The sequence below is a fragment of the Pseudonaja textilis genome, chromosome 2 (genome assembly GCF_049901715.1).
Source record: "Pseudonaja textilis isolate UNSWEBS1 chromosome 2, rPseTex1.2, whole genome shotgun sequence".
Classification (NCBI taxonomy): Eukaryota; Metazoa; Chordata; class Lepidosauria; order Squamata; family Elapidae; genus Pseudonaja; species Pseudonaja textilis.
In genome coordinates, this window is record NC_141991.1 from 16,077,518 (window position 1) to 16,142,511 (window position 64,994).

General features: G+C 41.0%; 2 protein-coding genes across 4 annotated transcripts; one reads left to right on the plus strand and one right to left on the minus strand.

Annotated features, from left to right (window-relative positions):
• The first annotated feature begins 2,802 nt into the window (after positions 1–2,802).
• On the plus strand, positions 2,803–13,196 carry LOC148126758 (vomeronasal type-2 receptor 26-like). Of its 3 annotated transcripts, none has more exons than XM_087923334.1 (6): positions 2,803–3,167; positions 4,019–4,310; positions 5,459–6,271; positions 7,996–8,226; positions 10,915–11,041; positions 12,200–13,196. In XM_087923334.1, the coding sequence occupies exons 1-6, from the start codon at positions 3,013–3,015 to the stop codon at positions 13,108–13,110; spliced, it is 2,529 nt and encodes an 842-aa protein (XP_087779460.1). In that variant the 5' UTR covers positions 2,803–3,012; the 3' UTR covers positions 13,111–13,196. The 3 variants fall into 3 exon arrangements, with proteins under 3 accessions (XP_087779460.1, XP_087779461.1, XP_087779462.1); XM_087923335.1 differs by lacking the exon at positions 2,803–3,167 and adding an exon at positions 3,233–3,290 and having other exon boundaries at positions 3,404–4,310; XM_087923336.1 differs by lacking the exon at positions 2,803–3,167 and adding an exon at positions 3,234–3,290.
• Positions 13,197–26,549: 13,353 nt separating this feature from the next.
• LOC113454838 (uncharacterized) lies at positions 26,550–37,301 on the minus strand. Its single transcript, XM_087923337.1, has 2 exons — positions 37,094–37,301; positions 26,550–28,159 (listed from the first exon to the last, which is right to left on the minus strand). The coding sequence occupies exons 1-2, from the start codon at positions 37,169–37,171 to the stop codon at positions 27,245–27,247; spliced, it is 993 nt and encodes a 330-aa protein (XP_087779463.1). The 5' UTR covers positions 37,172–37,301; the 3' UTR covers positions 26,550–27,244.
• Positions 37,302–64,994: the final 27,693 nt, after the last annotated feature.

The following is a 64,994-nucleotide window of genomic DNA, read 5'->3' on the forward strand; positions in this document are numbered from 1 at the left end:
GAGGAAATGATTATTCAAAAAATAGCAAATTGTGCAAAGATGGACAGATTAACTTTAGCATCAAACAGAAAAGATACATCAATGTATTACAACAGCTGGAACTCCTGGTACAAATGGATAGAACAAAGATCGATTAAACAACAAAAGGGCAAAAGAAAATATGTTATAATTGTAGTAGTGACTATATGTGTGTGTGTGTGTATGGATATGGATGTGTGTGTGTGTGTGTGTGTGTGTGTGTGTGTGTGTGTATATATATATATATGTATGTATGTATTATATATATATATGTATGTATGTATGTATATATATATATATATATATGTATGTATATATATATATATGTATGTATGTATGTATATATATTATTCAGCTTAGTTCAGGTATTTTCCCATGTTGTTATAGTTGTGCTTTTAAAGTTGTAGCAACGTTTCGGCAGAATCTCATCTGCCATCATCAGGCTTCTGTATTGTGTTCGTCTGTGAGTCAGACTTTCAGAGCCATTTCAGTTTTAAATTTGGGGCTAGCCTACCGCTGTGCCAGAATAGTTTTTTCTTCATCCTGATTGGTTGGGAGTCTTGGTCTGTGTTTATTGGCCTTGGAGTTTGCTGTGTTCTGCTTGATTGGTGTTTCTAATATCTTCTGTCTGTTTTGTGGCTTTTTTTGTCTTGATAGGCTGGCAACATTGTGTTTCCTGTATTGGAGGCTTTTAGTGCAGCTTGGCTCCGAGTAAATGGATGGCTATCATTTATTAGGAAGCTAGGTTTTATCTGGGTGCCTGGTTGGGATGTGTTTGAACTGGAGGTATCAGGGGGGATCTGTTTGTGCTCAGGTGTTTGCCTGGCTTGTGGTATGGAAATTTTTTGTTTGTGAGTGCAGGCTTCAAAATAATTGACAGTCTGGTGGAATCATCTCTTCTATTCATGCTTTCCAGTAATTATGTCTTGAAGGTGACTGAGCGCCATGCTAACATTAGCATCTGGAGGTAAATATACAGCAGTGATGGTAACTACTGTTAGCTCCCGTGGTATATAAAACAGTCTACACTGAACAGTCATGGCCTCTAAATCTGGTGAGCAATGGCTGTTTGTTATTTTGCTGTTTGTGCGAACAATCTTTACATACATAATTAGGCCCCTCCCCTGCTCTTACCGGAGGCTATATTGCGATCTTGATGGTGCAAGGTCCGATCCACTAGTTCTACTGTAGCATCAGGGATTTGCGGGTGCAGCCAGGATTCTGTGATGATTAGCAGACAGCATTCACGAATTGTGTGATTGTGGGAGATCTGCAGCTGTAGTTCATCCACTTTGTTCATGAGGGATCTGGCATTTGTGAGGAACATAGGTGGTAATGGGGGTTTCTGCGGTCTCTTCCTCAATTGAGTTAGCAGGCCCGCTCTGATCCCTGCTTCTGTTTTCTCTCCCTGCGCCATTTTCTACTCTTGCTTAATCTGACAACAATCCACGGAGTTCCTGCAGATCTTGCTAGCTCCAATGGGATATTGTGGGATTCTGTATAAGCATAGGTGACTTCAGTTTTGAGTTGCTGTCCTATACTTATCAGGTCTTCTTGACAGTACGTTAGTCCGTTGCAGGATGGAGTAAAATGCAGGAACAAAAGGAAGTAAAAACACAAAAAGAAGAACAGTCATCGGGACCATTGAGCCACTGTGACCATGCGCGCCGCCATCTTGTGGCCAAAAAAAGTTACAGGAATTGTCTAGTCTAATTAAAAGAAGATTAGGGGAGACATGATACCAGTGTCCAATATTTGAGGGGCTCCTACACAGACGGGGGGTCAAACTATTTTCCAAAGCACCAAAAGGCAAGATGAGAAACAATGGTTGGAAACTAACCAAGGAGAGAAGAAACCTAAAAGTAAGGAGAAATTTCATAATGATGAGAGCAATCAACCAATGGAACAGCTTGCCTTAAGAAGCTGTGGGTGCTCCATCACTGGAGGTTTTCAAAAAGAGATTGGACAGCCATTTATCTGAAATGGTGTTGGGTCTCCTGTTGGAGCAGGGGAGTGGAGGAGATCTCCAAGGTCTCCTCCCAAGTTATTATTTTATGTACTCAATTTCCTTGAATAAGTTATATGGGATTTTACACAGGAAGAAAGTGACGAACACTTTCCCTGATGGTCTCCACTTGGAAATCACAAGAAGGTTGACTCAGTAGAGGAACTCAACAGAGTTTGGGGGTGGGGAAAATACAGTCCCACTCTCTCAATTGGCTTAGAGGTATATTGTGATTGAATATTGAAAGTTGCTTGGAGAGCCAGCAGAGGCAAGATAAATACTCCACCAGAGGTTTAGGATCCACCAGAGTTAATTCACTAGCACAATCAGTGCTTTCTTTGAGCTATGATTCATCATGAAATCCAAATATATTCATTGCACAGTAAGTTTCTTGAATAACAGGATTAAAAAATATCCTGAATTGTTGTGTTGATAATTACATCGGACCTACATTCGTAAATCATGCAACTTTTTCTCTCTTTCTGCAGACTACAAAATGAAGTCATACAGAAAATCAACTGTGATTCCCAAATCCCCTGTATAATTATCAAAATCACAATGATTACTTCATCTTCCACTAAAGCCTAGTGGACTTCTCTCACCCACTGTTATTTTGAAACCAAGATAGTAATATTTAGTAGCTCTCATCAACATCTTTCACAAATATTTCATAATTCTTCTAAAAATCTGAAGATCTGGTACACAAGGACCTCAAGGATTATGAAGAACACATAGTGAGACTCCTGTAGGCACACTGAACACATCAGAATTTTAATACTGTCCTTTTAATATACCAGACCACACTTCATCTTGCTTGATCAAGTCAGTGTATCTGTGTCCTTTGGAAAGAGAACTGTGCTTCCCCTCAGATTTCCCTCAAAATAAAGACAGTGGTGCCTGTCTCGGAGAACTACAGAAGATCTTCATTATGGTATCTGAAATACTGCTTTCTTCTTCTTCTGGTGTCCCATTTTCCATGTGGGACACTGATGACCAAATGTTCATTAAATGTGCAAAAAGAAGACAAACACAAATTTAATTACTACAAACCAGGAGATTTCCTGATTAGTGGAATCATATCCACGTCTAGCGCTGTATATAAACCATATGTTTTCTTTAAGCCTCCAAACCACAGATTTTTAAGGTAATTCCTGATATGAACTTAACACTAGTGATTAATTTTATCCTTTCCACTGTCTTCCTTTTATTAGGGATGGTTTCCACTTTCTGGTACCTGATCTCCCTGTTCATTTGCATTAGGAAAAAGGTTTGTGACTCTGCCTTTTTCTCTTTCTCTCTCACATGCATTCACACACACACATAAACACAAATCTTTCCTTTCTTGGCAAGTGGTCATGTTCCTCTCCTGTTGTCTTTCAGAAGGCTTATGGATGTGAAAAGGAGCTGAGACTGGCATTTTGCTTTCTGCAGGAGGAATGCTAACTCCCAACTTACTTTTTGTTGTAAGGGAAGTAACTAAACAATTAAAATTAATAACATGGAACAGCAGAACTATTGCAAGATAAAATGCTTACTATTTCACATCACTGATAGGAACATTCAAACTTAATATGCTTTAATAATAGGGGACCCATACCAATCTCTGTATGTTAACCCTTCAATGCACCTTTTATCATATAAATACAGCAACTGTATGGCTTAGCTGTCATAGGGGCCCCAGTATAGTGCTTTGCCCGGGGCCCATATTGTTGCTAGGATGGCCTTGTTCATGAGATCAACCAGCATCCCAAGCTGTTACCAAACATCACCCTGGGCTACAGCATTGGAGATACATGAGAGGGTGATGCATTCCATAACTAATTTCAGATTGTTGGATTGTTCAGTTTCCAGACTTGACTCACAAAGACAACAATCCAACTGATTAGTTATAAATGTCATAAAGGAATCACTTCAGGAAATGGGATGTTATTTTATGAATTGAAGATGAAATCCCCACATCAAGATGAAAACTAACTGAAGTCTCTTATCTTGCAGTATAAAAAGCATGAGTTTCTGGCACATCCTGCATTTCTTCTTTGCCATTCATGAGATCAATGAAAATCGAAAGCTGTTACCAAACCTCACCCTGGGCTACAGCATCTATGAGAACTTTTTCAATGCAAGGATGACATATGAAGCCATGCTGGACTTGCTTTCTACAGGGCAGGAGAATGTCCCAAACTACAGTTGTGGAAGACAAAATAATCTTTTGCCTCTGCTTGAGGGGACTGATTCTGGTCTCTTTACTCAAATTTCCACCATGCTGAGCATCTACAAAACCCCACAGGTATGAATGAAAAACTAATTTAACTCTTCAAATAGCCCCAAAGAGTCGGATAATAAATAAAATTAGAGAGGCAATGGAGCTTAAAGAAGTCCTGAAATGGTATCAGGCATTCAAATAATTCTGATATCTTTTTTGAAGCTGAACAAACCTTCATTCATAGTTCAAGTGAAATGCTCTTAACCATCCTGCACATGAAATTTTCAACCACTTTTCCAATCCTTCTTCTGCCTCGTCTCACTGTCTTCCAATCACATGATTTGGGAGAGAAAGGCATATTTTCAATTTTATTTGAAACAAATTGAAAGAAAATGTCAAGGACTAATGTTTAGTATTTTTTGTTACCCTATTTGTACGTAAAGACCAACCCCCCCACCCCCCAAAACCCGGCATCCCATCCAACTTTCTTTTCTCTGCTGAGTTCACATATCATTCCATCATCCCCAGGGCATTACTGAGACATGTATAGCTGAGCTGGTTTTATAATAATAATGTCAATTCATAAAACATTTCTATGCCTGTTTTAGGGTTGCCACGATCAGAAATGGGAGGTGGGGAAGGAAATGTGAAAGAGCATTGCAGTAGTTTGGAACTGAAAGTGCATTCCATGCTTATCTTGCAAAGATTGTAACTAAGGGACCGGAATTTCTGCCATGCAAATCTCTAATTGGAGAATGTGATTGATGACTCTTGGCTATGAACGTGTTTCATTGGAGAATATGAATTATGATGGGGTGGGTGGGTGACGACCAGGGTCAAGAGTGGCAGTGAATTGCGTATCTCAGAATCAGCTTCAAACAGGTCATGTCGATATGTTTGCTCCTAATAAATTCTTTATACTTTTTGAAGCTTGGCTTGAGGCTCATGATTTAATTAGAGCAACTGCTGAAATCCTGACAAGTGTTTTGTCCTTTGTTTTTGGAATGCTAAAGATGTAAAAAAATTGTTATATTTCTTCTCCATAATTTTGGCAGAAAGTTGCTAATAGGCTATGACTGGAAATGCAGGCAAGTATTATCAGTCACTGAGATTCAAAATGCAAGAACAGAGAGAAGGAAGTTGTCTTCCATGGAGGAACAGCTCTGATGTGTAAGCAATTATTTTTGTCCTTAAAAACAAAGCAACCAATCATCTTTTCTATTTCATCTTAGATCAACTATGGGGTCATCAGCTACTTTCCAGAGCAGAAACACCATTTCCCTTTTTTCTACCGGGTGACTCCAAAGCAAGAACCTCCCCACTTGGCAATTGTCAAGCTGCTTCTGCATTTCCAATGGAGGTGGATCGGGCTCACTGCTCCGGACAATGAAAGTGGAGAAAAGTTCAGAAGAACTTTTGTGCCAGCAGCCATAAGGAAAGGCATCTGTGTTGCCTTCTCAGAAAGATTACCCGAGTTTCAGGATGAAATGGCAAAAAAGCACATCCTTCAATATTTTAGTGACTCTAAAGCAAAAAGTATTGTTTGTCAATTGAATTCGCAGACCACACTAATACTAGCAGTGTTAATACAAACCATTGACAAAAGTAAAATTCTGTTTGGGGAAAAAGTGTGGATTGCGACAGCTTTGTCAGATATCAGTGTGAGATTATTTTACCAGCTGGTTAATCTCCAGCATAACCATCTTTTATTATCCTTCTCAACTCAGGCAAAGAAAAGGACACAATATTATGATTTTTATTCACATTACTCTGCAACAAGGAAGTTTGGGGAGGCAGCATTTCAGTGCTCCTATTCAATGCCCTTGTTGTCTAAGAAAGTTTGGAATACATGCCTGGAAAAAGAGAGCTGGGAAACCCCTCCCCAGGATCTGGTTGAAAGAATCCTGTCTGAGGATGGCTCCAGTATTTCCACAGCAATCCAGGTTGTGGCCTGGATCCTCCATGCTGCCTTTTCCTCCCAAAGGAGTCAGAGGAGGATGCGTGTTGGGGACCATCAGGCACCCCAGATAATACAGCCATGGCAGGTAAGACTTCTATTACAAAATGCCACTGGTGTTTTTCTTCCCATTCTTAAATGTTATGACAGAGGTAAGCAGGGATAAATGTGGATGGGGGGAATCCCAGTAACAACGGTCAGTTTCTAATACTTTTTCTGACCAGATGTGGAGGCTTAAAGAGAAAGAGACAGATTCTGTCATTGAATCTTCTAGACTAAAGTGGGTATGTTGGTTCAGGATGCTTGTAAGAATAGACCTTGTCTCAAGAGAGAGAGGAAAGTTTCATATATTTGTGAAATAAATAAGTACCAGATGCCTCAGTAGCCATCAAATCCTCTCTAAAACTCCAGTATTGGTCTGATGCAGTAATGGCACTGAAAAAAGGGACTTATGACCAGTTTTCACAGTTACAACCATTGTAGCAGCTCTGTGATATTGGGATCAAACTTCAGATGCTTGGCCACTGGTTCATACATAGGACTGTTGCAGCTTCCTGGGGTCAGGTGATCACTTTTTGCAACCTTCTCAAAAGCAAAGTCAGTGGAGTAGCCAGGTTCACTTAATAAACAGCTTACTAACTTATCAATTGTAATGATTCATTTAACAACGGTGGCAAGAAAGCTCATAAAATGGGACAAAACTCATTGAACAAATTCTCACTTAACAACATCAATTTTGGGCTCAATTGTGGCTGTAAGTTGAGGACTACCTGTATTTGTAAAATAAGTACCAGATGTGACAGTAACCATCATAAAGGTTTTAAGGTCTTAAACTTCAACGTTGGTCTGATGGTGTTCCCGTCCTGCCATGCAAGGAATGGTCAAGTCTTTTTTTCTCTTTAAAAAGCAAGTAGATCAGTTGACTTGCTTCTCACTACCGCTTCCTGGTCACATAACTTGGCAATTTTCTTCTGCATTTTCAGTCTCCCAAGATCCTTTTTTATCTTTCTTTCTCCTTTGACAAGTAAACCTTAGAATCTGGAGCCCTGTCATTTCTCCCAAGTTTTTCACTACCCACCACCAACTGTTGGTTACAAAAAGTACTACAGAAGATAAAATGTTGCAGAACACCAAAGGGCCATAAAATATTATTTATTGATTGATTACATTTATATGCCACCCATCTTAGCAATAAAGCCAATCTAGGTGGCTTACAAACAGTAAAAAAATAAATAGAAAATCAATTATAAATTTAAAAACTATTTAAAAAGACAAGAAACAAGGAGATGGACAGCACTGGGTTGAGATCTTCTTAGCCCAACAACAACCTCCAGTGAGGAGTGCCTCACTTCAAGGATACAGGCCAATTAGCAAAACCGAGTTTTGATTCCCTTCTAAAAAGGATGGGAGTTCAACACAAGAGGTGGGGAAACAACCCTAGAAAGATGGTGAGATCGTTGGAGTTAAAACATGTTTCTGACCTGAGATTAAAAATTTCATAAAACAAGTGGCGTGATGGGCTAGAGTTGGATCTCACGCCTCACAATCAGGAGGCTGTGAGTTTGATCCTAGGTAAAGGCAGATATTTCTCTCTTTGGGCACGACATTTCTGCTGAATAGAACTCCACATCAGTGACAGGAAGGGCATCTGGCCAGTAAACACTCAGCTCCATTCAGTTGCCCAGACTCCACCCCACAAGGGATTATGGGGTCATTAAAAGGTGATGATTAAAAATTTTCATATCCCACTTCTGACTTAGGGCTCAAAAGAGAATGTTTATGTGGAAAGTGTGATTCTCCATGTCTTTTCAGCTCCATCCTTTTCTAAGAAACTTCCAGATTTACAATCTTTCTGTGGATAATGTTTATTTGGATGAGGCTGGAAATCCTATTGCCGACTTCGATATTATGGACTGGGCAGTATTTCCCAACAAGTCTTCTGCTGGGGTGAAAATAGGGAATATTGAAAGAAAAGGAGTCTCTTCAGATATCAAGTTCTCTATCGATGAGAGTGTCATCGTATGGCCAACTTCCTTTAACCAGGTAACCAGATGTGGATATTATTGTGGATATTATTATTCATCCATTCCTCGGTATCTGCCTGCTTTCGTATCAGTTGTCAACTCAAAAATATTTATATGGTCTTTTAGAGTTGTCAACAGAAAGGGAGTGGGGGGAGTAATGCATACCTTAAATGTTTTCATAGATAATTGTTAGGCGGCCGAAGCTTCTGGCAGGCAAGATTATCACTGAAGAGCATGATTGATGACTCTTGGCTATGGATGTGTCTCATTGGAGAATATGAATTATGATACACCCAAAGGGGTGGGGGAAGACCAGGGTCAAGGGTGAGATGAATGATGTGTCTCAGAGTCGGCTACTCTCAGGTAACACCAACATGTTCACTTCTAATAAATCTTGTCTTTTTAAAAAAAACTCTGAGAGATGTGGCTAGAGACTCATGATTTGAATGGGAGTGGATTGTCAGAGCTCTGACATCAGTCTCCTCACCCTGATGGAGGCTCTGTGCTAATGAAAAAAAAACTGATTGAAGGAGGTGCTACTATTTCGCCTAGATGTCTCCTAGATTGCTAACTGTGGAAATGCCAGCATTGTTCTAGGTTAGGATGGGAAGCATTTTGGCTAATCCAACGATGCTTGTTTCCTGTAAGGAAGCTCAGGAACCACACAAAACCCTTAGACCCTGAGGATTACCTCAGTACAATCCTTGATGCTCTATCAGCATGGTTGCTTACAGATATTTTATTCCCCAGCTTGAAAACATTATCAGTGCAATGATGATAGGATAATGTGACTGATGGTAGCAAAAATGATATTGTCTAGTCCAGTAGTGAAATGACTGCAAGGAAGCAACCATATCAAAGCACACCAAGGACTGTACAGTTCAACCCTGAACTGCAGATATTTATTCTACTGGATCTGATTCAGTGCTTGTTCAAACTACAAGTTCAGAATAGAGCTGAAAGGGACCTTAGAGATCATTCAGTCCAACCCCCTGCTCAAAGGGGAGACCCTACACCAGTGATGGTGAACCTTTTTGTTGTGGTGTGCCGAAAGCACGCATGCACCAGCACCCACAATGCAATGCACCTTGCCCCCCTGCTCATGTGCACGCAACCCCCCCTTACCTGCACTGTGCAGTGCATGCCTCACAGCTGATTTTCAGCTTGTTTGATGCCTTTTTTGTCTTCATGGTGGCTCGAGGGAAGCCTCTGCAGCCTCAGGAGGCCGAAAAATGAGCCTTCTTGAAATACCAGAAGTGCTTGTTTTCAGCCTTCGGAGGGCCTCTGGAGCCTGGACGAGGCCATTTTCTCCCTCCCGGGGGCTCGAGGGAAGCCTCTGCAGCCTTTCCGGAAATACCGGTAGTGCTGAAACTAGTCCTTTTTTTGGCCACCAAAGGCTGCAGAGGCTTCCCTCAAGCCTCTGGGAAGGCAAAAAAGGCCTCAAAGAGGCCAAAAATCAGCTGGGAGGTGTGTGCATGCGCAGTGCAGGAAAGTTTGACTGGGGCTCTCATGCCTGCACAAATGGCTCTCTGTACCACCTGTGGTACGCGTGGCATAGGTTTGCCATCATGACCCTATACCATTTCAGACAGGTGACTGTCCAGTTTCTTCTTTAAAACCTCTAGGAATGAAGCACCCATTTCTGAAGGCAGGCTGTTCCTCTGGTTAATTGTCCTCACTGTTAGGAAGTTTCTCCTTAATTCTAGGTTGCTTCTCTGCTTGATTAGTTTCCATCCATTGTTTCTTGTCCTGCCCCTCTGGTGCTTTGGAGAATAAGTTGACCATCTCTTCTTTGTGGCAGCCCCTCAAATACTGGAACATTGTTACCATGACAGCCTTAGTCCTTCTTTTCTGTAGATTAGGCATACCCAAATCCTGCAACTATTCTTTACATGTCTTAGTCCCCAGGCCTTTAATTCTCTTCTCTACATTTTGTCCAAAGTTTCAATATCTTTTGTGCAATGGGGTGACCCAAACTGAATACAGTATTGTAGGTGTGGTCTTACTAAAGTTTTATAAAGTGGTGCTAATAGTTCACATTATTTTGATTCTATGCCTCTGTTTATACAACCCAGGATTGTGTTAGCTCTTTTGGCTGCTGCCATTCATTGCTGGCTCACATTTAAGTGATCATCCACTAACACTCCAAGGTCCTCTCACAGTTGCTGTTTTTGAGCCCAGTTTCTCCTAATCTGTACTTTTACCTTTGGGTTTTCCTATCTAAATATACTTTGCTTTTCTCCACATCAAATTTCATTTTATTGGATAGGTCTCATTGTTCAAGTCTGCCAAGATTCTTTTCGATGCTGAACTTGTCTTCTGGGATGTTGGCTATTACTGCCAGTTTAGTGTCATCTGTAAATCTGATGAGTTCTCCTTCTATTCCCTGATCTAAGTCATTTATACAGATATTGAGAGTACTGGGAGTAAGATGGAACTTTGTGGTACCCCACTGCTTACTTTCTTCCATGTAGATGTACTATTACTTGTACCACTTGCTGAGTATGATTTGTCAGCCAGTTAGAAATCCATCCAGGACTTTGAGATCATAACCTGCTTGAAATCACCCAAACAAAAATATTTTCATTATATTTGAGACAAGATTTTAAAAGTAACTTCTGAGTTCATAAACCCATCTTTGCACTGACTTCCACTTTTAAAATGAATTCCCTAATCCATAGATTTCCATAATTTTCTTTCTGTTTAGAAAGCCCCTTTTTCTAGGTGTACCAAAAGTTGCCTCCCAGGATACACCAAGCTCACAAGGGAAGGAAAACCAGTGTGCTGCTATGACTGCTCTCCATGCATGGAAGGAACAATCTCCACACAGGAAGGTAGGTGGCTCAAGGACAAAAATGGAGCAGCAGCCTTTTATTCTAGAGACACTTAGAGTAACCAAGATTTAATCTCCTATGCCAGTATGCTGCATCCATACTCAGGAAACAGAAAAAAAGACACAGCAATGTTTAGTGTTCAATAAAAGTAGGATTTTACTATGGTGCATGTTTTCAGAAACCGCTGAAACAGTAAAAAGTAATATTGAAAAAGATGGGACAATATTGAAAGGTGACAGAATTTGAAACTGGTATACAAAGCCAAGTTTAACTATAAAGAGCCATGCATAAATAATTTTTGAAATGGGACATGGAGATGGAACAAATAAACAACTGGATGATAAAATGGATACAAAAATCAAATAAACAATTGCAATACAAAAACGAGAACAACTTTGGGTAAAAAGTCCCAGAAATTCATTCCAAGTTTTAATGTAAGGGGAAACGGGTTACAGACAGTATACAATTATATCAACAATTGATAGAATAGACAAATAATACAACAATAAATGTTGGAAATCCTATAACAAAGAAGGAATATTTTATCATGTATAGTAGTTATGCAAACAAACTCAAAAAAAAATCAGAGAATGAAATGCATCAGAATATTCAGAAAAAATACCCGAAACAAACATTCAATTGAAACCCCAAATCTTCTTTTGAGGTAAAACTCTATAAATCTGGTACAGAATTGGAATGACACATTTTGTCAGTGGAAAGTGGAATTAGAGAATTTGCGGCAATGCCAATATTTACAGACACCTAAAGTATCCATGATAGAAGTAGCTAGAATGGCTACCATACCACACATGAGACAGAGAATTTAGAAATGTTGAATATGGTTTCCTGAAAGACAGTTCTGTACTTGGCAAATACAGAAAAGGGATGGTGGCAATGTTTTTCTATAATCATTTTCTACTTTTTTCATGCTTGGTAACTATATCTTTTTGTGTTATTCAATTGTCAATGTCCAGTGTAAATCATTTTTCCTTTAAATTTCATGATTCTAATGATAGAAATATTTTTCTCTTTAAAAAAAGGCCAAAAAGAAGCAAAGAACGCCTTCACTGGTGCATATACACTCTGCCTCTGGTCAATTGGTCATGAGGTATAAAATGTCAGTGAATCACTAGATAAACAGCAATTCATGTTTTCCAGATGCAGCCCATTGTGAAAAGTGTCTAGATGAACAGTATTCCAACCAGAAGCGAGATCAGTGTATCCTCAAAGTTAAGACTTTCCTGTCCTACAAAGAAATATTAGGTCTCATCCTGGCAATCACAGCCTTAGTTTTCTCTCTAAACACCGCCTTAGTTCTAGGAATCTTCATTAAATACCGAGAAACTCCCATAGTCAAAGCCAACAACCGGGATCTCACCTACATTCTTCTGATCTCTCTCCTGCTTTCCTTTTTGACCTCCCTTCTATTCATTGGTCAGCCACAGAAAATGACCTGCCTTCTTCAACAAATCACCTTCAGTGTTGTTTTCTCAGTTGCCGTGTCTTCCTTGCTGGCCAAGACAATCATGGTGGTGGTGGCATTTTTGGCCACAAAGCCAGGCAGCAGGATGAGGAAATGGTTGGGGAAAAGTCTGGCCAACTCCATTGTCTTGTCCTGCTCTGGGATTCAGGTGGGCATCTGCCTTACATGGTTGGGAATCTCTCCCCCATTTCCACACTCTGACCTGCATTCCCAACCAGGACAGATCATTCTGCAGTGTAATGAAGGCTCAGGTATCATGTTCTACACTGCCCTTGGCTACATGGGCTTTCTGGCTACCATCTGCTTCATAGTGGCTTTTCTTGCCAGAAAACTCCCAGGCACTTTCAATGAAGCCAAGTGGATCACCTTCAGCATGCTGGTTTTCTGCAGTGTTTGGATCTCCTTTGTTCCCACCTACCTGAGCACCAAAGGGAAATACATGGTGGCTGTGCAGATCTTCTCCATCTTGGCCTCCAGCCTTGGTTTACTGGGCTGTATTTTTGTCCCCAAATGTTACATCCTTATTCTGAGACCTGACATGAACACTAAAGAGCATCTAATAATGAAAAACAATGAGGCCTCTTGATTTTGAAAGTTATTTGTTACGCAAAGTATTGTTAAGCTAAAATAGGATAGTTTGGAAGTGAAATATTTGTAATATGTTCTAAAAACTCTCTTTCACATGAAGTCTCAATTATGATTGATATAATAAGATATATTAGAGATTTGAAAGAGGTCTTTTTCTTTGGATACACACACAGAGAGACACACACTCTTTGAATCATTACTTTACCATAATCCATATTTAGGAAGAATCATAAAATATCACTAACCATATATTTTTTGAAACCAATTAATAGAGAGCATTATAGAACACCTTTGCTTTATCGAATCTCTGGAAGAGATAATAATCTTTTGCTAATGTTGATGAAGTTGTGATGTGTTTTGTTTCTTTTCTTTTCATGTCATGTTATTATGGGTTGAGCTTTTTTCCTTTACCTGACCAATTAATTATTTGCTACCTCCACTTTTTTCTGCAGATCTGAGCCAACCCAATCGTTTATTTGAAAAATAAAGTGTGCTTGCATAGAGAAGGCTATTCAAATTTGTTTCACAATGTTGAATCATGTTTCTCTTCTTCGAATCCAAATTCCCTTAATACCCATTCAGCATACAGAACAAATAAATAAGAATAGAATATATTGTTTCGTTTCTATTCTTTACCATCCTGGTGTCACTTGGTTTTGCCTTGTTCTGCTCAAAATTCAAAGTGGTGCATTCAATTTAGCAACTGTTCCCTACCACCTCTTTCCACAAGAACAGGAAAAACCACTACTGTCTTTCATTTTGGCCAACAGGGCTTTGAGAAGATGCAACCAGAGAAGCCACTAAAACTTGGGAAGTGGGAATTTCTCCCCCCATTTTCACATTCTGACCTGCATTCCCAACCAGGACAAATCATCCTGCAGTGTAATGAAGGCTCAGTCACCATGTTCTATAGTGCCCTTGGCTACATGTGGTTCCTGGCTACCATCTGCTTCCTAGTGGCTTTTCTAGCCAGAAAACTCCCAGGGACTTTGAATGAAGCCAAGTGGATCACCTTCAGCATGCTGGTTTTCTGCAGTGTTTGGATCTCCTTTGTCCCCACCTACCTGAGCACCAAAGGGAAATACCTGGTGGCTGTGCAGATCTTCTCTATCTTGGCCTCTAGCCTGGGTTTACTGGGCTGTATTTTTGTCCCCAAATGTTACACCATCATTCTCAGACCTGATATAAACACTAGGGAGCATCTAATGATAAAAAAATCAATGAGGGCTCTTGAGTTTGGAAGTTTTTTCCTTACCTAAATTATTGTTAAGGTAATATAGGATAATTTGGAAGTAAAATCTGTTTAGAATTTTCTCTCGTGAGTTTTAAATAGGACTGATATAGTATGATATATTTGTGATGTATAAAGTGTGATTTTCTTTTGAATAATTATTTGACCATAATCCATATTTAGAAAGAATGATAAAATATCACTAACTATATATTTTCAGAAACTAATTAAGAGAGAGTATTAAAGAAAACCTTTGATTTATCTAATATTTAGAAGAGTTGACAAACATTTGCTAATGTTGATCAAATTTTGTTGTGTTTTGTTTTGTTTTTTTATGTTATATTGTTATGGGCTGATTCCTCCACCCCCACCTATGAAATTAATTATTTGCTGCCCTATCTTTTTTTCTGCAGATCATCCAGTCCAATCTGATTGTTTAGTTGAAAAATAAAGTATGCTGGCATTGAGGAGGTTATTGATGTTTGTTCCACCAATGTAGAACATCATTCCTCTTCTAATCCAAATTCTCTTAATATTCATTCAGAACACAGGATGAATAAATAAGAACAGAATAATACTGTCTTGTCTCATTTCTTTACCATCCTAGAGCCCCTTGGTTTTGTCATTGTTTAATCCTAAATTATGCATTTAGGTGTCTTTTGCTTGAAGTTAAGGAATTTCACAGAACCTGTGGGATACAAAAATAAGAATATATCTGGAAGGAGGCCAACTTCTAGTCTTTTTTTTTTTTTTGAAAATTCAGAAAACTAGATTCTGTAACATATGGAAAATGAAGAAAATAAAATATCCAAATCCAAGATGTGTGTCTAAAGGTAAGAAATGCCTCATATTTGCTCCATATCTCAATTAATTCAAACATTCTTAGCCATCTTAGCTTCCATTGGCTTTAGGGCAGTTCCTCTTTTGATTTTCATATTTTAAATTGGACCCCTTCACTTGGGACTCACATACCTTTACAGTAGCAAATCAACTTGGGTCTCATGAAGCACAGGAAACTATGCTGCATCTTCAGATCCTTGGCATATAATCTAAATTAAATTTGTGAAAATATTTGTCATGTATTTCAAAGTTTTTATTCTGCATTCCTCCAGGAATAGATTAATTATTTTAAATAAGATCACGCAATGGCTCTCTGCTGGGGCAGAACAGAAGAGGTTAAAACTGCCCTTAGAAGAATCCGATGGTATTATTATATATTTCTATTCAATTCAGAATACAGCTGGAAGGGACCTTTTGAGATTTTATAGTCAAGCAGGAGATCCTAAACCATTTCAGACAAATGGTTGTCCAATTTCTTCTTAAAAACTTCCAGTGTTGGAGCATTTACAACTTCTGAAGGCAAGTTGTTCTGCTAATGAATTGCTCTGTCAGGAAATTTCTCCTTAGTTCTCAGTTGCTTCTCTCCTTGATTAGTTTCCACCCATTGCTTCTTGTCCTGCCCTCAGGTGCTTTGGAGAATAGCTTGACTCCCTCTTGTTTGTGGCAGCCCCTGAGATATTGGAAGACTGCTATCATGTCTCCCCTGGTCCTTCTCTTCACTAGACTAGCCATGCCTAGTTCCTGCAACTGTTGTTCATGTGTTTTAGCCTCCAGTCCTCTAAATCAGTGGTTGCCAACCGGTGGGCCATGTCACACTGATGGGCCATGAGAAAATTTTGGTGGGCCACAGAGAAAACTCACCCCAGAGCACTCACCCCTCAAAGCAATTAATCCAGGCTATACAGAAACACAAGGCTGCTCAGCCCACATGGCCTGGGGGGACCCTCCCCGCCCACTCACTCTTTACCTAGAAAACTTATCTGCTAAGTTGCTATTTTTCCTTTCTCCAACCATCATCTGTTCTGCTGTGCTGGGAGATTTAGATTAGCTAGGAAGCAGGAAATGGTTGGATTTCTTGCTTTCTAGCTAAGTTCAGCCAAACCTCCCTTAAGACTGAAGGTTTGCTTGCAAGCAAATTCAGTGCAGACTCACAGCAAGCAAATTTGAGAGACTGAGCTAGCTGATGGCAGATAGATAGATCATTGAATGATTCTGTGAGCAACTCAATCTGCCTGCCTGCTTTGCCTGATTTTGGGTAAAAGTTGCCCTTTTTTAAAATAAAAAAAGTCAATATTTATATGCATGGTGTGTTGTAAGTTAATTTTATGAGTTTGCTTGCAAGCAAATTTTGTGACAGACTGAGCTAGCCAATGGCAGATAGATTTCTGAATGAATCTGTGATTCTGTGAGCAACTCAATCTGCCTGCCTGCTTTGCCTGATTTTGGGTAAAAGTTGCTCTTTTTTATTAAAAAAAATCAATATTTATATAAATATTTATAATATTTACATACAAGCCATGCCCAGACAGTCACATGACTACCAAGCCACACCCACAAAATAGGCCACACCCACAGAACCAGTTCATGGTCCCCGGAATCTAAAATTATGAGTTTGGTGGTCCCTGAGGTCCAAAAGGTTGGCGACCCCTGCCCTAAATCATCTTTGTTGCTCTTCTCTGCACCCTTTCTAGAGTTTCAACATCTTTTTTACATTGTGGAAACCAAAACTGAATGCAATATTCCAAGTGCGGCCCAAGTGTGATTTGATTCTACTGTATGCCTCTGTTTACTATATATTTAAAATTCAAAATAATATATATTTAAAATTTCTGGGTGTTTCCCATGGCTTTCATAAAAATTAAAGAATGTCTAAAAATACAGTTTGTGGACAGCAAATTATGAACACACTTTAAATATTTTTGTCTCCTTGCATTCCTAACTATGTTTATAACTATGACCTATGATTTCCCCAAATCAAGAAAAGTGTACTGCTTCCTTAATGTACTCTGAATGTACACCCTTGAAATATTTGAATGTTTCAAATCAAGGCTTAGAAATGTGAAAATATTTGAGTTTGATTTCTAGTTGCTAAAAAAAACATTTCCAAACTCTTCAAAGTTTTATCTAGAACCCTTTACATTCTGCCTGTAAACTGAAAGCAGACAGGAACTGTTTACCTTAATTTTGTTTGTCATGTTGAGAGATTTTGGAATGAATGAAAGAATTTAAAGAATTCACTGTGGGATGTAAAGATTTTACCAACAAAGTCTGTGACTTCATCAGAGATTCAGTGGCAGAGAGAAGCCCAGAAAGTGCCCTGGTGGTAGTTCCTAATTCACCCAAAACCACCTCCCCTATTTTATCCACCAGTTTGCCACATTGATATTTATCTACTGGCTTGTCTAGACTAGAGGTCGCCAACCTTTTGGATCTCAGGGACCACCAAACTCATACTTTTACATCCTGAGGACCACTAATATGATTTTTTTTAAAAAAGCTAATATATTTAATATAAATTTTTTATGTTAACTATAAATTATATATATGTATATGTGTATGTGTATATATATATATGGATCTTTGGTTATTTGGGTTTTCTCCGGCGTAAAATTGGATATATCTTGGTGACGTTTCAACGAAATCTCATTCGTCATCTTCAGACTTGTGTCTTCAGCTTTGTGCTTCTCGGAGTAATGTGAGCTTGCAGCTGCTTCTTCTTTTTAACTGCTAGTGGGGGTGTGACTTGATTGGGTGGGGGTTTGGCTGTGTTCTGATTGGTTGTGGGGTTGGCTGTGTTCTGATTGGCTGGAGATGTGTTCTGTTCAGGTGGGGGCTTGGTTGTGCTCAGGTTAGTTGCCGGGGGATTTGAGCTGGTGAGCTGTGATCCTGCCACATCATCATGGTGGGTGTCCGTTTGCGTCATGTATGGGTTGTGGGGGGGGTTGAAGTGGGTAGTGATGCAGCTGCGGTACGGCTTCTGATCCGTGGTCTTGTCTCACCATCTGGGTGGATGTGAGTCTGCTTTCTATGTGGAAATGTGGTGGTAGCATCTTGTGTGGCCCTCATGAGTGTGGGTCTGGTGTCATTCTTCATGTTAGGTACTTGTTTGTTAATGAGGGTGGGTTTCCAAGGCTGGTAGCCAAGCCCCCACCCAATCAAGTCACACTCCCACTAGCAGTTAAAAGGAAGAAGCAGCTGCAAGCTCACATTACTCCAAGAAGCACAAACCCGAAGACACAACCCTGAAGATGACGAATGAGACTTCGTCGAAATGTTGTCAAGATACTTCCAATTTTATGTGGGAGAAAACCCAAATAACCAAAGATCCACACACAAATACCCACGAAAACCTCAGAAAACATAGATAGATCGATAGATCGATAGATCGATAGATAGATAGATAGATGTTTTTTCAAGTTTTCGCAGGTACTTACATGTATGGCATTCAGCTTTGTTCAGGTATTTTCCCAAGTCATTGTAGTTGTGCTTTTAAAGTTGTAGCAACATTTCAGCAGAATCTCATCTGCCATCATCAGGCTTCTGTATAGTGTATCTTGGTGACGTTTTGAAGAGGTCCCACTCACCATCTTCAGGCTGTTGCTTTCGGCTTCTTTCTTGTGAAAGCAAGTTGTGATCGGAGATGCTGTCTCCCTATATATACTGGTGGAGAGGGTTGCTGTGTTGTCATTTTTTGATTGGTTGATGGAGTTGATGTTTGCAGATTGGCTGGCTTTTTCATAAGAACATGTGTGGTTGAGGTATTGGCTGTGTGTCTCTCAACCATCTGTGTTGCAACAACCTGGATAATAGGCTGTGTGATGACCTTCTGAGTGCTATTGTTTTGACATCCTGGGTCTTGTGTTGTAATCTCTTGGATCGTAATGATCTGGGTCATGGGCTGTGTGATGACCTTCTGAGTTCTATTGTTGTGACATTGTGGGTCTTGTGCTATAATCTCCTGGGTCGTTGGCTGTGTTGTAACATCCTGAGGTTTTGTGGTGTAGCCTCCTGAGTTCTGTGATGTGATACCCTGGGTGTTCTGCGATGCGTGCATTTATTCTCCTGTTGGCGTGTTCAATGTATGTGGCTGGGCAATTGTTGCATGGTATTTCATAAACTTATTGGTATTCTAGCTGGATCTTGTCCTTGGGGTTTCTTAGGAAGTTCGCTATTTTCTGGTCAGTGCCGAAAGCTTTCCTGATATTGTGTTTGGGGAGAATTTTGCTGATTTTATCTGTGGTGCCTTTGATGTAGGGGAGGAGGGCGATACCATTGTCCTGTTCTGTGTCTCGGTTTCTGGGGGGTGTCTCCTTTAGGATTAGGTTGGTAATTGTGTTTCTTTGGAATCCGTTGGAAATTAATACGTTAGTGAGGGTGTGTAATTCTGTTCTCAGGTGGTCTTTGTCAGCTAGGCGTTTGGTTCTGGAGATGAGGATCTTGGCTACGGAGTGGTGGTGATAGGATTGTGTGTTTAAGTAGCAGTTGGTGTGTGTTTTCTTCCAGTGGATGGTGTGTCCTAGGGAGCCATTGGTTTTTTGTAAATTAGGATGTACAGGAAGGGAAGTTGGTTGTTGGCTTCTGTTCCCATGATGAATTGTATTTTGGGGTGTAGGCTGTTGAGATGTGTGAGGAAGTTGTCCAGTTTTTCTTTCCTGTATGACCAAATTATAAAAGTGTCATCTACATATCTAAGCCAGAGTTTGGGTTTGTGTTCAGATTTGTATAGAGTATTGGTTCCGAAGTGTTCCCTGTGTAAGTTAGCGATGACAGGTGAGGGGGTGATCCTATAGGTGCTCCTTCTATCTGTTTGTATCTTTGTCCATTGTGGATGAAGTATGTGTTGGTTAGGTAGTGGTTGGTCAGATCTAGGATGTGCTTCGGGGTTTTTATTTGTTTTGGATGGCTGTCAAGGCTTCTTTAATAGGTACTTGGGTGAAGACGGATATGACATTGAAGCTCAGAGTAGATTGCTAGGTTGTAGGTTTTGTTTCTTTATTGTTTCTATGAAGTGGAAAGAGTTTTGTACGTGTGAGGTGATGGATTCAGTGTAGGGCTGGAGTAGTTTGGCAAGAAATTTGGCAAGATTCTGTAGAGGTGAGCCTATGGAGCAGACTATGGGTCTGAGTGGTGTTCCTTCTTTGTGTATCTTGGGGAGGCCATAAAGTTTAGGGCATCTGGATGATTTTTCTCTGGGGATGATTCTTTGCTGGATCTCTTCACTGATGGGGGAGGCTTTTATTTTGGATTAGGTGGTTTTTTTCCAGGTAGGTGGTGGGGTCAGTCTTTAGATGTTTGTAAGCAGGGTCTTGGAGTAGGTTGGATAGTTTGGATTGGTAGTCCGATGTGTTCGTCATGACCGTGGCATTGCCTTTGTCTGCTGGGAGAATGATTTATGTTGTTGTCTTTCCTCCAGTTGGTGAGTGCTTTTTGTTATTCTCTGTGTAAGTTGCTTCGGGATGGACTGCTGGAGCAGAAGACTTCACTGCCAAACCCAGCCACAGCCAGTGACTATTTAGGGGTGGGGGAGGGGGAGAGAGAAAGCACCTCTCGCATTACCAGGGGAGGAAATGAGATGAAACAAAGCTCACTCTTCCACTGAGACCTACAAAACATCAATCTACTGTGTTCCAGGAGTTCTTTGAAATCAAATGCTCCCACTTGCAGTTTTCACACCTCCTGGCTCTCCAAAGTACCCTGGAGTCAGCTCCCCGAGATGCACATGCCAACCAGCTCCCACACACAATGGCAACAACAGTCTCCTCCCCCAGCACCACTGTCAGCTCTTCCTCATTAGTTCTCTAGCTTTGAATTGCTCCCGGCTCTCACTCTTTCCTTCCCCCTCCCCCAATGTGCAGGAAGGCAAGGAAAGGGAGATGGAGCTCTCAGCTCTTCCAGCCCTCACTGCCCGTCCCAATATCGAAGTCTCAGAGATGCAGGCAAAGCTACCATAGCGGTAATGCCCTGAGTTGCTTGCTTCTCCTCTACTGCCTCCTCCTCGTCCAGCACCACCTCCTTCTCTGGGCAGGGTGATTCTTAACTAACCAAGCATGCTAAGGCAACTCAGGGTGCTACTGCTGCAGTGGCTTTGTCTGTATCTCCGAGGATTAGATGTTGGGAGAGGCAGCAAGGTCTGGAAGAATTGAGAGCTGCACAGAGCTCCGTCTCCCTTTACTTGCCTGCCTGCGCATAGGCAGGGATGGGGAAAGAAAGAGAGCTGGGAGCAATTCAAAGATAGAGAACAAATGGGGAAAAGATGACAGTGGGGACTGAGGGTGGGGACTGTTGTTGCTGCCTCTGCCATGTGTGCGAGATGGTTGGTGCATGCATCTCAGGGACCTGACTCCAGGGTCCCTTGGAGAGCCAGGAGGCACTAGTACTGCGTGGTCCAGATTAATTGCTTTTGGGGGCCATTTCTTCTGTGACCCACCAAAATTTTTCCATGGCCCACCTGTTAGCGACCACTGGTCTAGATTACTGACACATAAAACTGTGGCCAAGTTCTTTCCTTCACCAGAGAGAAACTCAGAATAACATCATCGCAAATGATCTTCAGGATCATGCTCTCCTGGAGACATTGGAGCTCCTCAGTGAATTTGGTCTTGGCAAGAGAAAAACAGGCACGGATTTCTTTGCTCTGAATTCCAAGAAGCTTTAGATCAGGGGTGTCCAACCTTTCACCTTCCCTGGGCCACATTAGAAGATGAAAATTTGGTTTGGGCCGCACATAAAATAAAATAACAGTAACGATACCCAATCATCCCCCCAAACCATAGAAAACATAGTTAACATATTAAATTTATTTGGAAATAAAGTTAGTGAGATGTTTTTATTATTTATTATTAATTATTTATTTAAAATTATTTATTTTTTATCACCGTTTTTTAATCACAGTTTATTTTCCGGCCAAATTTTGCGGGGGGAGCTCGCCTGCCTCACGCCTACCTCTCCTCCTGCAAATAGCCGGCTGGATGAGGCAGGACTGGAAGGCAAAAGCAGCAGCGGCGGTGGCGGGGGCAGAAGCAGCGGCGAGGGAAGGCTTCTGCCCCGCCGCCATCGCTGCTGCTGCTGCAGCGGCGGGAGAAGCTTCTGCCCCGCCGCCGCTTCTGCCGCCGCTGCTGCTTCTGCGCCGCCGTTTCTGCCCCCGCCACCATCCCCGCCACTTCTGCCGCCGCCGGCCTTCCCCCGCCCCTCTGCTGCTTCTGCCGCTGCCGTTTCTGCCCCTGCCACCATCCCCCGCCGCCGCCCCTGCAGCCGCCGGCGCTCTCCTGCCTCCGCTGCTGCTTCTGCCGCTGCCATTTCTGCCACCGCCACCATCCCCGCTGCCGCCACCGCCGCTTCTGCCGCCGCCGCCGCTTCTTTCCCTGCCCCTGCTGCTGCTTCTGCCGCCGCCATTTCTGCCCCGCCACCATCCCCCCCGCCGCTGCCGCTTCTTCCCCCACCGCGGGGGCAGAGGCGGCAGGGACAGAAGCAGCAGGAGGTGGCGTTCTGACGGCGCTCGCCTTTTCTCTTGCTGCTTGGCCTGGCGCTCGCCTCGCCCCGCGTCGTGCCTGCCTCTCTTCCTCCTTCTCGCTGGCTGTGGCACGATGGTTGGGGTGGGCATTGGGCCGCATTACGAGGTGACCTGGGCCGCATGCGGCCCATGGGCCGCGGGTTGGACAAGCCTGCTTTAGATCATTCTGCACATGTTGGAGATTTTCTGCAGAGAGGGTCTTTTCCATTAGGCCCTCTCCAAACTGTAGGTAAATCTCCTGTACTGGCAAATGTTTTGAGAATTGGGTTTGCCCACAAGCATTCAAAACAGCAACTTGGTGGTTCTCTGTCCAATAAGTCAGCAACAAAATTTTCCCATCAAACTGATCTTGAGCCTCCTCACAATTCTGTAAAGAGTTTGGTGTTTGAAACATTTTTTCAGCAATCTAAAAGAAGCAAGATTTCTGCTCCTTGGTTAATGAATTCTTTGAGCTGGGTTTACTTTTGGGGGTGGTGGTGGAATAAGATATATCTGTTTTTTTAACCACAAACTGCCAAAGATAGAGGTAAGATTTCAATGTACTAGTACTTTTAGAGGTTGAATTCCTGGAAGTCAAAATCGGGGGAGGAGCGGGGGGCGGGAATTGAATGGATAAAAGCTATTGCAGATTATCTAGCCCAGTGGTTTAGGACTGTAGAAAGTTTTGCTGTGGTTCATTCATCTGTGTCTGCAGAAGGAAAAAAAAATGACACAACCAGTTCATAATTCAAAGTGTGTGTCTTAAGAGTTCTTGGGTCAGAATCAGACACCAGGATGAAAGTGAGAAAGGCAGGGGGTTCCATCATGACATTTTGCTGCACATGTAGTCATTATTGTCTAATAGAAGAATAGAATATTTTATTGGCCAAGTGTGATTGGAAACACAAGGAACTTGTCTTGGTACAAATGCTCTCAGTGTACATAAAAGAAAAGATACATTCATCAAGAGTCAAGAATCATAAGGTACAACACTTAATTATACTCATAGGTTACAAATAAGCAATCAAATCATACTAGGAAACAATCAATACAAGTTGCAAGGATACAAGCGACAAAATTACAGCCATAGTCACAAGTGGGATGGGCGATAAGGAGTGATGAGAAAATTAATAGTAATAGTAGTGCAGATTTTGTAAATAGTTGAACAGTGTTGAAGGAATTATTTGTTTAGCAGAGTGATGACTTTTGGGGAAGAACTGTCCTTGTGTCTAGTTGTTCTGGTGTGCAGTGCTCTATAGCGTCATTTTGAGGGAAGGAGTTGAAACAGTTTATGTTCAGGATGTGAGGGGTCTTTAAATATTTTCATAGCCCTATTTTTGATTTGTGCAGTACACAGGTCCTTGATTAAAGGCAGGTTGGTAGTAATTGTTTTTTCTATAGTCCTAATTATCCTCTGAAGTCTGTGTCGTCCTATTGGGTTGCAGAACCAAACCAGACAATTATAGAGGTGCACAATTGTGGTTTATAGCAAATGAGATGAGAATCTATGTTTATTTTGAGTGAACCACATTTGGTTTTAAAGGCTTAGACTACAACCACCTATAGAAACAAAGAAGAACCATGCTCTCTTGAAGACTTTAGTTCGTATTGGGAAACTTCCACCAGACTGGAAGGATAGGTCAAACAAGGACCTAGCTTGGAGTCCTTGCACAGCTGCAACAGGCACAAGCATGACCTTCCCCAAGATTCATGAAACATTATCTGATTATTCCCAGAACGCAAGCAGTGTGGGGAGATTCTCATAACATAGATGGAAAACAACAAAGTTGCTAATAATGGATTGTTCTAGTTACTTGTGCCTGGCAGTTTGGGGTTTGATTCCCTCTCCTGTAAACCCTGGATCTGTAAATCCTGTTTTGAATACAGATGAACTTATGTAATGACTATATAGAATTGAAAAGCCATTGAAATGGTCTTCCCTTTAGAAGCTGCTTCATGAAATAACAAAGCCCTTGGTTTTTAGAAATCCTTGTTTTTATACATTAAGTTTATGGAGGCTGGGTTATGTTAAAATTGAGCTGGTAGAGGAATACCCTATTCTAAAATAAATAAAAATAGTTATATCTGTATTACAGAGAGCTGTTTCATTAAAATCAAAAGGATTGTTTTTCTTTTCCCACTGACACTTACACCATATTGTCAATAAATATCAAGTGTGTTCCTTGAGAGAATATTACACTATTTGGAAATTGCTTCTGGATTTTGTACTTGTAAAGAAAAAAAAATGAAACTTTGATTTTGTTTTTGCTAATTAGATAGGTTTATTGTTATAGAAATGGCTAATACATACAGTTTTGTAAAACTAGAAAGTTGAGGTGGTAATGTTGTTATCTTCTACTGCGCTAAAGAGTGTTGGAAGTTGATACCTTTTTCTTTCTTTTTCCCTCTTTAAACCATAATATTTTTTCTTTTCCCTACCTTCTAGTTTTCTATTATCTCAATGAAACCATTAAAATAGTATTGGAAATACGTATTACATGTCCTTGGTGTTGCTTCCTTCTCAAAATAATCTCAATGACAATTATAAAATGATACTATAATTTCTAATAGGGAACAAGCAAGACCAATGGTGGAAGTTTCCATTATTTTAATTAACATTTCAATTAAATAATGAGCATACATAACATCCATTAAAATATGTCTTATGCAAAAAAAAATAAAACATGTAATATACGTAACTCACAATCTACAAAATATGTGACTACAGCTTTTTTTAATAAAACATTATCAAAAATTGTAATGTTACCGACAATAGTGAAAATAATTATGGTAAAATCTTAAAAATGCAAAAGCAACATTTTGCAAATGATGTTATGTTAAGGTACAAGAATCTTAAATTGGTAAAAGCATGAAGACTCTTCCTTTTATAAGAAGAATCTGGTATGCAAATTATCATTTCACAATGTAATAGGGCATTGCTTAAATAATTATGTGTGTGATAATATACATTTAAAATCAAAGAAATGCACAAAAAGTATTACAGGGTCCCAGACTTACACCTGGAAGATAGAAAGTTGTTCAGAACAGGACAGGTATGGTGTCAAAGTCTGGATGCTCCCAAAACAACTTTGATGGAATCTAGTCCTTTTCTTGTTGAAAATCCATATTATACTTTCCCACTATTTTGAGGCAGGAAATAAACAAAAGCTGCAATGTTATCCCTCAAATAATTCTAACAAGTTTGAAAACAATAAAAAGAAGTCAATTCCCAGCTATGCTCATATATGTAAGATGGCATATACACTTGTGCCACACTTCCCTTCCCCTCATATTAAGTATGGGAAATAGACATCAAAAGATTCCTTGCCCAAAACTGGACAATAGGAGCTAACAAAATCATTTCTTACTAGTTTTACAATGGATGTACTATTTAGCATCATTTGCATGGGCATTACAGAAACCTTTACAAATCTGATACAAGCTTTCAAGTAGCTGTGTGAGATGCCAAGAATTGTGGCCTTTCTCCTAGTTCAGAGATTGCCACTCATTTCTTAGAAACAATGGATGGAAATTAGGTAAGGAGAAAAGCAACCTAGAACTCAGGAAAATTTATTAACAGTGAGAACAATTAATAGATAGAACAGCTTGCCTTCAGAAGTTGTGGATGCTCCATCATTGGAGGCTTTGAAGAGGAGACTGGACAGCCACTTCTCAAATTGTATAGGATCCCCTTCTTGAGCAGGGGTTGGCCTAGATGATCTTCAAGGTCCCTTCCAACCCTGTTTTTCTGTAGATCTGTAGTCGTCAACTCATCATTGAAAAGTTATCAACATAGCTACTTCTGTTAGAAGAAACAGCTGCTGTGGTGCCTGCAGAGTTCAATTCCTCCTACTCAATTCTTCAATTTGCTTATAAAAAAACAAAAACCAAGTATTTAAGAGCAAATGGGAATATCCTTTTTGTGATAGCAGGTACAAATAATATTGCAGAAAGTTAAAGGATTTTCAGAAAACGGCTAACACAAAAGAACCATCCTCTTGTTAATTTGAACTAGAAACACATAGAAATACTGGTCACAGCTGTTTGTATTTACTGCACAGTGATAGAAATTGGTAAACAGATTGTAAGAAAGATCCAATATGAGAAAAAAATATAGAACTGCTTCTAAAAAATGTGACCAACTGTCAGTCTGTGCTCCATTCAAAATCCAAGAAAGAAGTACTTAGACTCCATAGATTAGAGAAAAGAATTCTTTTACTGAAAAATAAATTGGTAGCATCAAGTAGGATTCTGAATCTGAGAATTTAGGTGCGCAGATCACATATACAAAGTGATGAAGTTGTTCCCACCCCCCATAGTTCAAAAGATTCTTCCAATTAAAAGTTGTGAATATGATCATGTGGACATCTTCAGGTGGTGATGAGGCCTCTATCCTTTGACCTTGGCATATTTTGATAAAGGTTTGCAGCTGCGCAGAGAAAAGAAAGCTAAGCAAGAAATAGAAACCTAAAAGCAGGAATTTATACTCCCCCCCACTCCTCATTTACACAACACAACAATGTAACACCTCCAGCTCTCTTCCCAGACCATTCCCCCCTCCTCTCCCGTTACTTATGACAGCCAAAAGATGCAAGGCAGTAGAAAAGATACAAAGCAGAAGATCTTGAAGGCTGACCTTAACCAATCAGAAGGAAACATGAGGGACCTGTACAACTTGGTATACCAATGTGCCATTTTCATATTGTACTTTGGTATTTTCTTGATGTCATCATAAAGAACCGTGGCCAAGTTCTTTCCTTTACCAAAGGTCAGAATAACGTCACAGCAAATTATTTTCAGTTTCATATTCTTCTGCACCCAGTTTGGCTCTTCCATAAGTTGGGCTCTAGCCAGCGAGAAGCAATCACACACTTTCTTGTTTTGAATTCCAAGGAATTTTAATTTATTCTGCACACTTTGGAGATTCTCTAAGCTTAGAGGTTCTACCTCATCACCCCTCCAGTTGAGGTAAATATGTTTTGTTTCTATTATTCCCTCCCATAATTCATTTCCATCTCCATCCAGAATGAGTGCGTTGCACTTTCTTCCCATATATTTTAACTTCAGTTTGCTTTTGTCACACCAACGTTCTTCCTCATTGCCTTCTTGTAAGATGCTCTGATCTTCAAGGAAATGTTTCAGAATGTTGAAAAAAACTTGTTTGTCTTTTTTAGATGGAATGGTTAGATTGCAGGAATAGTAGGAATCATCAGTTCCTGAAGAAGCATTGTCATCTTCTTCTAATTGATTTAGATTGGAAAGAGAATCTGGGTCTTTTGAAATTAGTGGAATGTTAACTTCATGTTCATTTGAAATGAACTTCAGATTGTCATCAATCCAAGGATTCTTTATACATTCAAAAGATGAGTAACCCATGATCCTTGTTGTGGGCGATTCCTTTAGCACCATGTTATATGTGGATCTGCAGCTCTTCTCTCCTCCTGTCACAGTCTTTATAAGCAGTTTTACACAGCCAGTTTCCAAGACCTGAAAATATAGGTACAAATTATTGCTATATGAAATAAAATAGTTTCAGGATTCACATAGGAATATTAGAATGCACTGAAATGGACAAACTCACTCTAGAGCTAGAAGGCAAAGAAGAGTCAGAGTACTATGCACAGTGGTGGGATTCAGTCAGTTGGCAACTACTTCGGGAGAACCGGTTGTTAACTATGTTGTTAACTCTGTTACGACTTCAGCAACAGAGTAATCAATGTGTGGAATATTCTACCTGACTCTCTGGTTTCTTCCCCAAACCCCAAAAACTTTAACCTTAGACTGTCTACTATTGACCTCACCCCTTTCCTAAGAGGTCTGTAGGGGGCGTGCATAAGCACACCAATGTGCCTACCGTCCCTGTCCTATTGTTCCTTTTATTTTTTTTATATGTATCCATGTATTCATAACTATGTTTTTACTTATACCTATTACCCTGTAAGCAATTGACAAACCAAATAAAATAAAATAAAATAAAAAACTATCTGAGCAGTTTGGTGAACTAGTTGTTGGACGAAATCATTAGGGCAGAGAACCGGTTCTTAAATTATTTGAATCCCACCACTGACTATGCGGTCTGGGACAATTGGTTTGAATGGTTGAATAGTAGGAATAAGAATAGTAGAGATAAGAAAAATGAATGTAAATGAATATAAATATATGGAGATCTGTATATGTAACAACAATGCCACAGTGTTGTTAAAGATGAGATTGAGATATGTAAACGAGAAAAAGCATAATAATAATATGCTTATTGGCATTTGGAGTTTTTTCTTTCTTTTTCTTTTTCTTTCTTTTTTGTACACAAGATTCCTCTCTCTTTTTCTTTCCTTTTTCTTGTTATTAGTGTTGGAGGTGTGTTAATCTATTTTTTAAATTTTTCTCTTAAGCATTTTATCTTTGAGGATAATATATATATATATATTTGTTTTCTGAGGTTCTCGCGGGTATTTGTATGTGGATCTTTGGTTGTTCAGGTTTTCTTCCGCGTAAGATTCGAAGTATCTAGGCAACGTTTCGATGAAGTCTCATTCATCATCTTCAGGCTTCTGTCTTCGGCTCTTGCTTCTCAGAGTGATGTGAGATTGCAGCTGCTTTTTCCTTTTAACTGCTAGTGGAGGTGGGACTTGATTGGGTGGGGGCTTGGCTGTGTTCTGATTGGGTGGCGTGTGTCTCATTGGTAGGGGTTTGGCTGTGTTCTGATTGGTTGGGGGTTGGCGTGTTCTGATTGGTTGGAGGCGTGTTCTGTTCAGGTGGGGGCTTGGTTGTGCTCAGCTTAGTCTTAGTTGCTGGGGGATTTGAGTTGGTGAGCTGTGAGTTGGTGGTGGCATCTTGTGTGGCTCTCATGGGTGTGGGTCTGGTGTCATTCTTCATGTTAGGTACTCGTCTGTTCATGAGGGTGGGTTTCCAAATGGCTGGAAGGTGGGAGGTGTCATCTCGTTTGTTCATGCTGTGTGGGCGTTTTTCTATCTCTATGGCTTCTCTGATTATTCTGCTGTTGAAGTGTTCGGTTTTGGCGATAGTTCTGGTATTTTTAAAGTCAATTTCATGTCCTGTGGCTTTGAGGTGTTGGACCAGGGAAGAGGTTGTTTCTTCTTTTTTGATTGAGTTCTTATGTTCTTCAATGCGTGCACTTATTCTTCTGTTAGTTTGTCCAATGTATGTGGTAGGGCAGGCAGTGCAGGGGATTTCGTATACTCCTTGGTTTTCTAATTCGATTTTGTCTTTGGGGTTTCTTAGGATGGTGGATATTTTTCTGTTTGTGCAGAATGCTGTTTTAATGTTGTGTTTTTGGAGGATCTTGCTGATTTTGTCTGTAGTGCCTTTTATATATGGGAGGAGGGCTTTGCCGTTTTCTTGTTCTCTGTCTTGGATTTTGGTTGGGGTTTCTTTTTGGATTAGGTGGGTAATCTTCTTTCTTTGGAATCCATTGGCTGTAAGTACGTTGGTGAGAGTGTGTAGTTCGGTTTTTTGGTGTTGTTCATCAGCTAAGCATTTTGTTCTGGAGATGAGTGTCTTGGCTACGGAATTGATCTGTGCTGGGTGGTGGTGTGAGAGTGCATGTAGATAGCGGTTTGTATGTGTTTTCTTCTGGTAGATGGTGTGTCTTAGGGAGCCATTGGATCTTTTGTACATCTAGGAAGACATCTAGGAAGGGAAGTTGATTGTTGGCTTCTGTTTCCATGGTGAATTGTATTTTGGGGTGTAGGCTGTTGAGGTGTGTGAGGAAGTTGTTCAGTTTTTCTTTCCCATGTGGCCAGATTATGAAGGTGCCATCTACGTATCTGAGCCAGAGTTTGGGTTTGTGGTCGTATTTTTCTAGAGCTTGTGTTTCAAAGTGTTCCATGTAGAGGTTGTTCATAAGAACATCATATAATTTGTTAGCAACATGATTCTAATTTGTTTCCTGAGGAATTCAAAGGCTTATGTCAACTTTGAAATAGATCAGACCAATTGCAGCCATCTTTGTTGTGGCTCGGAGGTTTGAGCCTGCTTTGCTAGAGAACAAAGACTTGGATAATGAGGAAGAGGAGGATTTGGCTCTGAGGTTTGAGCCTGCTTTGTTAGGGGATTTGGAATTGCCTTCCTCCCCAGGACTTTCCTCTTCAGCAAGACCTTCCTCCCTGATTGTGCCTCAGGTGTCGGCAGATAATTAGGAGAGCATATCGGAGTCTCTGGCTGAAGATCAAGCCGAGGAATGCTGGCTTGATGCGAGGCAACGGCACAGAAAAAAGTGCGAGTTGCAACGCAGAAAGAAAGGATGAATCAGAGACTGAGATGAGGAACTGACACGCCCCACAGGGAATAAAAGTGGGTGTGTTCGCTCTGAGAACTTGTTCGGGACAACGTGTTATTTAGTGAGAGAAGCTTCAGAATTATCCTGTGTGTGGCATCAGCTTGTGATTTATGTTCCTGCTTCCTTATCGGACTTGGCAGACAGCTTGAGTGAGACTGCCAAGAATGTTTTCGGCTTAGGGAATTTAACCCTGTAATTACCGGACTTGCCTGCTTATTTGTGTTTTAGTTGGAAATTTGGACTTTGTACAGGTGAGACATAACACATCTTTATGTTTCCGAAGTTGCCACACAGCTCAGGTAGGCAGGAGGGGGGGAAAGGGAGAGGCTTGGAATGTGCTCTTGTCAAAACAAGGTGCTATCTCCTGGGAACCAAGGTCATCCCAATGGCTGATGCCCAGAGACTGAACCCAGTTGTCAAGGAAATGACAGAGCACCCAACTAGACAACATTAACAGATAGCAGATAATCAGATTTGGAAGGGACCTTGTAGATCATCTAGTCCAAACCCCCCGCCCAAGCGGGAGACCCTACACTATTTCTGACAAATGGCAGTCCAATCTCTTCTTGAAAGCTTCCAGTAATGAAGATCCCACAGCTTCTGAAGACAAAGCTGTTCCATTGGTTGATTGTTCTTGCTGTCAGAAAGTTTCTCCCTATTTCCAGGTTAACTCTCTTCACATGACCTATGACATAGGAGGGATGGGGGATGCTTAACGTTTAACAATGCAAAAGAGTGGGAGTTAGCCAGAGCTGTTTTTATGCTCATCTATGTCAAATGGATGTAATGAATAAATCGGTGCTTTGAAGAAGATGGGAGTTTCAGAGTCCTGATTTGCTTGGGTTCATTAGTCGGAACCTTGACAGCCTAATTTACATAGGTGTTTTTCTATTTGTGTGAAAGCTAAAAGCAACGTGAAGGATGGCAAAGTTACTCAGGCGTTTAATAAGCTTCTGTCCCATGGTATCATTTATGAATTGGAAGAGGAACATGACTGATGTTTGCTAAGGTTCTCTTCTAACCACTTAGGAAAGGGGTGTAAAGCCCTGTGAAGCGGTATATAACTCTAAGTGCTACTGCGAACACAAACAAAGTGATTTTAAGATGTTGCAAATGAAGTTCAACTTTTCACCACAAGATGGTGAAGGAACTCTCCATGGATCCTTCAGCTTTGCACTATAAGAAAGATTTTGTTATTTTTACATAACCCTGTTCAAAGTACCCAAGACCAGCAATATCCATGGGGTGGGGGGGTTGGAAACTTGGAATTAATCAAATCAAGATAGTGGCCACAACCATCAGATCATCCCCACCTTGTTGAGTTTTTATTATATCTGCCCATTAGTTACTTTTGCCCAGGTCTTGTGTGTTCAATCACACTTGGCCAATAAAGAATTGAATTCTATTCTGCTCTGCTCTGCTCGGCTCTATTCTATTCTATTCTATTCTATTCTATTCTATTCTATTCTATTCTATTCTATTCTATTCTATTCTATTCTATTCTATTCTATTCCATTCCATTCCATTCCATTCCATTCCATTCCATTCCTATTACTATTTCTTTCTATTTTATTCCATTCCATTCCATGCCTATTCCTTTCTATTCCATTCCATTCCATTCCTATTCCTTTCTATTCCATTCTATTCCTATTCCTTTCTATTCCATTCCATTCCATTCCATTCCATTTCCTATTCCTATTCCTATTCCTTTCTATTCCATTCCGTTCCTTTCCTATTCCTATTCCTTTCTGTTCCATTCCATTCCATTCCTATTCCATTCTATTCCTATTCCTATTCCTTTCTATTCCATTCCATTCCTATTCCTTTCTATTCCATTCCATTTCCTATTCCTATTCCTTTCTATTCCATTCCATTCCATTCCTATTCCTTTCTATTCCATTCCATTCCATTCTATTCCTATTCCTTTCGATTCCATTCCATTCCATTTCCTATTCCTATTCATTTCTATTCCATTCATTCCTATTCCTATTCCTTTCTATTCCGTTCATTCCTATTCCTATTCCTTTCTATTCTATTCTATTCCTATTCCTTTCTATTCCACTCCATTCTATTCCATTCCATTCCATTCCATTCCTATTCCTATTCCTTTCTATTCCATTCCATTCTATTCCTATTCCATTCTATTCCATTCCATTCCATTCCTATTCCTATTCCTTTCTATTCCATTCTATTCCTATTCCTTTCTATTCCATTCCATTCCATTCCATTTCCTATTCCTATTCCTTTCTATTCCATTCCATTCCATTCCATTCCTATTCCATTCTATTCCTATTCCTATTCCTTTCTATTCCATTCCATTCCTATTCCATTCCATTCCTATTCCTTTCTATTCCATTCCATTCCATTCTATTCCTATTCCTTTCTATTCCATTCCATTCCTATTCCTTTCTATTCCGTTCCATTCCATTCTATTCCTATTCCTTTATATTCCATTCCATTCCATTTCCTATTCCTATTCTATTCTATTCCATTCCATTCTATTCCTATTCCTTTCTATTCCATTCCATTCCATTCTATTCCTATTCCTTTCTATTCCATTCCATTCCATTTCCTATTCCTATTCCTATTCCCTATTCCTTTCTATTCCATTCCATTCCATTCCTATTCCTATTCCTATTCCTTTCTGTTCCATTCCATTCCATTCCTATTCCATTCTATTCCTATTCCTTTCTATTCCATTCCTATTCCTTTCTATTCTATTCCATTCCATTCTATTCCTATTCCTTTCTATTCCTATTCCATTCTATTCCATTCTATTCCATTCCTATTCCCATTCCTTTCTATTCCATTCCATTCCATTCCATTCCATTCCTTTTCCTTTTCTTTTCCATTCCATTCCTATTCCTATTCTATTCCATTCCATTCTATTCCACTCCATTCTATTCCATTCCATTCCATTCCATTCCCTTCCATTTCATTCCATTCTATTACTATTCCTTTCTATTCCATTCCATTCCATTCTATTCCTATTCCTTTCTATTCCATTCTATTCCATTGTATTCCATTCCATTCCATTCTATTCCATTCCATTCTATTCCTATTCCTATTCCCTTCCCTTCCCTTCCCTTCCATTCTATTCTATTCTAGTTAGCAACCCCGATCCCAATGATTTTTGGACAGGAAAGACATTTTCAAAGGAGAATGCTGATAAAAGGAACACTCAGAGATGCTTTTTCAAGAGTCAACTAAACTTTCTGTTTTTTTCTTTGAAGACATTTGACTTCTCATCCAAGAAGCTTCTTCAGCTCTGAAGGAACAGGGTTTTTTTTACAAACCTATCTCTGAGCTCTGGCCCTTACCTTTTTATTTTGGTCCTTATCTAGAATAGAATAGAATGAATTTAGAATCAAATAGAACCGAATCGAGTAGAGTAGAATCAAATAGAATCGAACAGAATCAAATAGAATAGAAAGAATTTAGAATCAAATAGAATAGAATAGAATTTAGAATAGAACAGGTCAAATAGAATAGAATTTAGAATAGAAATAATAGACTAGACTAGACTAGACTAGACTAGACTAGACTAGACTAGACTAGACTAGACTAGACTAGCAAGTTGTTCCACTGATTAATTGTTCTGACTGTCAGGAAATTTCTCCTTAATTCTATGTTGCTTCTCTCATTGATTAGTTTCCACCAGAGGTGGTATTCAGCAGGTTCTGACCAGTTCTAGAAAACCGGTAGCGGAAATTTTGAGTAGTTTGGAGAACCGGCAAATCCCACCTCTGATGGGAGATTTTATAGTATCCTTCTCCTGCCATGCCCACCAAGCCACACCCACAGAACCGGTAGTAAAAATATTTGAATCCCACCACTGGTTTCCACCCATTGCTTCTTGTCCTGCCCTCAGGTGCTTTGGAGAATAGCTTGACTCCCTCTTCTTTATGGCAGCCCCTGAGATATTGGAACACTGCTATCATGTCTCCCCTAGTCCTTCTTTTTTATTAAAAAACTAGCCCGACACACCTTTTACATATCTGTGATGGTTATGAAGCAGAATGGAAAGTTACCAGAAAAGTATTCTTATAATTAGCACAAGTTTCTTAGCTTATATCACAAATATTATAGAAGTTGCTTAATATGATATTGTGAAAGATTGCTGAAAAAGGTTGCTGAATCTAAGTCTAAGATTAATGACCTATGAACTAGATATGTTCCTGTAAACAGCTAAATGGCAAGGGTGGCAAGGGTGGGTATGGAAAATAACAGATGGTGTAAGATAAGTATTTATATGCTGAATTGTGCAAAATGGCTAATTAGACTTACTTCCCCCTTTTGTAGTACGCTGAGACTGGGAGCTGCATAAAAGTAACCCCTCAGGAATAGCCAGGGGTTCAGAATTTGCCATGTTAATGCTCTGAACTTTTTGCGCAAATAAACCTGTATTCTCCTACCCTTCGTGGTCTTTAATCTTTATTATCTTAGAAGGTCTATGAAGCTGTTGTGAGGCCTCAGGTGCATTTGTATAAATAAACTTGGGTCACTGCTTCCCTTTGCATAATAATACTTTTCCAAATTTTAAAAAACTATTATTAAAAGTCTCTTTAAATTATTGAAATCAGGTTGGGCAGAGAAGCTGATTGGGGGAAAATCTGCAGGGGAATTAGTGTCAAAAGAGGTCCCACTGCCTCTTGTTAGCACTAATGGGACCCCCTGGAGAAAGAAACTATGGCTTCCTTGTAAATTGTATTTGGGGAAGGAGAGTTCCTTTTTCCACATATGCCAATTTTTCTTCTTTTTTCAAATGATCAAAACATGCAGAACTGTTTGCTTGTTTGTTTGTTTCTTAATGTTATTCTTTTTGGTTATAGGCTTTCTGCTAGCAAGTCACACTTGCATTGTTGTCCATTTCCACATATTCCCAATGAGCAATTTTTTTTAGCTGATTGTAAATCTGTCCTCCAAAAATGCTACCTCCTCTCAGCATCTGAGAGCATCTATCAGTATATGTCTAATACAGAACTGTTGGTGAGAATTTATAATCTTAAAATCTGCTAGACATCTTCACAATTCAAGCTAGCCAATAAAGACCTTGATTTGCTCTGTTTCTTTTCTAAGGGTCATGAACATGGTTGTTTTCTTTGCATTTTTTGAGGAACATGTTGGCCCCTTATTATTATTTATTTTTTTAAGGTTTTTTCAATAATGAAACATGGGGTAGTTCTATTTTAAAATTTCTATTTTAATAGGAAATTAACTCAGCTCATTTATGCATGCTTCCAATTAGTGTTTGAAAAGATCTCACTCTGAGCAACTCTGGGCATGAGCATCAAAATACATTATCTACTGCTTCTCTTTTCCTGGACAAAATTATGGAAATAGGCACTTAAAACTAAACAAGGCAGACAAATTATCAATGAGTGGAACCATAGCTCACAGAACATTTTAAAATAAACTGTATTAAAAGTTTTAAAGAGAACTGGCATTTTAAAAGCTGAGAAATATCAGACAAATATTTAAATATCAGAAAAAATTACATCTCAAAAGACTTAAATGCAGTGAAATGTTTGGAAAAATGTTGGGCAGATTTAATAGTTAACAGATGAAAGAAACATACAAAACCCTTGCATGTCATTTAGCATTGCAAATACATTTTTAAGCTTTTATAATATATAGTACAGAACTAACAAAAGCAAAAATTACAAACGTAAGACCCAAAACGTATTCTATTGACCCTTAAAAGTTTTTCTTAGGGTGCAGAAGCTTTTCTTTTAACTGTAACTTTATTTTCCAAAACTTCTCCCCCTGCATTTACACACACACACACAAATCTGTTCAGCAGAAAAAGTTGGAATAGACACACAATGGCTTTCCACTAACACATCAACATTGTCTATTAATCTGGAAAAGCAACTTTTACCTAAAAATCAGAATTATCAAGCATTTGCCTGCTCCTTTTGTGGAGAGGGAGATAATTCAAAAACACAAAGAAGCTTTATTTCCTTCAACATGTTTCAACAGTTTTCATTAGCAGGGCTCCTTTCCAATTTCATTTAGAGATTGGGTTGTTATATCATACTTTAAAATTTATCCTGTTGCATACAAGGATTTAGGAAAGTTTTTTCTGCTCCCTGGTCCAAACCAACACAAATTTAGCCACTTACCTGAAAAGAGAGACTGTGGTTTGATATTTTGGAATAAGAATAACTTGAGGTTCTTCCTTCCAGAAAGAGTAATGTCATCTGAACAGTTTCTGTTTCTAAACCAGTTGTTAGGAAGAACTACAGCATGTCCTGCTGGCTTCCAATAACCCCAGAAACTGAGGCAACGCTTGCACAACATTTCTGAGAAACATCACATATCGCATTTCAAAGAAAATTGTTTGATTGCTTGTTTGTTTAAATAGTGGAAGGGAAATCAAAAGGCGTGTTTGTTTAAAAAAAACAATTTTTCCCGAATGATTAAATTGGATGTTTATGAACTATAATTTGTATTTTAAGCAAAATATTACATTATTCTGAAGCTCTGGAGCCCTAATAATGCTGGCAGAGCTCCAGCTAGCCAATCCGGAGCCCTCCTCTCCTTCCCCAGAGAAGTGAAGTTCTTTCCACTGATCCCTATTAACCACACTGGTGGAGCTCTTGAACTGGATCACTTGGAGCCAGCAGAGTGCAAACAACGTACCTTTATTTAAATCCCTCACACAGCTCATTGAAGTATCTTCCACGCCAGACAACGTGTTCCCATTAATATCCTCCACACAGTTTCCCCGGAGCTACATCAGACAGCTGGCAGGGAGAAACAAGGAGGGAGGAGAAAGCCCTGAGGCTCTTGAGAGCTGAAAGTCACCCTGGACTAAAGGCAGAGGAATGCTTCAGTAGTTGCGAGGAGAGGAGAGTCTCCTCGACTGACCCAAAGAAAACCCCTCCATCCGAACTAAAAAGAGAACTGCCACCATGGCTAAATTGAAGCCAGAAAGGCAGCTGAGACGGAAGTGAAAAAGAAAGGAAAGATCTTGTAACAGTGCTTAGTCTTGGTAAGAATCACTCCAATTTCTGCAGTGGAATTTTCCTTGAAAGTGGGACTCAAAGGAGGAAAATAGCTGCGATTAACAATCTGGAGTGACTGTCAGATTTAGTTTTTTTTAAAAAAGATATTGCAGCTAGAAGTAACTTTAAAAGTAAAGGACAGATTGGATTGGTTAACCCAAATTTCTGGACTGTATTTTTACTACTACTCAACTTGAAGAACTTTAGGAAACTGTTGGAAAACAGTCTTATTCAGAGACATATTGATTGTAGTTAAAGTATTTTAATTCAGCGAGTTTTGCTCTCTTTCAATAATCCAGCATGCTTTTGAACATGTTACAGCCCATTATTTGGAGTAATAGAACCAATCAGAGCAAGAAATTCCACCCAGTAAATAACAGCTGCTAGTAAAACCCTTTCCTTGCAGATTCTCAATGCTACCTCATTACTTTAATCAAACACCCATTAATTCATTACCTCAAAACTTACAACTTTTCTACCTCATCACCTATATCAATGATTAGATAACCAATTTCTATAAAATAATTTATTAATGGTTTAATTGATTTATTGTTTTGATTAGTGTCAGAGTGTTTAGTGAAAATGGTGTGATTACTGATTAGTTTAAAAGATCAAGATTCATGTAATTTAATTGATTAGTAAAATTAGTGATTTAGTGAATTTAATTGAACAGTGTGATTAATGATTAGTGTAATTAATTGATTAGCGATTAGTGAAATTAATTGATTAGGCTGATTGTTGCTTAGCAAAATTATTTGACTAGAGATTATCACAATTGATTGATTGGTGTGATATTGGCTATATTGATTACCCAAAATTGTTTCATTAAGTAATTTAATCAACGTACCATCTTAACAAACCTACCATGCCAAGAAAAAAATCCAATGCCAAACCACAACCTAAAGAGAAAGTAATCCCCACCAATGAACCACAAGACTCCTGCACATGCCTTAAATGCTACAAAACTCTAAAGGATAATGAAAATTCCATCAAATGTTCTCTATGTAACAAATACGCTCATCACGACTGCTTGGGATTACCCGAGCAAATGATTCAATACGTAGAATCATCCAATGAGTTTGCATATCTCTGCAAATCATGCAGACCCAAACTGGATCTGTTTGAAAGGGTTGATACCATAGAAACACAAATAACATTCCTTGACACCATAGTAGCATCCCTGGACGCTTTAAAAAAAAGATTATCCAACCTTGAAAAAAAAGACACAACGCAAAAACCTGAACATCCAATAGCTACAAACCACATCTCTACCCAACAACCAACCCAATCCACAAAAAAACATAAATCAGACAAATAATGATATCCCAATCCTCATCAGAGAAGCTGTTGAGTGTGAATGGAAATGTCCAAATGCTATCTTATTTGGTCTAGAGGACATCAATGACAATGATGACATCACAACTGTCTGAAACATCATCAGTGATTATCAAGCATCAACCATCTCCCCTGATGAAATACTTGACATTTCCCACATTGGCCAAGAGCTTAAAAACAGAGATGGCTCTGTGGCCGCACACTTCTGCAGAGTCATTTGCAAAAATGAATCAAGCAAATGTAAATTCATTTATACTATAAATTCACTTGTCAAAAGCAACACCAACCATAAGAACCTCTGTTCTCGCCCTGACCTAACCATACAGCAACATGCCCACCCGCCTGTACTCCGCACAGAACTTAAAAAACATCTAGACAATGGAGAGAAGGACCTGTACATTGACTACTGTGCTGACTGTATCAAAAGTAAATCACAGAACCCCCAACTCAGTTTTAACCTTCAACCACAACCCTACCTCAACCAATCCACCATCACCCAAGACTAGGCACGCACGCCCCTAACTACCTCAATTCCAACTACCGCTGGTCTTAAATGCAAGTTACCTTGCAAGAATGCAAGAAGATGCAAGAAGCCTTATGAATAAAATACCTGAATTTCTCTTCTTACTAAATATGGCTAAATTCGACATCATATTTGTCTGTGAAACATGGCTCAACTCATCTCTCCCTGACTCCACTACCCCAGTAAGAGACTATCATGTTTACCGATCAGATCGTGAAATTCGTAGAGGAGGTGGTGTTGCTGTCTTCTATAAAAAGTCCTTACATCTAAAAAACATCCAAGTTACCCAGGAGCTTGCTCTTCCTGAAACCATCATCTGTGAACTATCCTTAAATATCATATTTTGATTCTTACTATGTTACAGAGCACCTGATTATGACATCAAACATGTAAACAAGCTAAATTCACTACTAACATGGGCAACATCCTGCCCACACATTTTTATCTTTCTTGATGACTTCAATCTACCTCATATTGACTGGACCCTAAACAAATATACAACTGAACCCATACACGCAACCTTCTACAATGCTGTTACAAATCTGGGACTGGAACAACTAGTAACCAACAATACTAGACTAAACAACTGCCTCAATCTCATCTTCTGCAATAGTTTGAATTTAATTTACAGAATACAAACTGAAGAACCCTTTTCCAGCAGTGACCACTATATGATTGACTTTTGTCTCAACATACGCCCACACAAAAATCATCACAGTGACGTAATCCCCAATTATAACTTCAAAAAAGGCAACTATGATCTGATAGACAACGATCTCTCATCCCTTGATTGGCAATCTCTATTCACTGGATGCAATACTGCTGAAGACTGTTACAACATATTTTTACTTTAAGTCAAAAAAGTCATCAAAGTATATGTACCAACAACAACTCCCAAAAGAAAAAAAAAACAGATGATAAGGAAACTTCAATCCAAAAAGAGATCACTCTGGCAGAAAAACAAATCTGGTCACGTTGACAATTTCAAAAGCCAATGCAAAAATTTATGCCACCAGATAAAGACTGAATGCACCAATTATCACATTAAACAAGAGCAAAAAACAATCTATGCACCAATTCCACCTGTGCTTTTTACAATTTTGTAAACAACAAACTAAAAGACTCAAGGTCCATCCCACCACTGAAAGGACCTAATGGTAAAGACTGCAACAACGACACCATTAAACCCGACATCTTTAACACATTCTTTGGCTCAGTATTTGTAAACAGCAATGGATCATGCCTAGTATTTCCTAGCCGAACCACAGAAAACTACAATGATCTAATACATATCAATTTTACAGAAGACAATGTTGAAAAAGCACTACGCAATCTAAAACCATCTCTATCTATTGGTTCGGACGGAATATGTGCCTACTTCTTAAAAAAGCTATCCACTGCCATAGCAGAACCTCTAAGTATAATCTTTGAAAAATCTTTCAGGACCAGCTCCTTGCCTAACCTATGGTCACAAGCCACGGTCATCCCCATCTTCAAAAAGGGAGACCCCAGCCTGGTTGAAAATTACAGACCAATCTCCTTATGCTGCATCACCTGTAAACTCATGGAATCAATTATAAACCAATCCATTGTCCTCCACTTAGAGGAAAACAACCTACTCTCCAATAAACAATTTGGTTTCAGAAAAAAACTATCCTGTAATCTGCAACTCTTACACTGCAAAAAGATATGTACTACACAACTCGATCAGGGCAAAACAATAGACGCAATCTACATAGACTTCTGTAAAGCCTTTGATTCAGTGGTACACGAAAAACTACTCCTAAAAGAAAAATCTCATGGTATCTCTGGATACCTGCATAACTGGATAGAAGCATTCCTAACAAACAGACAACAAATGGTCAAAATTGGGAGCGTCCTATCAAATTCTGTACTTGTCAATAGTGGTATCCCCCTAGGCAGTGTTCTAGGACCAACTATCTTTCTACTCCACATAAATGACCTCTGTGATCATAGTAAGAGCAACTGTATTCTCTTTGCTGATGATGTAAAGCTATTCAACACCACAGACAACACTGCAACCCTTCAAAAAGATCTTGACTATGTATCAGAATGGTCAAACAACTGGCAACTTCAAATCTCAAGAAATAAAGGCTCTGTCTTACATATTGGCAAAAAAGCTCAGAAAATAAAATATAGGCTGAATAGTCAAGACCTTGTTGAGGATCCAAGCTCTGTAAAGGGCCTTGGAATACTCACCTCTAATGGTCTAAGTGCTAGAGCCCACTGTAACTACATAGCCAAAAAGGCATTAAGAGTTGTTAACCTAATCCTACATAGCTTTTTCTCTGGTAATATCACACTACTAACTAGAGCGTACAAAACATTGGCTAGAACAATATTTGAATACAGCTCATCAGTCTGGAACCCACATTAGGTATCTGATATTAGCACAGTTGAGAAAGTCCAGAAATATTTCACAAGAAGAGTTCTCCACTCCTCTACTCATTGTAGAATACCTTATGCCACCAGACTTGAAATTCTAGACTTAGAAAACCTTGAATTATGCCATCTTCGGTCTGATCTAAGTATAGTATCAAAAATCATACATTGCAATGACTTACCTGTCAATGAATACTTCAGCTTCAACCATAATAACACAAGAGCAAACAATAGATACAAACTCAAGGATAACTGCACCAAACTTGATTGCAGGAAATACGACTTCAGCAACAGAGTGATCAATGTCTGGAATACTCTACCTGACTCTGTGTTTTTTTCCCAACCCCCCCCCAAACTTTAACCTTAGACTGTCTATTGTTGACCCTTTCCTAAGAGATCTGTAGGGGACATGCAGAAGTGCACCAACGTGTCTATCATCCCTGTCCTATTGTCTCTTTTATTTTTCTTATATGTACCCATTTCATGTATTCATAACGATGTATATACTTATACCTATTATCGTGTAAGCGATTGACAAATCAAATCAAATAAATAAATAAAAATAATTTTTCTTACATACTTCCTTATAGGTAGGACCCTGGGCAGATTTGCACTTCTGCATACCTCAGTATGGACAACTAAGGGTTGTCAGAGCATGGAATGGCTGACAGCCACCTTCTACATATAGCCCATTGCAGCTGTATTCTTGTTTTTCTATCTTTGATCCAAAATGGCTGATTTCCAACTGCAACTATTTTAAACCCTCCATAATTAGTGGTCTCCAGCACTCTTCTCAATTGAAGTTCCAGTTGATCACAGCCCTTCCCTTCAATGAATTGGTTACTATCCTGTACAACTGTTGGATAGTAAATGCTGTGATATTCTTCACTGTTCAATACTCGTCATTTTTTACACTCTTATGGTTGATCAACATTGGCTTAATTCCACTGAATATATCAGCACTTTGTGCCCTCTCTTTTAATTTTATTTTGTCACCTTTAAACCTTAATTCTTTCCATTCTTCCTGGTTCTTCCTGGTTCGGTGGACCTAAAGAGGAAGTTTAAATAAAAAAACCTGATCAGTATTCTCATTGCTTTGATTGTTTCAACAACACCACAATAACAGTACCCCCAAGGGAAAGGGGAAAAAATCTGTTGGATCTTGGGTTGGATCTGTTGGATCTTGGGGGACTGCTTTCTAATCCTACCATTCTGCCTTTTTTGACTGTCAAACTTTGCTGGAAGGAGTTTTGAAATATCCTGTCTTGAATGGGCTTTTGTTGGGCAGTATTTGCTTTGCTTAGGAATAGAGCCATCTCGGTAGTTGTCATTCGATAAGCTCTTTAATCTCTTAAATGCTGGCATCTGCTGTGGATTATTAAGAAAGACTGGGGGTTGTTTTCTGCCTCCAAAACACGTTTCTCCATTTCTCCTTTAGTACGGAAATATAATATTCTGCCTTTTTAAATATTTCCCCAAATATTTCATTGTTCCGAGGACGGGGGGTTGTTAAATCACAGCAATGATGATACCGCAAGGGAAAAAAGAAAAGAAAGGGAGTGGGGAATCTGTATTAATGTCAAAGGAGATAAGGATATGAGTAAAGAAACCCATGTGTACAAATTGTTGAGAAAGCAAAGGAAAAACAATACAATTTGGAGAGAAAGGAATCCCCAAAAGGAAAAGTATGAACTTTTCAAGCAGTCCACTCAGGGAAGGATCAGGGATCCCTCAAAGAGTATGAATCCATACATTAAGATATGAAAGTTCAAGGTCATGTTTTTAGATAGTGGATATGGACTGAATTATTACCCATCTTGTTCTGTGGTCAAGGCGTGTATGCTACTGTGGCATAGTGGTTAAGGTATTGAACTAAGACCCTGGAATCAAGTCGCCCCATAGCGAGGGAAATTTATTGAATGACATTGGATGAGACCCTCTTCTCTGAGCACATGGGTGTCAAATTCATGGTGTCACATTGTTCTCATGTGATGTATCGCAATTTTTTTTCCCCCTTCATGGAGCTGGGCTGGGCGTGGCCTGCATGTGATGCATCCAGCTAACTGGCTGCCAGTTTGACACCCCTGTCTTAGCGCAACCTCCTGTCCAGGGTTGTTATTGTGGAGACAAAGTGAAAAGAAGAATCCACTGAAAACCATCCTGAATTTCTGGGGCGGGGGAAAGTGGAATGCAAAACAAGTGAAATGAACACAACTAGAGTAAATAAATGACTTTGGATAGATGTTGATTAAAAACATGCAAATATTGGTAGGAAGATAGCAGTCATAACAATGAATATTTATTACATTCATAAACCAACATAACAACATGTCCAGAAAAGAAATATTTATATGTGCAATGCAAAATGCAAACAAGAACAGAAGAAATTCAAATTCATCAACAAAGAATAAATAAATTAAATATGTTTCAGTTGGAACAGTGAGGAGTCTCAATTCTTAGTATCTATTTGGAGATAATAGTACCAAACAGAAGCTAGCAGCAGTGTCAGAGAGAGACGTATGTGTGTGTGTGTGTGTGTGTGTCAAACAATTAGTCTGAAAAAAAAACAGCATCCTGTCATCATGGTGCAAAAGCCCCATCCCTTTTGTACAGAATATGTGTCATGACCACACATATACACAAACATATCCTGAAGAGGTAGAACATTTTCGTGGCAACACAAACTCTGATTTTGCCATTTTGACTAAAGCAACTGCAGCTGTTGACATTCACACAACCTAGCTGCCCTGCATGATGACCAAATCATGGTTGTCAAAAGTACCCTTTGCTCCTCATCTCAGCCATGCAGGTGCAGTGGTTAGAGTGCAGTACTGCAGGCTACTTCTGCTGGCTGCTGGCTGCCTGCAATTTGGCAGTTCAAATCCCACCAGGCTCAAGGTTGACTCAGCCTTCCATCCTTCTAAGGTGGGTAAAATAAGAACCCAGATTGTTGGGGGCAGTTGGCTGACTCTGTAAACTGCTCAGAGAGGGCTGTAAAGCACTATGAAGTGGTAGATAAGTTGAAGTGCTATTGCTATCTGACTTGCCAGAGCAAATTACGAGCGCTATTAAGTCTGAGCCTCACCTGTGGAGCAACTGCAGTATCATGAAATCTAAGTGTCTTGAGGATTGAACTAATCTCAGCCTATTGTTAGAATTTATAAAGGTATGAAGGCCACTTTCAGGATAAGATTAGTGATGGAGCCAAAAGCAGGCATATTATCCATTAAGGTAGTAGGTAGTATGGGTACAGTGACCATATCATCTTGGAAAAAGTAAAGGACAAACCTGAAAAAGGAGTAAATGTGAATGAGGTCCATAAGGCTGTTTGTGTTTTTAAGTTTGCTTTAACAAAAGAAAATGCAAGATCAAAATCAAGACTATAAATACTGAAATTAAATGAATTTAAAGGACAGCTTTCTGAATTAAACAGCTATCTTTTAAAGAATGTAGAGATACTGTAAGCATGGGTGTGTTGCCAGAGATTAATATATAGCAAAGGAAGGAAAAATGGTGTGTGTGTAAGAGCACACTCCTATTTATTCTGAGGGAGTTTCCTGTGTTTGTAAAACAGTTATTTTCATTTTGCTTCTCAGCTTCCTCTCCATGGTATTAAAAACAAAGGGTTTGGCAAAGTTCCCACTGAAAAATTCCAAATGTCTTTTTATGGCCTTAAAATGAAAGTTGGCCTAACCTTGGAGTTTTATCCGATGCAACGCTGAGTATCTCAATCTTAGGATTTTCTACTCCGAAGCTGAATGCAGCTGGGGGAGTGGGGGAAACATTTTTGGAACCAAATGTTGCTATTATGAACGACACACCCTTACATTTTGTAAACCAACTGACACACTGGATGTATATATATATATATATATGGAAGATCGCTTGATGTTTTTATGGTGTGTTTGTTTATGTTTGTCTTGAAAAACAATAAAACCTTTATTAAAAAAAACATGTTTCAACAGTTTTCATTGGCAGGGCCCCTTTCCAATTTCATTTAGAGATTGGGTTGTCATATTGTGGAAAGGGAACTTCATGAGGACAGTGGTGACACCCAAGCAGGAAAAGCCCAAAGGGAACATCAGGCCAGCTGTTATGTCCTGAGGACTCTAGGAGTTCTCACTCAGGTCCACTCATTTTGTGTGGGCGTTATTCCCCTATCCTCATTGGTTGGTTCCTCCCCAGCAGCCAGCTATAAAAGCAGGCTGCAGGGTCCAACCAGTTGCTGATTGCTGCGAGCCAGTTCCAGGCGTGGCAAGCACGGTCAGCCCTTTATTGTATAATAAAGTATTGTTGCACTCATGCTCTGGTTCAGCCTCTCATTGCTCAAACTTAACACTGGCGACGAGGATGGGATGGCTACCAGAAGCACCATGCAACCGCTGAGTCACTAGCCACCGATCCGCAGCCCAGAGAGAGCGATCGGCTGGCGATAAGAGAAACGCTGATCCGCAGCCAGAGAGAGCGGTCAGCCAACAAAACGAGCGATCAAAAAGAGCAAACGCTGATCCGCAGCCAGAGAAAGCGGTCAGATTCAAAAGTTAGAAGCGTCTGTAGCGCTTGTTAGCCCCGCTACAGGAAAGTGAAGCGCTGCGAGCCGCAGCCGCTCTGTATTTGGCGCGAAATTCAAACGGGTGTCATTTGAATTTCGAGCTGGTATGAGACACAGCACAGCGCTGTAGGAAGTCACTAACGCCCACATTTGGCGCGAATCGAGACACCTCCAACGGCTAACAGCCAACGTGGTAACCCAGAGAGAGAAGAGAGGGTAGCAAAAACCTCTCCAGAGCTGATATCACTAGTAACCCACGAGCGCCCGTTGTCCCAGAGAGATTTTTTCGCAGGTAGCCCAGCCGTTCCAGCACCATGAGTTCCAACCCAGTATTCCGGCGTTCAAACCAGACGAAGAGAAGTGGGAATCGTATAAGAACCGCTTCAACCATTACATCGATGCGGTCGGCCTGGCGGATGCGGAGAGCATCGGAAAAAATCCTATTTCCTAATCTACTGCGGAGCCACCGTTTACGATACCGCCGCAGCACTCGTGGCGCCTAGAGAGTTGAAAAACGTTCCGTGGTCCGAGTTGCTTGAGATCCTCACTAACCACTACGCTCCCAGGCCTTCACAAATCGCCAGGAGGTTCACGTTCCGTATGAGGAAGCAAGCGAGTAAGGAGACCATCAATCAATATATGGCCGCCTCAGAACAGCAGCCCTGCACTGCGGGTTTGGAACATACCTGGAGGACATGCTCCTCGATCAATTAGTTTGTGGGGTCAAGGATCTCAACCTACAGAGGCGCCTACTAGCAAAAAGACCTCAACCTCGCGCAAGCAGTCGAGGAGGCCCTGGCAGCCGAGCTAGCAACGAACTCAGCCACACGAAATTCAGGGCCCAAGTGCCAAGCTGGCATCGTTCCCAGTCCACTCCGAAGAGGTGGAAGCGGAGGAAACCCACAACGATGAAAACGACGTCCACCGCCTCGCCAACGACAGACGGTCGCAGGTAGGGGCCAGACAAGAAAACACCGGTCCACCCAAGCACATCACACTGTGCCTAGCCTGTGGGGATCGCATCAAGGGCCACCTGCAAGTTTAAAGGAGCCACCTGCAACAACTGCCATAAGAGGGGACACATCGCAGAGTATGCCAAGCCCCCAAAGCGCTACACACAGACCCCCTTCCTCGCACTCGGGGCCACAGAGGCAAGTATTAAACTGTCGCACGCACCGCCTTGCCAGGCGTACTTGCCACACTGTTAGTAAAATTTCTCTCTCCGTTTCCCTAGAAGGTAAACCGTGCCACATGGAGGTTGACACAGGGTCAGCGCTCTCAATAATCTCGTGGAACACCCTCAAGAGACTCCACCCCAGCCTATCTACTACCCGGCTTCAGAGATGCCAGTTCGGTCTGAAGGACTACCAGGGGAAGACCATTCCCGTGATCGGCAGAGGCAAGTTCTTTGTCAGTTTTAGAGCTTTTAAAGGCCACCTACCTCTAGTGGTAGTTAACGGCAATCTACCCACCTTATTGGGGCTCGATTGGTTTCCCCATCTCGGCCTAGGGCTAACAGGAGTCCATGCTGTCTCAACCTCAGACACTGACTCCTTATTCGCTGACTACGCAGATGTGTTCAGCGAGGAGCTGGGGTGTTATAATGGAACCCCCATCTCGTTCACCGTTGACCCCCAGGCAGTCCCAATCAGACTAAAACCACGTAGAGTTCCATTTGCTATTCGGCCAAAACTAGACGCTGAATTGGATAAACTATTAAAACAAGGGGTCATTGAACCAACAGATTTCGCCAAGTGGAGACGCCCATTGTCACACCCTTAAGAAAGATGGTAGCCTGAGAATTTGCTCGGACTACAAGACAACAATCAATAAATACTTACAAGTTAGCGCCTACCCTGTGCCCGTCATCCAGCATTTATTACACACATTCGAGCCGGGCAGTATCTTTGCTAAATTGGACATGTCTCAAGCATATCAGCAGTTCCCTGTTGATAGCCAAACAGCGGAACTTCAGACCATCGTCACGCACAGGGGTGCCTTCAGATGCAAGCTGTCTCCAATTTGGCGTAAGTGTTGCCCCGGTATTTTTCAATCCCTCATGGAGCGGATCTTACAGGGCCTCCCTGGTGTAGTACCCTACTTGACGACATCTTGGTCTCGGCCAGGGACAGACCCCAACTCTTCCAGAGAGTGCGAGCAGTGTTAGAGAGGTTCAGACAGCATGGCCTCAGGTTAAAAAAAGAAAAATGCGCCATTGCCACTAGACAGGTGGACTTTCTGGGTTATAAAATTGACGCCTCTGGCATTCACCCCCTGGAGTCCAAGGTTAGGGCAATCCACGAAGCTCCCACGCCAACCTCCAAAACGGAGCTACAAGCTTTCCTGGGGCTGCTGAACTTTTATGCGTCCTTCTTGCCCCATAAAGCCTCAGTAGCCGAACCCCTACACAGATTACTAGACAAAAAGTCACCGTGGCACTGGGGGCACAGAGAAGACCAGGCGTTTAACGCCGTCAAATCACTACTTACGTCCAGAGGCAGTGCTCATCCAATTCGACCCCAACCTTCCTTTAGTACTGGCAGCAGATGCATCCCCTTTTGGAATTGGGGCGGTCCTTAGTCACAGACTCCCCAATGGCGCCGAGGCTCCCATCGCCTTCTTCTCCAGGACGCTCTCGCCACGGAGCGAAACTACAGCCAGATAGACAAGGAAGCCCTAGCAGCTGTGGCGGCCGTGAAAAAGTTTCACGAGTTCCTTTTTGGCCACTTTTTCGAACTGGTCACTGACCATAAACCCTCCTGGGCCTACTGGCGGCGACAAACAGACCCCTCAAGTCCTTTCCCTAGGATGACAAGGTGGACACTTTTCCTAGCGGCCTATTCATACAAACTTATTCACCGCCCGGGCAAAACCTTATCCCACGCCGACGCTCTCAGTCGCTGCCCTTACCCGCGCCGGCTGAAGATCCAGCTCCTGTCAACGCCATTTTCGAGATCACCCAGTTGGACCTGCCCATCACCGCCCTTGACATCGCCGCTAAAACCAAGGCAGACCAAACGCTCGCCCAAGTGCTCGACTGGGTGAGGAGGGGTGGCCGGGAGGCAACGTTGATAACAAATTCGCACCCTTTAAGACTCGCATGCAGGAGCTGTCCAGTTTGCAGGGTTGTCTACTGTGGGGCACTCGCGTGGTCATTCCGTCCTCGCTGCGTACCCGAGTCCTGGGCGTTGCACGAAGGACACCCGGCATCGTGAGAATGAAGGCATTAGCACGCAGCTACGTGTGGTGGCGGGTCTAGGCGAGGACATTGTCAATTGGGTAAGTTCCTGCAGCATTTGCCAGGAATCCCGTCCTGCTCCCCCATCGCCACCCTACCAGATGGGAGAGCGCCAGCGCCCTTGGTCTAGAATCCATATCGATCTGGCTGGCCCGTGCATGGAAAAATGTTCCTAGTGGTCGTGGGACGCTTATTCCAAATGGATAGACGTGGCACAGCTATCCACGACCACCTCACTAGCAATCACCAACGTATTAACGCGCCTGTTCGTTACACATGGACTACCCGACTCCATTGTCTCCGATAATGGCGCACAGTTTGCATCAGTAGAATTCAGCCGTTTTGCTGCCAACCTGGGCATTCGCCACATTTTCACAGCCCCATTTCACCCTGCCAGTAATGGGTTGGCTGAAAGGGCCGTCAGGACCACCAAAGAGGCCCTCGCTAGGTTTGTCAGGGATGACTGGCACCACAAACTCTCACGGTTCCTGATGAGCCAGCACTCAACCCCTGTACAGTCACCAATAAGTCCCCAGCGGAACTCCTGATGGGCCGCGCCTGAGGACTGTATTAGACAGACTGCACCCACAATACTGCCCTGACTCTCCCTCGCTTCTACTTGGGGTTAGACATTTTATGTTACAGGAGCCAGTTTTCGCAAGGAATTTCGCTGGGGACCCACTTTGGATTCAGGCGAGATCGTCGCTGTCACCGGGCTGAGATCGTATAGGGTCAGGCTGGAGGATGGTCGCGTCTGGAGGAGACACATAGACCAGCTTAGAAGGCGCCTCAGCACCCTTGCCAACAAGAATCCTGAGTCGCCAACCGAAGGGGGACCGCCTCATCCGCCGCCCAGCCTCATCGCACCCAACGACCAGTTTGCACCAGCAGTCGTTCCGGTCAACCCGAACTCGGACAACAGCGCCCAGAGAGTTGACCAGCCTGATCCAACCCACGAGAGCTCGACCCCAGTAACCAACCCGGTGGTTTCCGAGGATGCCCAGTCCGGAGAGAGCGTTAGCGACACTATGCCGGCTCAACCGTCACAGACTGATACCGAACTGGCAGACAACGTCCCCGAGCTGCGCCGTTCCGGGCGCCAACACAAAACCCCCGTCTACCTCAAAGACTATGCATGTTCGCATCTGGGGGGAAGGAGTGTTATGTCCTGAGGACTCTAGGAGTTCTCACTCAGGTCCACTCATTTTGTGTGGGCGTTATTCCCCTATCCTCATTGGTTGGTTCCTCCCCAGCAGCCAGCTATAAAAGCAGGCTGCAGGGTCCAACCAGTTGCTGATTGCTGCGAGCCAGTTCCAGGCGTGGCAAGCACGGTCAGCCCTTTATTGTATAATAAAGTATTGTTGCACTCATGCTCTGGTTCAGCCTCTCATTGCTCAAACTTAACACCAGCCATAAAACAAACTTGCATAGGAAAAGAGATTTAATAAAAGGTATTGAAAGAAGCCCCCTAGACAAAAGCCAAGTAATTAAGAAAGCTAGGGAAACAAGAAAAAGAAATCCCTTACAAATCAGGCCAAATCAGCAAAACAAATAGACAAAAGACACGAAATAAATTCCATAGCAGACAGGAGATTGCCACCAAACAAATATAAGAAAACATTAGGATGAAACTGATAATCCAATCAAATCACCCCGCGGAGTTTACCCTCTGGCGGAAATGAAGACAACCCCCTGACAGGATTTAAAACATTAAGAAATACAAACACAAGCACTCACACACAAAAGGAGAAAAGGTATAAAAATCAGGGGTTTATTATACAAAGATAGCTAGCCCCAGGAATGCAGACTTATTGCTATCTCTTGCCTTCCTGAAAAATAAAAGGAACCCGCTTCCAAGCAGTTGCCTGTGTCCTTGCACCAGAGCCCTCCCAGCAGGAAAACCGAATCCTCAGAAGAAAGGCATTTTCCAGCCTTTCAACAATATCATACTTTAAAAATTATCCTATTGCATACAAGGATTTAGGAAGGTTTTCTCTGCTCCCTGGTCCAAACCAACACAAATTTAGCCACTTACCTGAAAAGAAAGACTGTTGGTTTGTTATTTTGGAATAAGAATAACTTGAGGTTCTTCCTTCAGAAAGAGTAATGTCATCTGAAGAGTTGCTGTTTCTAAACCAGTTGTTAGGAAGAACTACAGCATTGTTCTGCTGACTTCCAATAACCCCAGAAACTGAGGCAACACTAGCACAACAGAAAATTGTTTGATTGCTTGTTTTTTTAAATAGTGGGAGAGAAACCAAAAAGGGATGTTTGTTTGAAAGAAACAACTTTTCCCGAATGATTAACTTTTGGATGTTTATGAACTATAATTTTTATTTTATGCAAAATATTACATTATTATTTTTTCTTACATGCTTCCTCATCGGTAGGACGCTGGGCAGATCTGCACTTCTGCATAACTCAGTATGGACAACTAACTGTATTCTTGTTTTTCTATCTTTGATCCAAAATGGCTGATTTCCAACTGCAACTATTTTAAACCCTCCATAATTAGTGGTCTCCAGCACTCTTCTCAACTGAAGCTCCAGTTGATCACAGCCCTTCCCTTCAATGAATTGGTCACTATCCTGTACAATTGTTGGGTAGTAAATGCTGTGATATTCTTCGCTGTTCAATACTCGACACTTTTTACACTCTTATGGTTGATCAACATTGGCTTAATTCCACTGAATATATCAGCACTTTGTGCCCTCTCTTTTAATTTTATTTTGTCACCTTTAAACCTTAATTTTTTCCATTCTTCCTGGTTCTTCCTGGTTCGGTGGACCTAAAAAGGAAGTTTAAATAAAAAAACCTGATCAGTATTCTCATTGCTTTGATTGTTGCAACAACACTGCAATAACAGTACCCCAAGGGAAAAGGGAAAAAATCTGCAGTAGTATTAAATAAGGATGGGAAGGATAGATGCAGAAAGACTGTAGAGATTCTCCGTCATCCAGATTATGGTTATCCCAAGGTGCTTTTTCAGGAAGCAACTGGACTTTCTTGTTTTTTCTTTTGAAGATGTTCCGCTTGTCATCCAAGAAGCTTCTTCAGCTCTGACAGGATAGTGGGGAATGGAAGAATTTATATTCTTTGCCGGCAGCTGATAATCTGCCTCCTTTTAGAGCAGGGGTCCTCAAACTTGGCAAATTTAAGATTTGTGGACTTCAATTCCCAGAATTTCTCTCCCAGTCATGTTAGCTCAGGAGGCCACAAACTTGCCAAGTTTAAAAAGTCTTGTTTTAGAGGGTTGTTGAAACTCTTGCAGGTTTATCTGTGTCCTCAAGGTCACCTGAGTAGTGCTCCTGGTTCCTGTAGTCTGCATTTTTTCCCTCTGGAAATCCATTTGGGCTCCCACACCATTTAAAGGGTGTTTATCCCAAATTGTATAGCTAAAAGTCTGCAGAGTCTTAGTCATCCAGGTTATGGCTGTCCTGAAGGTGCTTTTTCAGGAAGCAACTGGACTTTCTTATTTTGTTTTGTTTTTTTTTCTTTGAAGACGTTTCACTTCTCATCCAAGAAGCTTCTTCAGCTCTGACAGCATAGTGGGAAATGGAAGGATTTATCCAGACAGCTGGTATTTGCATCTTTTAGAGGGAAAAATTGCAGACTACAGTAACCAGGAGCACTACTCCAGTGACCCTGAGGACACAAATAAACCTCCAAGTGCTTCAAATACCTTCTAAAAGGATGCAAATGACCAGCTGCCTGAAAGGAATATAAATCCTTCCATTCCCCATCATCCAGTCAGAGTTGAAGAAGCTTCTTGGATGAGAAACAAAATGTTTACAAAGGAAAAGAAAAAAATTCCAGTTGCCTCCAGAAAAAGCACCTTTGGGATGATGGGTGCAGAATTCATGTGTAAAAATATTTGAAAAGCAAAGAGAAAGCAATTAGTGGGAAGGGAACAATCCCTAAAAGGAAAAGACAGCTACTTTATACCTTTGCTGTGAGATGGGCAGTAGCCAAATTTGACAAATAAATAATAAAGAGCAAGAGCAAAACCAAGAATATAAATACAGATACTCCTCAACTTATAACAGTTCATTTAGTGATCACTCGAAGTTGCAACAGCATTGAAGAAATGTGACTTATGACCATTTTTCACTTACGACACTTACAACCATTGTAGCATCCCCATAATCACATGTTGAATATTCAGAGGCTTGGCAATTCATATTTAGGACGACTGCAGTGTCCCGAGGTCATGTGATCACTTTTTGGGTACTTCTGATGAGCAAAGTCAATGGGGAAGCCGCATTCACTTAGCAACAATGGCAACAAAGGTTTTAAAATCAGGCAAAATTCAGTTAACAAAAGTCTCATTTAGCAACATAAAATTTGGGCTCAGTTGTGGTCATAAGTCAAGTACTATTTGTAATGAAATTAAATGACTCTAAAGGACAGTTTTATTATAAAGGACTGTCCTTTACATTCTTAAAGGATGTAAGGTCACTTTAAGTATGGGCTATGTTGCCAGGGATTAATGTGCATCAAAGGAAGGAAAAATGGATGTGTGCAAGAGTGCACTCTTGCCACTCTGAAGGGATTTCCAATGGATTTGTGGAACATTTTTTATTTTGTTTCTCAGCTTGTTCTCCATGGTATCAAAACAAAAGATCTGGCAAAGTTCCCAGTGAAAAATTCCCAGTGTCTGTTCATGCCTAAAAGTGAAAGTTGGCATCTCAACTCAGAGTTGCATCAGATGCAGCTTTTAATATATCTGGCTTGGGACTTTTTACTTCAAAGCTGGATGAAGTTTGGGGAAGCATTTTTGGAACCAAATGTTGCTGTGAAGGACCAGATCCTCTGAAATCTACACAACTTGATCAGGACAAAGCAATAGACGCAATCTACATAGACTTCTGTAAAGCCTTTGATTCAGTGGTGCATGACAAACTAGTCCTAAAACTAAAATCTTACGGTATCTCTAGACACCTGGATAACTGAATAGAAGCATTCCTAACAAACAGACAACAAATGGTCAAAATTGGGAGTGTCCTATCAAATTCTGTACGTGTCAACAGTGCTGTCCCCCAAGGCAGTATTCTAGGACCAACTCTTTTCATATTCTACATAAATGAGCTCTGTGATCATATCAAGAGCAACTGTGTTTTCTTTGCTGATGATGTAAAGTTATTCAACATCACAGACAACTCTGCTACCCTTCAAAAAGACCTTGACTAAGTATCAGAATGGTTAAACAAATGGCAACTCCAAATCTCAACAAATAAATGCTCTGTTCTACATATTGGCAAAAAAATAAGAAAATAAAATACAGGCTGAACAGTCAAGACCTTGTTGATGATCCAAACTCTATAAAGGACCTTGGAGTCCTCATCTCAAACGACCTAAGTGCTAGAGCCCACTGTAACTATATAGCCAAAAAGGCGTTAAGAATTGTTAACTTAATCTTACATAGCTTTTTCTCTGGTAATATTACACTAATAACTAGAGCATACAAAACATATGCTAGACCAATACTTGAATACAGCTCATCAGTCTGGAACCCACATTACATATCTGATATTAACAAGTTGAGAAAGTCCAGAAATATTTCACAAGAAGAGTTCTCCACTCCTCTACTCACTGCAGAATATCTTATGCCACCAGACTCAAAATTCTAGACCTAGAAAACTAGAACTACACCACCTTCGGTCTGATATAAGGATAGTATATAAAATCATACATTGCAATGTCCTACCAGTCAATGAATACTTCAGCTTCAACCATAACAACACAAGAACAAACAATAGATACAAACTCAGGGTTAATCGCACTAAACTTGATTGCAGGAAATACGACTCCAGCAACAGAGTGATCAATGTCTGGAATACTCTACCTGACTCTGTGTTTTTTTCCCAAACCCCCAAAACTTTAACCTTAGACTGTCTACTATTGACCTCACCCCTTTCCTAAGAGTTCTGTAGGGGGCATGCATAAGCGCACCAACGTGCCTACTGTCCTTGTCCGATTGTTTCTTTTATATATTCTCCATTTCTCCTTTAGTACGAAAATATAATATTCTGCCTTTTTAAATATTTCCCCAAATATTTCATTGTTCCGAGGACGGGGGGTTGTTGCATCACAGCAATGATGATACTGCAAGGGAAAAAAGAAAAGAAAGGGAGTGGGAAATCTGCATTAATGTCAAAGGAGATAAGGATGTGAGTAAAGAAACCCATGTGTGCAAATTGTTGAGAAAGCAAAGGAAAAACAATACAATTTGGAGAGAAAGGAATCCCCAAAAGGAAAAGTATGAACTTTCCAAGCAGTCCACTCAGGGAAGGATAAGGGAGTATGGATCCATACATTAAGATATGAAAGTTCAAGGTCATGTTTCTAGATAGTGGATATGGACTGAATTATTACCAATCATGTTCTGTGGTCAAGGCGTGTATGCTACTGTGGCATAGTGGTTAAGGTATTGAACTAAGACCCTGGAATCAAGTCGCCCCATAGCGAGGGAAATTTATTGAATGACATTGGATGAGACCCTTTTCTCTGAGCACATGGGAGTCAAATTCATGGTGTCACATTGTTGTCATGTGATGTATTCCAATATTTTTTCCCCTTCATGGAACTGGGCTAGGCGTGGCCTGCATGTCAATTTGACACCTCTGTCTTAGTACAACCTCCTGTTCAGGGTTATTATTGTGGAGACAAAGTGAAACAAGAATCCACTGAAAACCATCCTGAGTTTCTGGGGGGGGGGGGGAATGGAATGCAAAACAAGTGAAATGAATATAACTAGAGTAAATAACTGACTTTGGATAGATGTTGACTAAAAACATGCAAATATTGGTAGGAAGATAGCAGTCATAACAATGAACATTTATTACAGTCATAAACCAACATAACAACATGTCCAGAAAAGAAATATTTATATGTGCAATGCAAAATGCAAACAAGAACAGAAGAAATTCAAATTCATCAACAAAGAATAAATAAATTAAATATTTTTGAGTTGGAACAGTGAGGAGTCTCAATTCTTAGTTTCTATTTGGAGATAATAGTACCAAACAGAAGCTAGCAGCAGTGTCAGAGAGAGACGTGTGTGTGTGTGTGTGTGTGTGTGTGTGTGTGTGTGTCAAACAATTAGTCTGAAAAAACAGCATCCTGTCATCATGGTGCAAAAGCCCCATCCCTTTTGTACAGAATATGTGTCATGACCACACACATACACACACATATCCTGAAGAGGTAGAACATTTACGTGGCAATACAAATTCTGATTTTGCCATTTTGACTAAAGCAACTGCAGCTGTTGACATTCACACAACCTAGCTGCCCTGCATGATGACCAAATCATGGTTGTCTACCAAAAAGTACCATTTGCTCCTCATCTCAGCCATGCAGGTGCAGTGGTTAGAGTGCAGTACTGCAGGCTACTTCTGCTGGCTGCTGGCTGCTGGCTGCTGGCTGCCTGCAATTTGGCAGTTCAAATCCCACCAGGCTCAAGGTTGACTCAGCCTTCCATCCTTCTGAGGTGGGTAAAATAAGAACCCAGATTGTTGGGGGCAGTTGGCTGACTCTGTAAACTGCTCAGAGAGGGCTGTAAAGCACTATGAAGTGGTAGATAAGTTGAAGTGCTATTGCTATCTGACTTGCCAGAGCAAATTACGAGCGCTATTAAGTCTGAGCCTCACCTGTGGAGCAACTGCAGTACCATGAAATCTAAGTGTCTTGAGGATTGAACTAATCTCAGCCTATTGTTAGAATTTATAAAGGTATGAAGGCCACTTTCAGGATAAGATTAGTGATGGAGCCAAAAACAGGCTTATTGTCCATTAAGGTAGTAGGTAGTATGGGTACAGTGACCATATCATCTTGGAAAAAGTAAAGGACAAACCTGAAAAAGGAGTAAATGTGAATGAGGTCCATAAGGCTGTTTGTGTTTTTAAGTTTGCTTTAACAAAAGAAAATGCAAGATCAAAATCAAGACTATAAATACTGAAATTAAATGAATTTAAAGGACAGCTTTCTGAATTAAACAGCTATCTTTTAAAGAATGTAGAGATACTGTAAGCATGGGTGTGTTGCCAGAGATTAATATATAGCAAAGGAAGGAAAAATGGTGTGTGTGTAAGAGCACACTCCTATTTATTCTGAGGGAGTTTCCTGTGTTTGTAAAACAGTTATTTTCATTTTGCTTCTCAGCTTTCTCTCCATGGTATCAAAAACAAAGGGTTTGGCAAAGTTCCCACTGAAAATTTCCAAATGTCTTTTTATGGCCTTAAAACGAAAGTTGGCCTAACCTTGGAGTTTTATCCAATACAACGCTGAGTATCTCAATCTTAGGATTTTCTACTCCAAAGCTGAATGCAGCTGGGGGAGTGGGGGAAACATTTTTGGAACCAAATGTTGCTATTATGAACGACACACCCTTACATCTGATGGGCAGTACCCATCGCTGAAACTTTTCATATTCCCAAATCAGTGAAACAAAGAAGAGCCGCTCTCCTATTGCCAGCTATCAAATATTTTCAGGAGAGGACTTTCCCCTTCTGTGAATCTATAAAAACATTTTATGAAGAAAATGAAACAGTAGAACACAGAATGCAGCAGAGAAGACAGATTCAGAGAATACCATGAGTTAAGAATGAGGAGCAATGGCAACCTCCATTAAATATCCCAGTAACAAAATAATAGGAAAAGACTCACGTCATAAAACAACACTAATACAGATGATAAAACCTGAGGCAATAAAATGGACTTCACCAGGGTCATGAAGCGGTGAAAAAAAGCTATAATGTCAGTGCCAGGTAACCTCTTTGGTTGTGTCAGGAGAAAAATGGTTATTCTTCTCATGCCCATCTGTGTTGAATGTGGAGCCCTGAAGAAAGTCCTAGATTGGGGTTCCAAAAGTGGACAATATTGAAGGACTATCCAAGGGATTGATGAATGGCTGGGGAGATCAAATGGGATCAGTACATGTCTCTGGGTCAATAGGTGGTTGAGAAAGGATAGAAGGTCAATTGGGGTCAATTAATCTTTTGTGGTTTCTTTCAAGCTCTATGCCAGTCCATAGTCCTCAAGGTGAGAGCAGCCACTGGCAAGACAGTATTGCTTTGTGTTGCAAAGTCAACTGCCAGAGAGAGTGCCTTTGAGTTATCCCTATCACCTGTGTAGTGTTACTGGCCTCATTTATCTATTTTTTGCAATATTATTACTAAAAGTAGAATAAATTGTTTTCATATAATAAATATTTGGAGATCAATGAACAATCTGAAACTATATGAAGAAGTCAATGAGCTGAAGAGTTTGGGGGCCCCTGGAGCAGGGGTGGGCTCCAAAAAGTTTAGCAAAAGGTTCCCTGCCCAGTTTCTGGGTGGGTGTGGCCAGGGTGGGGGGGGTGCAATTTTGCCCTCCCCAGGTCTGGTGGCTTTCCTCGAGCCTCCAGGAGGGTAAAAATGGCCTCCTTGGGTTCCTGAGGCTCTCTGGAAGCCAGAAATGGGCCCATTTCCAGCCTTTCCAAACTTCCAGGAGGCCTGTTTCTCATTCTCCATGAGCCTCCGTGTGTGCTCTGCACTTTCCTGCATCCAAAATGGGCCATGTGGAGACTCCTGGGAGGGACAAGGCAGGGTCAGCAGGGCCAGCCAAGGAGTGGGATTTGGGAATTCTTCAAATTGCATAGAGTCTTAGCTAGGGGCTTTCCCAAACCCCTACGAACCCCCAGCATCCCACCCCTGCTCTGGAGTAGATAGTATATTATGATAAGTGGTGGGATTCTTTTTTTTTTTTTACTAACAGTTCTGTGGACATGGTTTGGTGGGTGTGGTGCAGGGGTCGGATTCTACCAGTTTGCACCTATTTGCTAGAACTGGTTGTTAACATTCTAAGCAGTTCAGAGAACTGGTTGTTAGAAGAAATTACTGGCCTAATCCTGTAAGGAAGGCAGGAAGGAAACATTCTGGTGTTGCTTACAGAAACTGCCTCTCCATTAACCCTTATTACATTCTTGACAGGACTAGACTTCCTGTCTCAGGAATGTCTCTAGCCTAGGCAAGTACAAGGGGTCCCCCATTTCATTTAATCTTCGCCCTGACATAGCACCCATTCATCTAAAGCCACGCCGAGTTCCCTTTGCTCTTAAATCCAAAATTGATGAGCAACTGGACAAATTAATTGCGCAAGGCGTGTTAGAACCTATTGACCATGCCCGATGGGAGACACCAATCGTCACCCCCATAAAACCTGATGGGTCCATAAGAATCTGCGGTGACTACAAGGCCACCCTCAATCACGCGCTACAGCAGAGCACCTACCCATTGCCAGTTGTTCAACATCTCTTGCATTCACTTGGGGGTGTCAAAGTATTCACAAAATTAGATCTGGCCCAAACGTATCAACAGCTACCAGTTGATCCCGAGACTGCAGAAGCCCAAACTATAGTCACACATCATGGTGCATTCAAATGCAACAGGCTCCAGTTTGGTGTAAGCGTAGCCCCGGGCATCTTTCAAAGCCTGATGGAGAGACTATTACAAGGGATAAAAGGGGTCGTGCCCTATTTTGATGATGTATTAATAGCAGCACCCACAAACAACCAATTAGAAAAACGTCTCAGGACAGTCCTATAGAGGTTCAAAAATGCTGGCCTCAAGGTTAAGAAGGAAAAGTGCCAGCTTTGCACAGAAAGGGTGGAGTTTCTTGGCTACCTCCTTGACAAGCAAGGAATCCACCCCATAGAAAAAAAAATTGGCAGCTATAAAAAGCGCCCCAAGACCTAAAAACAAAACCGACCTCCAAGCCTTCCTGGGACTTATTAACTTTTATAACATCTTCCTACCCCAGAAGGCGACTGTTGCTGAGCCCCTTCATAGACTACTCGATAAAAGGGCATCCTGGAATTGGAGACGTCCGGAGGAACATGCCTTCCAGCAAGTAAAAGACTTCCTTACCTCAAAGGCAGTACTAATTCAGTATAATGAGACACTACCTTTGACTGTCACGTGTGAAGCCTCACCATTTGGGGTAGGGGCCATCCTGAGCCACGTCCTACCAAACGGCTCAGAAGCACCAATTGCATTTTTTTCACGAATTCTATCAAAAACAGAAATAAACTATAGCCAATTAGATAAGGAAGCCCTTGCTATTGTCTCTGAAATAAAACGATTTCATGAATATGTTTATGGGAGACCATTTTCTATTATAACGGATCATAAGCCACTACTTGGGATCCTGGTGGGCGACAAACCTACTCCACACATTCTCTCCCCCAGAATGACGCGATGGTCGGAATTTCTCGCTGCCTACGACTATCAATTAAAGTACCACCCGGGGAAATCTATTCCCCACGCAGATGCCTTAAGCCACTCACCACTACCCAAGCCACAGGAAGACCCAGCTCCCACACTCCCCGTACTGCAAATAGAGACAATGCCATCACCTCCACTAACAGCACAAAACATCGTGTTTGAAACCAAAAGAGACTCTTGTTTGGCATGAGTTCTTGGCTGGGTGGAGAGGGGATGGCCAGATTACGACACTAAGGAAATGTTTAAGCCGTTTAAAAACAGACAAATGGAACTTTTTTCACAAAAAGGGTGTGTTTTGTGGGGAGACCGAGTTGTTGTACCAACTAAGTTACAAAAAAGGGTCTTGCAAATGCTACACGATGGACACCCGGGCATCGTACGTATGAAAGCGCTGGCAAGAAGTTATGCCTGGTGGCCAGGTATAGATAAACAAATCAAAACCTGGGTTACCTCTTGTAACAAATGCCAGGAAAACCACTCAGCTCCACCTAAAGCCCCACCAACAGAATGGGAAACACCCAGGGGTCCTTGGTCTCACATTCATATTGACTTTGCGGGACCTACGAGAGGCCACACCTTCTTAATAACTGTTGATGCCTACTCAAACTGGCTTGAGGTCAATAAAATGAAAGCAACCACTACTGAGGCGGTCATTAAAAAACTGAACAGACTCTTTGCCACACACGGGTTACCTGATGTCCTGGTCTCTGACAATGGGCCCCAATTTACTGCCTTAGCCTTTGAACAGTATTTAGCAGAACGGGGCATCCGACACGCACTCACATCGCCGGCTCATCCTGCGGCTAATGGTAGGGCTGAACGAATGGTTCAGTTTACAAAGAAAACCCTGCAGAAAATGGATCAAGGCAACATCCATGACAAAGTCACTAGAATGCTGCTCCTACAACACATCACACCAAACAGCATGACCAACAAGTGCCCAGCTGAACTCCTGATGGCCAGGAAACTCAGATCGCCTCTAGATCGTTTGCACCCTGCCTACACCCCAGAAAAGCCCCTGGGTTCCAGCAGCAAGCACCGTGTTTTCAAGGTAGGAGACCTTGTCTTCGCAAAATTTTTTTCTGGGGATTCCCTTTGGATTCCTGCCCAGGTAACTCAAGTTATGGGCTCCTGCTCCTACCGTCTACTCACCACTGATGGCAGACCATGGAAACACCATATTGACCAACTGCGCTCCAGACTAACCACACCTTCCAACCCTGACCCTAACTTTGACACTGCAGGGGAGGGGAAGCAGTGAACTCAGAATTAGAACCAACACCTGTCTATTCCGAGCTATCACCGAGATCACCGCACCATGGTTGGCAACACTCACCAGCTGCAACTGAGACTGGACAGTTGAACGCTTCGCCAGGAAGCAGCATCCAGGCAGGTTCAGCGAGCCCCGGGAGCCAGAACAGTAACAGCGAGGCTGAGGACTTCATCACCCCGGAGGCACCAGAGGAGAGCCCTGACCATGACACCGGTTCACCATTCCCGTTTGATCCAGCAAGCAGTCCATCTGAACCCGGGTTTGAACAGGGTCAAGCGGAAGTGCGTAAGTCAGGCAGACAGGTGTGAAGACCTGCTTACCTGCGAGACTATATTACTCCACCCCTTAAACGGAACCGAGGGGGGAGGGGTGTTCCGGACTAGCAGGCTCGTAGCCTGCAAATCTGATTGGCCCGCTGAAAGCCGATCGTGATTGGTCGCCATAGACTGATGCGATTGGCCAGTAAATGGGCTGCTGCGATTGGCCCTGCCAAGAGCGGCAAACTCAAATCGCCTTCATTGGTTGCCTAGTCGCAGCCAGCCCTATAAAAGGGGCTGCTGTGGCTGGGTTTAGTTGCTCAGATCTGAAGTCACAAATAAAGAGCTTTAGTTACTATCTGAGTCTTGCCTCCATTCTTGAACCATCCTCCCAGATATAACTATAAATGAGTCCCTTTTTTTGACAGACAAGCAAACACACAAGAAGGCATAATATCCTTAGGGTTCTAAAACCATCAGGGGAGTTTTGCAGTGAACTAAGAGTTAAATGAACACATTTGTTAGTGTAAGCCTGTAAATGACACCATCAGGGGAGGGGAAAAAAGAAAGGAGGGGAAAGGGAATTTTTTAAGAATTGCTCATACAATATCCATTTCACTTCTATTCAGGATATTCTGAGTATGAAATGTAACAGAAAACCCATTACTATATACATATTTTTGTTCATATGTTCAAAAACAGGTTTTATTTTTTTAACTCCAATTGGATTCCTAAACTTCCTGCAGTGCACTTGGAGGCAAGTGTTTTTTTCCTTTATTTGCATACTTTGAGAACAATTCCTATTAAATAGAATTAATGTCCATATAAGGTATGGACAGGAGATTGTTTTTCCTGACAAGATTAGCCAAAAGTATTCTATGAATAGAATAGAATAGAATAGAATAGAATAGAATAGAATAGAATAGAATAACAGAGGTGGGAAGGGACATTGGAGGCCTTCTAGTCCAACCTTCTGCTCAGGCAGAAAATCTTATACCATTTCAGACAAATGGCTGTCCAATCTCTTCTTAAAAACCTCCAGTGTCAGAGCACCTATAACTTCTCAAAGCAAGCTGTTCCACTGGTTAATTGTTCTAACTGTCAGGAAATTTCTCCTTAGTTCTAGGTTGCTTCTCTCCTTGATTAGTTTCCATCTATTGCTTCTCCTTAAGTGCTTTGGATTCCCTCTTCTTTGTGTTCTTTATTACAGTTAGTTAAAAGTACCTCCTTACATTTAAATACACTTGATGCAGAAATTTTGTTTCAATTTGTATAGTTGTCCATCTAGCACAATTGACTTGCATGCTTGTTTGTTGCATTCTAGGCTTGTTTAGATTATTTCCCAAATATTGTCATATTTATACAGCACAACACAGAACAGGACATCTGTTTCCTGCCAGAAATTGCATTAATTTCCTTTTGGTTTCTCAGTTCCAGGCAGCAAATATCTTTAGCCAAATGACATAGTAGACAAATAAATATCAATTATCTATATACTGTATTTACTAATCCATCCTTGAATATTAAAATAATCTGAACAAGCCATTTGTCTTTTTGTCCACACTTCCAACATTTTGGACTTAAATTAGAATATATCTTAGCCAATCTCAGTCATCTAGGTCATGGTTGTCCCAAAGATGCTTTTCTGAAGGTTTGGGGTTTTTCTCCCATTGAAAACATTTTGCTTCTCATCCAAGAAGCTTCTTCAGTGAAGAACAACTGAAGAAACTTCTTGGATGAGAACTGAAACATTTTCATGCAGAAACTCCAGCTGCCTTTTGGAAAATCACCCTTGGGGTAGTGCTCTGAGTTCTTTCCATGTGATCCTACTCATTTTTGAGCAACTTCTCTCTAGACCTTCAGCAAAGTAAAAAAAAAAAAAAAGGATCAGCAAATCTCCATTCCTTTATTTGGGGAATAAAAGGAGGGATATTTTTGTTTTTCCAGTTAAACAGCACTCTGAAATGGAGCTTGACTTAAAATACAGTAGCCATTTGCCCAAAATTGCAGGGTCCAGAAAATAATGATGAAAGTTGAACTGGGCTTTTGTTGCTTAAGATAAGATAAGATAAATTTATTGTCATTGTACTCAGAAACCTGAGAACAACGAAATGAGGTGCTCTTTCACAACATACAACTGAACAATACCAAAAGACATATACAAATAACAA

What these genes read in the sequence shown, in the direction of transcription:
- LOC148126758 (XM_087923334.1), top strand. Translation starts at nt 3,013, where the DNA reads ATGACCAAATGTTCATTAAATGTGCAAAAAGAAGACAAACACAAATTT. An exon ending in GGCCAACTTCCTTTAACCAG is followed by an intron (nt 8,227 to 10,914) that starts GTAACCAGATGT and finishes CTTTCTGTTTAG; the next exon opens with AAAGCCCCTTTTTCTAGGTG. An exon ending in AACAATCTCCACACAGGAAG is followed by an intron (nt 11,042 to 12,199) that starts GTAGGTGGCTCA and finishes CATGTTTTCCAG; the next exon opens with ATGCAGCCCATTGTGAAAAG.
- LOC113454838 (XM_087923337.1), bottom strand. Translation starts at nt 37,171, where the DNA reads ATGACATTACTCTTTCTGGAAGGAAGAACCTCAAGTTATTCTTATTCC. An exon ending in ACCACAGTCTCTCTTTTCAG is followed by an intron (nt 28,160 to 37,093) that starts GTAAGTGGCTAA and finishes CTATATTTTCAG; the next exon opens with GTCTTGGAAACTGGCTGTGT.